Genomic DNA, 72,089 nt, shown 5'->3' with positions numbered 1-72,089 from the left:
CGCCTTAGAGACATTAGTAGTTTCTAATTATTCCTTGGACAGCAAAATATAATCTCAGGGTCAGAACTCTGTACTGAAAACTGTAATTCTTTCTGGAAAAAAAAGAAAAAAAAAACCTTTAATTCTTTTTACAAAGGAGAAAAATAAGTCATTTTCAGAGTCAACATATATAGTTCCTGCACTTTTTATTATTAATCCCTTTAATTGTGCAATCACTTTTAGTGCATCTCATCTCATAATCTGCAGAGGTTTAGGGAGGGTGAAGCATGTGCACTCACCAGGTGTATCATCCCTTGACATATTTTCAACCATGACCAGATAAGAAGGATCCTGGTGAAACAAAAAGATATTAGACTTATTCTAAATATTTGTGGTAACCAATGTTTTACAAAATTACTCCTTTGAATTCCTTCAGTTTATGTAAATTTCCATAATGGCTTACCTTGATAAAGAAATTAGGGGCACCTGGGTGGCTCAGTGGGTTAATCACCCAACTCTTGATTTTGGCTCAGATCATGATCTCATGGTTTGTCAGACTGAGCCCTGTGTCATGCTCTGTGGTGACAGAACTTGCTTGGGATTCTCTCTCCTTCTCCCTCTGCCCTCCCACCCACTGTCTCTCTCTCAAAAAAAAAAAAAAAAAAAAAAAAGACAAAGAAACTAAAACCATTTTAGCCTACAACTTTGAGCCTACATCACCTCCTATATGATCTTAGAACTCTTGGCTTTTGCCTCAAACATATCACTGACTCACTAGCCCCTTATCATAGAGAAAGTCTCTCTGTCCTGGAAAGTTATAAGAATTAGGAAGACACTCATCATTCCTTCATATTGAAAGTCACATATTTTTAAAAAAGTTTTAGTGTTTATTCATTTTTTGAGAGAGAGAGAGACAGAGAGACATGCAGAGAGCAAGTGGGGGAGAGGCAGCGAGAGAGGAAGACACAGAATCCCAAGCAGGGTCAAGGCTCTGAGCTGTCAGTGCAGATCCCCACGCAGAGCTGAAACCCGTGAACCACGAGATCATGACCTGAGCTAAAGTCAGACGCTTAACCAACTGAGTCACCCAGGCACCCAGAAAGCCACATTTTTCTTAATGAGGGAGTTGGAAGAGGGCAGTGTAGGAAGCTGGAAGGCTTATTACCTTCTCTTTATGTGAACTTTTTTGCCAGATACCAAAGCATCAAACTTTTCTGGTCTGTCTTTTTTGCACACAACTTTCTATTTGGGGAGATCTAAAGTATACACCATCTCTCCTGACTTCGAACTAGCGTCACAGTAGTAAATTCCAGGAATTAATTAGTACTTTCCGTGTGTCAGATCTTTATCAATGTCGGTTTTCCAAAGGTAATATTACTAATATCAACCTTCTGATATTTCAGCAAGATCCTACCTGTTACAAAATTATAACATAAGAGTATAAGGATTTAATTATTGATTTAAAAAAAACTTAGATCTTGCTGTTCTATTTTCTTTTTGTATCCCATTGAGGATTAACTACTCTCTAGTGAGGTATAGTGCTATGGAATCTTTGGGTCCATTTTATAATTTCTACAGAACCAGAAAACTGCCTGCCAAACCATCTACCATTTATTTATGGATCAATACAATTGTGTAGTAAATTGTTCTAGAGTTACTAGCAAACAAGGAAAGGGTGATGAGTCTAGTATTGATTGACTCATGTCACAAGCTCTCATGGAAGAAAAGAGTGCTAAAATTATACATGTGATATAAAAATAGAAGGGTCTGGAAGGAAAAAAAAATCCATAAACTTTATCTTTTTTTCCCTAAAGTATTGTCCGATAACTTTCTGAAAAACAATTAGTGTCTTGGCCACAAACACTAACTTACTAAGTCAAAATTAGGATAGAGATATATTTATATGGCTAAGTATTTTACTAACACTTTGTAAATGGCAAGTAGGGAGTTGTGCACAATATGTAAGTAAAGAAATAAGTGGGGAATATAGAACAAACTCTAATAGTTTTTTCTTTTCTTTTTTTTACATTCATGTATTTTTGAGAGGCAGAGAGACAGAGCATCAGAGGGGAGGGGCAGAGAGAGAAGGAGACAGAATCCAAAGCAGGCTCCAGGTTGAGCTGTCAGCACAGAGCCGCACACGGGGCTCGAGCTCACAAACTGTGAGATCATGACCTGAGCCGAATTTCGACGCTTAACCAACTGAGCCACAAGGTGCCCCTAGGGTTTTTTTGTTTTGTTTTGTTTTGTTTTGTTTTGTTTTGTTTTTTTAAATCTGTTTAATGATCAAAATGACAGTCTGGCATAAAAAAAGAAACCTTCATACCTGTTTGCATCAAATCATAAGGATTATGCAAAAATTGATTTCCTTAAGCAGAAGAAATATTGATATTCATTTGGTAGCTGGACATTGTGCTTCCAGTTTGAAACACTAATGATACAATCAGGCCTAAAGGAGACGCTGCAGGTGGGACTTGATAGATTTCTCGTTCATCTTGATTATCTTGCATAGCTCCAAAAAGCCTCAAGTTTTGCTTAGTTGAAAATGCCGCACACTCCTCCCTTCCTCCAAACTTCTCGATAAGTCACAATGTGATGTGTGTAGTTTTCCAGGGTTCCACGTTACTGACCCCTTCCTTCCTGAGTGGTCCCGTGCAGAGATACAATACCATGAACTTATAAAAAGATTATGCCACATCCTGTGATTAAAAACAGAAAAAAGAGAATTGGCCCTGACTAATGTTTTGTGCTCATTAGTAAGTCTTGCTTTTCCAGGAGGAGATTGTTAATTTTTTTTTTCTCATGTATAATGATTCACTTTTACCAGTACAACTCTTGATTTTCAACTGAAAGTAAAATTTCCCTATAGTTCAATCAAAGCAGGGGATCTCAAATTCCCTGGAAGACAGACTTTCTAGATTTGATCTCTGCAGCAGTAATGTGCAGAGTAAAAATATCATATTTCTAGCACACAAATGGTGATTTCACTAATTATTTAAATCCAACCTCCAGTTGGCATACACCAGTATGCTCTGGAGATTCTGCTCCAACTTATTATTTGCAAACTATGCTCTCTTATGCCAGATAAAATTTGAAATGTCTCCATCAATTTGAATTCAAATAAAGGATATCACTTTCTTTCTCTGATAAATATATTTTTATCACATTAGTATTTAAATATGGATTTAGTCTCTTAGCAAGATGGGATGTGTGATAAAATGGAAGGGAAAAAAAGCAAAGATCTGGGAAGGATCTTTAGTTCCCTGAAGGAAGCAATCTCAATCTCATAGTTGGAAGCAAAAGAAAGAAGAAGTACAAATGTACTATTAATACTCCTGAACTACTGAAATACACAAACCGAAATATTAAGAACATGTACAATATGAATACATAAATATTTTATACCGTACACTGGAAAACTAGTTTGAATCAATATTCTAATACAAATCTAATGGTCACTTTTACCCGTGTCTTACATCATCAGGCTTTTTTGTTTAATTCTTATTTGATGACATCAAAAAGATTTTATCTCACCACACACTGACTTTAACAAATTTCATGCAAACTTAGTAAAACTTGCACCTACTGCACAGAACGTTTAATGTTGCTCTCTCTTGAGTTGAAGCATCTAATTATAGATACAGGGTTTCCAATAAATACTCTAAGAAACTGGCCACAATACAGAGAACATTTTAAAATCTATGTATATTGCGTTATTGTCAGTGAATGCGTATGTGTGTTTGAGATGAGAGTGAAGACACGGTCTGTGAGAGGGCCTCCGTGTCAGCCTGTACAACTACTACTACTTGATATCATTAGAGTTGCTTCATCATTATACATTCATTGTTTCAATTGAGCTCCTCAATCCCTACATTAGCATAGACATGCTGATGGCATGGCATTTATGCTCCTACACGATTGCTTAATCCTATTTCTTGACAACCAATATACCCTCTTTCAATAATGCCCCAGCTAACATTAGGGGATGTGCTAGCGCATTCATAGATTTCCCTTGTTGCCCTGCCCGCTCCTTGGTCTCTGGTCAGCAGTCACCTGCACCATTTCTCCTCCCTTTCCCCTGTTCTGATGACTGCTCTCTTCCACGGTGTAACAATTTGAGTTCTGGACAACCCTCTTGTTCTCGGATGATCCTGACACTGAGTAGAGCAGCATTTCCTTGATATTTTGCCAGATAGGTGGGAAAAGTTGTAAAATGTCAACTTCTGGACCTGTTGGAAATCCAATCACTCTGTGAGGAGGAAGCCTCTCTGTTGGTTAAGAGAATGATATCTGAGTGCTGAGAGAGCTCCAGTCCCCATTATTATTGAGTCCCAGTGGCTACACCACACCCACTTCTGTTAGATTTTTCAGTCTTTCCATCAATTATTTAATGCAATATATATATATATGTTATACATATATATTGCAGTATATATATAATATTTATATATAACATATATATTATGTAATATATATTATATTTGTTATATATACATTATATATATACTATATAATTATATATATAAATTTAATAAAAATCTCATGGTCACTTTTACCCCTGTCTTACATCATCAGGCTTTTTTTGTTTAATTCTTATTTGATGATATCAAAAAGATTTTATCTCACTACACCCTGACTTTAACAAATTTCCCTTATTACATATATAATATTTTGGTCCAAACTGGCCTGAATTAGATTTTAATAAATTACAAATAAACTAACATGGCTCTTTTCAGCCAGATGCTAAATAAACTGTGTGTTGATAGGGAACAAGTATTCTTACTGTACCAAAGAGTGAGAAGGTTTTTGTTGTTGTTGTTGTTGTTTGTTTGGGGGCCTTACAAGAGCAATAACAAAACAAAATTAGTAAAATTGAGGCACTATAGGAAATTGCTTAAAAACTTTTAACTTTAGTTAATATAAACTGAAAAAGAAGCAATAAAAATATTCAAGTACAGACACAAAACATCTCAGGTATAGATTATCTAACATGTTTGATTAGATCATTTATTCATCTATAGAATAGGAATGGAGACATACTAAATGTGGATAATGTCCCAGACACTAAGGGTACATAATATGAGGAGATAGAATTGTTTGGAGGCAAATGAGTGAGGGTAAAAGCTGGAAAATACAACAGAAAGATATTGTATAAGTCCAAATAGAATGAATGCAGAAGTCAAGTAAAAAACACTGATGACACATTTAGGATTTAGTTTACAGAAATGCTGCATGCATGAAGTCATCAAGAGAGGGGACGTGATTTTGTTGCAGATTTTTTGTCTCTATGCCTGAATTTGCTGCAACTTCTCAAGTTCCTTTTGGCTTTCCTTCTCAACTATGTAGACTTCATGCATTATGTTTCTTTTGTTTTACTGATTTCTGTAATCGTAACTGCAGAAATCTGCACAAAGTTCTTTATTTCCTACAAACAACAACTTAGCCCTACTATGCATTAGGCTGTGTTGGGTAGTTAGGTTGTAAAATTAGGTAACCCTTGATGGTTAGGTTTTCAATAGGATAGTGATAAATGGGAAGGTAGTCATTTAAGCAAAAACAGTGGAATGTAGTCATAGAAGAATTGTAATAAAAGAATGTTTGCATGCTATGGGGAAAGGACATACGGAAGATGGTGAGTTCCAATTAGTGTGGGGGCTATAGAATGATCCCATGGTGGAAAACCAAGGTGAATGGTGTAAGTTTTGAAAAAGTGGAGGGAAGACGCTTCCAGATAGAAGCTCCATATGATTAAAGATTTATTGACGTAGGGGCGCCTGGGTGGCTCAGTGGGTTGAGCGTCTAACTTTGGCTCAGGTCACGATCTCACGGTTTGTGAGTTTGCGCCCTGCATTAGGCTGTGTGCTGACAGTTCAGGGCCTAGAGCCTGCTTCGGATTCTGTGTCTCCCTCTCCCTCTGCTCCTCCCCTGCTCACACTCTGTCTCTCTCTCAAAAATAAATACAGATTTAAAAAAAAATTTTAAATTAAAAAAAACATGTGTTGACATAAAAGGGACTGTTAGATCCAGCAAATCTCCCACAGGTCAGTGAAAATGGAGTAGGTTAAGAAAGAATGACAAGAAAGCAGGATAAAACACAAAACTAAAGTTTGTGCTTTCTCAAGTGAATATTGAAGGCCATTAGAGCAAAGTGCTTTGTCTTCATCTTCTTCATTGACCTTCTTCTTATTCCATCTATTCTTGAGTTGTTACTAGAGTTGGTAACTGTCCCAAACCTTTTATTTACTTTCTCTCAATTATTCCTCGCAACAGCACAACAGAGGATATTATTTTTCCCATTCTAAAAGCAATACATTTGTGGCTGTATAACAAGCTGAGGGCCACACAGCTAAGAAGTGGCAATGATGGGTTTAAAATCCAGGAATATTTTCCCACAACAAATTCTTGTCCACAAATGTTTTGCCCAAAAAATATCACTTCATTTAATTCACTTCTCCCTTCAGTCTTTTTCCCATCCCTTTCCCACACACACTTCAGAAAGTAACCTGCACTTCCTTATTGCTTATGTTCTGTTCAATCCAATGTTGATTAAATATTTTACTCATTCTATCATTGATAAAATAACACTTACTAATAACTCATTTCGTAGCACACCTATCACTGTTTGCCTCTAAACTCATTCTTTATAAAAAGTAAACCATTTGTGTTATAACATTGGTAAACTAATTACTCAAAAGGTATGTTTCATTGGATTTTCTATATTTCATTCCAGTGGTCTCTTTATATTTGCCTTCCCTACTAGACTATCTGCTCCTGAAAGGGGGAACCATGTTTATTTATTTTTTCTTAAATTTCAAGTTTTTGCTAGCATGGTGCCCAACATATCCTAAATATTCAACCAATACTCACTGGTCTAATAAAAGAGAAAAAGAAAGAATGGTATCTATCATTGCCTACATTTTGAAAAGAATCTGTATATATTCTTGAATTCACTTTTAAACCACCAGCCTATTAGTGCACTGACCCTGTTTAATTTAATTTTGTACCCCAGTCACCTGCTACAGTTGCTCAACAAACATCAGTTAAATTAAAATTAAATTAATGAAAGAAGAGATGAAGATGAATGTAATTTGCATTTTACAAATGTGACTTGAGTATTTTTATAGCAGAATCATTTTTTGGGCCTGAAATCAGAGATTACTTTTAGATTGGTTACCGAACCATTTATGAAGTTGGAAAAAGCAAATCATGAAAAGTCAAGAGGTTTAGCATGACAAAAATGTGAATGTGTTCTCGTAGTATCCTGTGTAAGTGCCTGTAAATCCTATCTCTGCTTGAACTGGGAGAGACTTTGTAGTCCTTCTAATAATTAGATAGAAGAGACCCATTAAAAATATATTAGTGTGAGTCATTGACATGGAGAAAAAAATACCAAAAATACAGCAAATTAAGAAACTAGAATTCATGATCAGTGTGGAAAAGAGAAATCCAGAAGATAAGGACATGAAACCATATATGTGTTAACATAAAATTCTAAGCAGCCCATCCTTAAAAGGCCTGCAAATATTTTGAAAAGATCAGATCAAACTCTTTGTTTGCAATTTAACCCAAAATAGAGAAATAAAATAAAATACTAAATCTCATCTATACTACCCACAGAACAATAACAAGAACAATAACCAATACACAAATCATAGATTAAAATTATATAGAACACTCTGTGTAGACAGGACAATAAAGAAATAAGCCAAAAGAGGAATTTGTGTAGGAGTAGAACTTCAAACACATTCTCACAGGGGAATGTTTTTTCCCCTAGAAGAGTGATGAGTGAGTGACCAAGAGTGAATTCAGTTTTTTGTTAATTAAAAGTTTAAAAGAAGCCAAAATTTATTATATTGTTGGAGCTTACTTGGTTGTCCAAATTCAATCACACTGTAGTTTCTTCATTCTATATGGAAATGTGTGTGTGTGTGTGTGTGTGTGTGCGCACGCGTGTGTGTGCGTGTGTATAAACCGAATACAGTTAATATTCTGTTTAATATGTAACAGAGAAGAGAAAATAGAACTTTCGTAAGGAAAATATAATAATGAAGGAAAGTATAGAGATTCCAATGTATATTACCACCTTTACATTTTCACAGCACAGAAAATACTATATCAAAATGACTAAATTATATTTTAAGGAAGATAATTAGAAAAAGAAGATTATTATATTTAATAATTAGTTTTCTTCACATAGACAAAAAGTTTTGGCCACAGAAAGTATCATTAACCACAAATAATAGAATGTTCTTATAATTTCTCCTGCTGAATGACTTCGTTAATTTAGCACTTTATGGATTTCATTATTGGAATCAAATATAAAGAACAGTCTCTGATACATTTATTGTGTTTTGGGGAAATGAAAGTTACTTTAAAAAAATCTCTTCAAGTAAGTTGTAGAATTTTGTAGTAATTTTAGCTGCGCTATATCTCTAGTTCTTGCTGGCCTGTCACAGACCTGAAGTTAAATAAATCCCAAATGACTGGAGCCCTGCAGGCCCATCCCACAGAAACGATGGTAAGATGTATCTATTAATCATATGAGTCCAATTCTGCTTCAGGTATTATGTGGCAGGTGTATGTCAGCAGACCAAAAGCATCCGGCTGACAAGATGCCTTTTAAAATTAAAATGTATTTTTCTTTTTCTTTGAGACTGAATGCAATGTTGTAATTTACTGAATGCAAACTTGAATTCTTATCAAATAGTCAACATTTCTTTTAGTCAAACTAATTTTTACTTTTTTCCCCAAACATGATGGGAGTAACAAGAATCAGTGTAAATTGAAAAGCCCTGGGGCTCTCTATTTTTAAAAAAAAAAAATTATGTGGGTCTCCAATATCAGCCATAGTGATGTAGCTCCAGTTTTTAAAATAATTCATCAGAACAATATACACCAGGGGAAGTCGCTGATCTTCTTTCCCATAATAATAGTTAAGAGCTCATATATGAAGACTTTTAAACTTTGAAAGAATTTTTCCATAAATTTCTCCTCTGGACCCCAAAAAGTCCTGTAGACAGGATGGGAAGATATTATGTTTATCACTTTTACAGAAGGGAACTGGGACTTACATCAGTTAAGGGATATGCCAAGTAGTATGGTCAGCCAGTGGTAGACCATGAACTGAAACCTGCATCTTGTTTTCATGTTCCTCCCCTGCTCACTCTGTCTCTCTCTCTGTCTCTGTCTCTCAAAAAATTAAATTAACATTAAAAAAAATTTTTAAGTACATGGAGGAAATTTTGAAGAACTGAGGTAAGAGGAAACCATGTAAGAATTGCTGTTCACAAAAGTTAGAAAATTTAGTAGGGAAATACAGTACATATATGTTTGTAGGGAGATAGCAGAGGTTCTGAAATGAATATTCCTGGTTGTATCCTTGTTCTACCACTTAGCAAATGTCTGACCCTGGGTTAGAATTCTTAGGCCTCAGTTTCTTAATCAATCAAATAGGGAGGAAAAAATATTACCTATATCACAGGGTGTTCTGAGGAGTCAAAGAGCTATCCCTCTCCCCCACAACACACACACTTTAGAATAGTTCCTGACATATATGATGTGCTTAAAAGATATTTATAATTATTACAGTTTTTAGTGTAATAATGCTTAGTATTTTCACATATTTTTTTATGTTCTAAAACACTTCCAGACTCACTATTTGATTTAATGTGAACGCCTAGAAAAATGGAGGTGAAGTTAGTGTTCTTCAGAGATGCGAGGAAGAGTTGATATTAGACTATCAAGTTGAAAGTTCAGTCTAGAGGCAGAATTCCTTCCTCAAAGGCCCTCAGGTTTTCTCTTAAGACTTTAACTGATTGGATGAGGCCCACCCATATGGTGGGGGGGTTAATCTGCTTTATTCAAAGTCTGATGATTAAAATGTTAATAAAATCTGAAACATACCTTCACAGGAACATCTATTTATTGATTGATTAATTGATTTTGAGAGAGCCAGAGGAGGTGTGTGAGTGGGGGAGGGGCAGAGAGAGAGGGAGAGAGGGAGAGAGAGAACCTAAGCAGGCTCCCTGCTGTCAGTGCAGAGCCCCATGGTAACATCTAGACTTGTGTTTGACCAAAACCACATACCATGGCCTAGCCAAGTTGACAAGTAAAATTAATCATCACATGGTATAACCAGAAATGAGGCTAGATTCTCTGCCTTCAGCTCTTATTCTTTTGCTCTCTTCCCTACTGCATTTCTGGAAAGCCAGATTGGTATGCAAATTTGGGCTTTCCTATCATTTCACAAAAACGCTTCTAACAAATTTTTTTTTCACCTTGACAAAATTCTAAGAAATCAGAGAAGGTCAACGTCATGTGGAAAGGATTTGGAAATTAAAACAGATGACACACACAAATAACTACTAACAAGGAGCTATTATTGATATGCAATTCTCATCTCAAACTTAAAATTTTTAGGGCTATTCATTCTATATTATAGACAAGGAAGTGGATTTTAGGAGAGGTATGATACATGCTCTCAAGCACACATGGTAAGTCCAAGATTCAAATGCAACAATCTGATTTCAGAGTCTAAGCTCTATCTATTTTATATATATTTTTGAGAGAAAGAGAGAGAGATAGAGCATGAGCAGGGGATGTTGCAGAGAGAGAGGGAGACACAGAATCAGAAACAGGTTCCAGGCTCTGAGCTGTCAGCACAGAGCCCGACATGGGGCTCAAACCCACAAACTCTGAGATCATGACCTGAGCCGAAGCCAGAAGCTCAACCGACTGAGCCACCCAGGCGTCCTTCCTTCATGTACTCTAATCTAAGCAGATGGACTTTTTAACAGGTCTACAGCGAAAATCATAAGCATAGAAGCAATAGAAAGACATTCCACAAGTTCCCTACAGCCTATCAAACAGGACACCTGTACTTTCTTCCCTCCTATAACCAAGCATATACTGTCAGGCCTGTATTTCCAGGCAACCCCTCCAGTATTGACAGTCCTTGGACTCTGAACTACAGTGATATTCCTTCCCTCCCCATATTCCGCATCACCACCATTTCCAGATATACAAATAGTTTCCCTAAACAAACACATTTGCTGATATTTTCCATCTGGAAATAATAATAAAACACTCCCTTCACAGCACATACTATTCTAGCTACTGTCCAAATTCTCTTTTTCTCTTTATAGCAAAACGATTTTAAAAGTTGTTTAGGGGTGCCTGTGTGGCCCAGTCGGCTAAGCATCTGACTCTTGGTTTCAGCTAAGGTCATAATCTCATGGTTTCGTGACTTTGAGCCCCGGATCAGGCTCTGCGCACTGACCATGTGGAGACTGCTTGGGATTCACTCTCTCCCTCTCTTTCTGCCCCTACTCTGCTCACAGAGTCTCTGTCTCTCTCAAAACAAACCAAACAAACAGAACAAAAAGTCGTTTAAATTGGCTGTCTCCACTTCTCCTTCCGTGTTCCACTGAGCCCATTCTACTATGTTTTTCCCTTCATTTCCTCCCTATCCCTACTACCCCCACTCCCCCCACCCACAGTCTTTTCTCCACACAGCATCCAGAAAGAGCCTTTTAAAATGTAACTCAGGTTGTATTACTCCTCTTCTAGAAATCCCGCACCCTTAAAGTAAAAGCCAGGATGTTAGCATGGCCCACTTGGTTGGCCCACTTGTGATCTGGCTGTTGTCTTCCTCTCTCTGGCTCACTGTCCTCCAGCCATATTCACCTCCTTACTGCTTCCCAAAGACACCAACCATATTCTGACCACGAGAATTTATATTTGCTGTTTACTCTGCCTTGAATCTTTTTCAGCCAGTTATTTTCATGGCTAACTCCTTTCTTTCTGCTCTCTGCTCAAAGTTGACCTCATCCAAAAGGCCTTTCTTTCCTTACCACTTATCCTAAATAGCAGTCTTCACCCCTCCCTCACAACTCCCTATCCCCTAAACCACTTCACTTCCTCCATAGGGCTCATAACCATGGGCCAAATCATATACTTATTATTTATTTGCTTATTGTGCCTCTCATACATTTTCCAAGCTCTATAAGGAGCTTGACACTTTTTGTTACTACTCTAATCCCAGTACCTAGAATGAGAAGTAGCAGCCAAGTATTTCTTGACTAGAAAAGTGGATGTATGATTCCCATAGCTTGTTCCATGATTCATGTCAATATGCACAAATCCTGATATTCTTGTACAAATATCTCCTCCTGCTTCAAGAACATTCTACGTGCTATGTTCTCCGCCCTATCCCCGGTCCCATTGACCTTTTTCTCCTTCATGAAGTCTCCCCGTGGTGAGGAGATTCTGCATATGTCAGCTTTTTAAGGTGACAATCAGTGAGAGTTCTTTCTCAATAGTCTCCTAACGCAGTAAAACCACTGTATTCTTTCTGTAGCCCTTGCAATCATTTTATTCACTTGTATGATTACTGGTTTTTTTTTATTTGCTTTATTTTTCTATGACGTCAAAGGCCGTGACTTGCTCTGTAAGCACCTATGATTGCATTGATTTTTCTCTATTTTTGCTTGTGTTCAATTTCCTTGATTTTTGGTCTTAATATATATTATATATTTATATGTTAATATGTATTATTAATATATATTACATATAATAATACATATATTACAATACATATAAATATATACATAATGCATATATTATAATACATAATACATATATAATACAATATATGTAATATATTGTATTACATATAATCAATACATATATTAATATATACATTATTAACATTAATGTGTATATAATATGTATTATATACATTAATGCATACATATGTGTGTGTATATATATACGTGTATATATATATATATATATATATATATGCTTGATTTGGATTGAGTTTATTCTTCTTTTATTAGTTTCTTAAGATAAAATCTTAGACCACTGATTTGAGAACTTTCTTCATTTCTAATATGGGAATTTACTGGTATGCGGTTTTATATTACCACCTCTTTAACCCAAAGTCCCACAAATTTTGGTATACAACTGATCCCTGAGTAACACAGATTTGAACTGTGTGGTCCACTTATACACTGGTTTTCTTCAATAAATACAGTACAGTAATGTATTTTCTCTTCCCTATGATTTTCTTGCTAACATTTTCTTTTCTCTAGCTCACTTTATTCTAAGAACACAGTATATAATACATATACAGAAAATATGTGTTACTTGGCTTGTTAATGTTATTGGTATGGCTTCCAGTCAACAGTAGGCTATTAGTACTAAATTTTTGGAAAGTCAAAAGTGATAAGTGGATTTTGTGCTGCACAGGGGCTCAGTACCTTTAATCCCCATGTTATTCAAGAGCTTCTTGTATCGTATTTTCATGTTATTTTAGTCAAACATATTTTCTAATATTTCTTGAGGATTAATCTTTTATCTATAGATTATTTAGAGGTACACTGATTAATCTCTAAATGTTTTGGTTTTCTAGATATCTTTGAAAACCTAATTTCTAGTTTAATTCTGTTGTTGTCAGGTGTACTTTGTATGCATTCTTTTAATAAAGTTTGTTTTATGGCCAAGGATATTGATCTTTTGAGCAGACTCGAGTAGTGGTTTATATGGCAGTCCAGTTCAAAGCAGCCGACATGTTACTAGTGACCTGTTAAGTTCACATGCAGCTCAGGGGTAAGCTTGGGACTTGGGTCAGCTCAGGTGCAGATTTAGCATATCCCATTTTCCGGTTCCTTGCTCCTTCCTCTCCAGACTCTCAAGATCACAGAGGCCTCTTTTCCTGGTGCCTTTGGATGAAAAATTGATATAACTCAAGGTTTTAGCCCCTTGCACTATTGTGTACATTCATGTAACCGATTTCTCTTTCGGAGGGAAAGAGCAAGAGAAAAATAGAAACAACAGGGATTTCCCCCAAGTACTTCAGACCATAGGATACTTTTTTTCTAGTTTTTCTTGCCAGACAGGATTAGGAGTCAGCATGGCTGTAGTGCCATCATCCCTGAGGCAACAACAGTAAGATTTTTAACACTAAGGATTCTTTTAACACTAGGGATTCTTTTCTTTTAACACTAGGGATTTCTTATCTGTGCTGGGGCAGAGATATGAGGAAAACAAGGAATTCCTTCATACCCTACCCTCAGTACCTCACAGAAGCCTTTGCCCGCCCCGCCCCCTGACTTCTGGTTAGAAAGAGATTGTTTCTCTCAGAGTTTTACTGCCTGAGCCTGCGAATGGGATTCTGGGATTCAGCTACCTTCAAGTCAAAGCTGAGATCTATATAGGAGAGAAAAACAGAATACTTATTGTGGTACTTATCATTTGTCGAGATTTGCCATCGCACCCCATTTTGCCTGCTATTCTCACTTTTCAGAGTCCTCCGGTAGCTTCACTATATATTTAGTGTAGAGTTTTTAGTTCTAATCAATGAAGGAAATAGCATATACTGGGCTAACTCTATCTCCACTGAGATGTGAACCCAGTGTAGAAATTTAATTGATGGCATTCTCTTGATTCAAATATTATTCAGATTAGACCCAATAAAATCACTTAATTCTAGGGGAAAATACTATGGATAAGATGCTTCATTCTCATAATTCAGGGAGTCAAGTCTGATAAACGTAGGATTCAACAGATACCTATCAAAATTTAACGAAGAGTAAACCCATCTTAAAGGCACTGTACAAAAATTTCAATAGAGAGTATATATTTGAATTTTCAGTGCTACTAGTTGTATGACACATAATAAAATACTCCCGCCATAAATTTCCAATGTTACCATCCTATTGCTTCCTTTGCACTCATTCTTTATCCTTTCTACTTAGGCCATTTCTGAAAGGTGCCCTCTAGCCTAATAAAACAGATTAGTCCTATATCAATAATTGGCAAATGCCACCACTTTCATACAAGAAAATAATTGTATGAATGATCATAATTATTTTAAAAATGGCAATCCAAATCATACCAAGCAAGTCTTAGGAAAATGGATACAACAGTGGAATTTAATTAAAGCAAGATCATGAGTTAGAATGAAGATAAATTAACTGGATGTTGTAATTATAATAAATGGTAGAATTATACCTAGGGAGTTTAGAAAAGAGTTTGAAGTGAGATTCAGAGGTTGTATAATGAGAAAGATCAAATGAAGGAGGGACAGAGTAAGAGACAGCAGCAATATTATTATGATAATTAATTTGCTTTTACAAAATACAAGACAATAGAGGTAAACAAATACTTTTCTTGGATATGTATGATTGATACCTGAATCCATGGGTGCAAAATTATGAATAAAAAATACAATACATCTCTAAACCCTTTGTCGTATGCTCTTGGGTATACATTTAAGAAACTACAAAACACGTTAAGGATTATAAGCATAAAGCCATAGCAAACTACATAGTATAACGGAGATCTAAAATAAATGCTTTACTCTCCCGAGGCATCTAAATAAACTCACATTGGTATATTCAAACTTCTCTGTTACATATTGTCTTCAATCTCAGGATTGAACACACACACACACACACACACACACACACACACACACATATTTCTAATATGTATGATTTTTATGAATTATTTACATATATATATCTTATTATTTTAAAATTCTTTTATATCTTTATAAAAACTTGGCACCCCTATAAGTTAGCAGCAAAAGTATTATTAAAATGAATGTTTTACAAACGAACTTTGTTATACTGAGAAACATCACCACTTAAATCTTCAATAAAATATATATCTCAGATTAAAAATGTATGACAGAAATTCACTTTTTTATCTGAATTGAACATACATTTAAGTTCAGTTTTTAAAAATGCCTATTTCAAAGTGAGATTTAAATCCCATACATAATTTAATTACAGTTTTAATTATATTCCTCTCAATATTTTTGCTCTCATTGAAGCTGTTCTTCATCATCATCATTATCATCATCATGAGCTTATTTTGTATGTATACTATTTTCCAGGGTCTTTGATAAACACATCTTTCTCATTTAAGAATGGAAACATGATGAAATAATTTCCCCATTTCACAAATCAGAAACTGGAGCTTAGAAGGAATGTACTTTTCCCCCATGTTCTGCAGCTTGTATGTGACTTCCCGGAATACAGCTAAGCCACATCAGACACAGAGCCTAAACTCCTAAATAATAAGCTCTAATCTTTTCAAGTAGGAGTCTCCTTTTTTTTTTTTTTTTTTTTTTTTGTCTTTTCTGGACTGCTTATGTGAAACATCGCTATAAATGTGGAATGGCTTTGTAAATAAGGCATATGTTCCGAGTAAATGTGAAATCATTAGTCTAAATAAAATGACACTTAGGATTTTAGAACATGTGAACCTATTAGTTTGTCTTAGTTATTTCCATTTCTTTCAATATAACATGTCTGTGCCCATTCATTATTACTGGCAAGATCTACAGAGTGCTTGAGTCACTGCTTTCAGCATACATTTAATAGGGGTTTACAGGAAATACCAAGTAACTATATAGTAACTGTTTTTCACCTTGAACAAAAGTGAATTGGAACTCTTCCTACCATAGTATTTTTAAAACATCCCTCTTAGGCTAATAAATAAGTGAAATAATTTTTAAACACTTAGCTATTAAACAGAGGTATCCTATATGTGTTGTCAAACAATAACATCAAATTGATGTCTTCATTAGTGTTAGCTACGAAAAGCTATACCTCTGTAGGCTTGATATACTTGATTACCTGTTGAAAAGAGACAGAATGGGCTTATTGTCTATGTACCGATATAGAAATATCTTTAAGATATTTTTATTAAGTGAAAAAAAAAACTAGCCATGTAAGAAGATCTACAGTTCCTAGTTGTGCATAACAAAGGTTAATGTATAAAATATGTAACATAAATTTGCTCTTATCTGCAAAAGACCACTGAAAGTATCAGTAAGAAAACAATAGAAGTGGTTGTCCATAGGGTGTAAAAGGGGTTAAGGTTTGGACATATCTCCTCAATGTGTCCTCCTAATTAAGCAGTTTCACTAAATAAACACTTTTAGCTTTAGGTCTAGCAAGACCTAAATTACAAATCTCCAGTTATTTCTTCCTTGGATTTACTTACCTAATGAATCATTAAAAGCAGTAACTCTGAGTAATTTTGTTAAATCTATATTAATCTCCTTAAACATAATATCATGCAAAGTCACATTTCCCAAAAATGAGAGGATAGAGTCATAGGTTAAGCAACAGAAAAAGTAAAAACTATTAAGCAGCGCTTGCTTAATCTTTCAAAAGTTATAATTATGACACAGAATATAGAAACAGCTCCTATGAAATAATCAAATTCGATAAATGATGCCCGGAAGTGCATGTATATGTTTAAGGCTTCAGTGTACAAAGTATTCAATATCTATAGACTGGCTATATGAGAGCCGGGACTGTGCTTCCCAAATTCCTGTCTTAGGAGAAGTGCCAGTCCACAATGAAGTTTCCACCAAAGCCAGAGAAACAAGGGTGATGATACATAGAAAGTGTTTTAAAAAAATTATATCATTATGATTTGAAAAATTGTGACTAATATTGAAATTGCTGCTTCTAATTTTCTTTGATATTTATTTTATGACATATTGGTAACAAATCACTTTTGTTTTTGCTTTTAATGTATAAACCCGGAAAAAATGCAACTTCATGTGACTCTCTGGCTCCTCATTTTTCTAAATGTACAAAATCCCCAAAGTCTAGGAATCACTATCCTACAGAAATTGTAAAACACCAAACAATGGCAACCAGGAATTATATTCATAATGTGAAAAAGTAATAACCATATTTACGTTCATGTGTAGGTTTGGTTTCAGCTAATTTCCTACTCGAAAATTATATTATTCCCCTGAAATGAAAGTAATTTGAAATCTGGCTCCCATTTTTGCATCAAGGCAAAAAGCACAGGCAGCAAGGACCGGCCTCAGAATCACAAGGTTGCAGGGCTGCACACAAAGCAAAAGAGATTTTCATTCCTGAGCGAATTGGAAGAAGTTTCACTCTAGCAACATTAGAGTAATTTCTGCATTTAAAATGAAAATGTGAATGATTGCACAAAGAATGGAATGCTTTTGTTCAAAGAAATTATTATTTGATCACAGAATCACAGAAAAGTTAAGCAATTGCTTAAGGAAGGGAAAGAGGGAGGGAGGGGGGAAGGGAGGGAGGGAGAGAGGAAGGAAGGAAGGAAGGAAGGAAGGAAGGAAGGAAGGAAGGAATCTTAAACAGACTAAAGCAGATTACTCTCGCCTCTTTTTTCCCTAAGTATTTAAATCAATCCTAAGTAGGAATTGTGATTTACTAATATAAGGGCACTTTATTTAGTTTATTGTTTATTATCGTCTTATCCTGGCTGCTACGAAGTACTTTAGTTGATCTTACTATAATAGTTGGTTCAAAGTGCATACATGGGTGGAATTTGAAGAGAGGTGTGGTCTTGTTGAGTTTCATGTCAAAGGCACCATGCCCTACCCTGCCAGCTGTCTAGCCCTCCTCTAGAGAAAGGCCACTTCATGTAGTCATCAGCTCATGTCTCAAGCTGTCCAGCTGGGATGTGAGCAGATTGACAGAAGGATACCTTGGAATTCCCCAACTGGGAAGGAGGGAAGACTCTTTAAGCTGCTGCATGTGACCCAAAAGTTTCTGGGCTTTCAGTTGATTTTATTCCCTCATTTTGTATAAGCTTTATGAATTTTATTAACATGGCTACACTGAATTCAAATGTTTGGTTCACAGTTTCACTCTGTGACAAAACCAGCTTTAATGAATGAAAAGACAGTGTGTTACAACATGACTGTGCAAAATACTGCATCATGACTTTTTCACTTATACAAACCTCTATTCCACAACCTTGACAATTACATTACTGTTAGTCACTGAAGATGTACAACACGTTCTGTGTGGGTTCCCAAGGCTGCATATTATGAGGTTAATTTACCAGTGTAATAAATTAATAAATTCTATATATATACACCCATACATATATATAAATGGTATTTTATTTATTGTTCTATTTAGTCAGTTGTTTGTCTCAAAAAAGTCCAAATAAAAGAATATAGTCAGCTTTATAGCTAATTCAGGGATTATAATGCAGACAAAATGTTTGTGTCTAGCGTTGGCATGCCAGGTAAGTACAAACAAAACAAAAACCTTTACAAAATGTTTCCTTAACTAGAGCTCTTCCTTTCCAGTTATATCTAATATCAAATTGGCATGATTTATTTGGTGAGATCAAGCATGTCAAATCAGTTATTTTAAAATTTTTGTAAGTTTTGTGACTAATTTTATAGAAAGGCTCTCTACTATATCTCATATACTGTGACCCTGAACAATGTTCAAGCATGATCTATGCCATAAAGTGTACTAATTAGTGGGCTCCTGGGTGGCTCAGTGGGTTGAGCGTCTGACTTCGGCTCAGGTCATGATCTCGCGGTTCGTGGGTTCAAGTCTCATGTCAGGCTCTCTGCTGTCAATGCAGAGCCTGATTCAGATCCTCTGTCTCCCTCACTCTATTCTTCCTCCATCCTGTCTCTCAAAAACAAATAAGCATAAAAAAAACTAAAAAAAAAATTTATACTAATTAGCAACAACATTGGCATGAAGGGATATTGGGGGAAAGTTTAATGAAATATTTGGTGTGTATTGTTATTCTTTATTCTTTTCACTCTCTTTTCTTAGCAATGCATTTTCTCCTGATTTTTGTACATTCTGGTGTATGTTTTATTTTACTTTATTTTATTTTACTTTACTTTATTTTATTTTATTTTATTTATTTTATTTTATTATTTTTTAGCTCTCTCTGGGTTTTGATGTATGCTGAAGATCCAGTGACTATTTCCCTGGGAATTTGAAAGCCACTCAAAGGTTATTATTCACAGTCCACAGGAGAATAACCCACCATTTGCAGTTATTCACACTAGTCTGGAAAGAGATCATGATTCACAAAGTGCCTTTGGGAGAGAACGCTTCCTCCAGCTCCCTTTTTTGAGTAGCCAACAATGTAGAGTCGATTGCTTTACTGTTACTTCTCATCCATTAGAATGAATTAAGTACGCTTTTCTCAAGAAGGGGCCAAGCCTCATCTGGTCATGAAGAGAGCAGTGCTTTTTTCCATTAGTCTCTGTGAAATTCTTAATAACACATGGAGTCAGTCCCCTTTGCTTCAACAAGCAAAAAGTTTCACAGAATTGATTTGATAAAAAGGTTCACTGGGTTCATGAAGTTTCTTCTTCTAAAGTGGTCTCACATGCTTATGTGCACACCTCCACTATTTTATATTTTATTGTTGTACAAATACTTTTCCTGGACAACTTCAAATCCTTTATGGTGAATTTTTGAATGGATCAACATGTCTTAGACTTCAAAACATTTTAAGAGGACCATTAGAATATTTCACTGTGTTTGAAACCTGTTTTGTAAATGAGAGAAGAAAATTCTCAAACTAAGTTGTAGACGACAGTTGGATATGGCATTATCCTCATCCAAGTAATTTTTTCACACTATGTAATTGTCTGAAATATGTGTGATCTTTTGTAGACCACGGATATCTTTTATTAATTTAATTATTCAGCTCTTTATTCCTTCAACAAATAATTGAGAGTTTATTCCATGTCAATTCCTATCTGCTGCTATGGGAGAAAAGTTTCAAAGGCCATGTGCTCTATTCTCAATGTCCTTTACACCCTTTGAGGATGAAATAAATAGGGAAACATCTACATATGGCATATTTTTCTTAGGCATCTTGTTCATTAATTTAAACAATAAACCTTGGGCCAAGCACTATACTGGTTACTGTGAGCAAATCAATAGCCAAGTTTAAATCTAAATAAGAAAAACAAATCTTTAAAAAAAGTGATTTTAAGCTATAAAATACAGTGGTTCCCTGACGAGAACATAACTAATTGTGCTCAGTTGTTCTTTTAACCATTTAAAGAAAATATAAATCAGACCAAAGTAAAGGATACAGGATCAAATGCGGCAGACTAGAATGTGAACTGACCTGAGGACAAGACACTGAGGTGCTATTTGATACTAGCTGCCAAACTTACTTTCTGGTGGTTTCACTACTTCCGCTGTTAAGAACATAATAGCAGAAGAGCACATACGGGAACTCATCCAAATTCGATTAATGTTAGATTTGTGGTTGACCAAGCTCACTAGACATTCACTATATGAATATTACTGAATTTTAGTTTGTAGTATATAAGCCTAACTAAGATGAACATTATTCTGAGCCTGTATGGAAGATGGAGCAAAATGACATTCTTCATGATGCAAGGACTCAGCTACCAGTGACGGTAGCAGGTCAAAGAACAGAATCAAACTGAGTCTGTGGTTCCTTGGTTCCTATGTTCATTTAGTGTATATTAACTTGGGAATTTATGACATATAATGTTACTAGGAGTGTATGTAAAAATGCTATATCCAAAAGAAACAAAAAAGAAACCAAACAACAAAAAGGTAATTTCACTTAAATAGGTTCAATTCAAAGTTAGTGAGGACAACTATTCTTTAACCACTGTGCTGAATAATATTTTAAATAATCGATGAAGAGACAACCCTAGTGACAGAACAGGAAATGAACACCATGGGAAAATGCTCTTTGATGATTTTTAGTCCTTTCCCATAGGAAATGGGTGCAAGACTTAAATTTGTTTGGAAACATTTGATTAAGAAAAAAATAACATACTCTGTTATTTATACATGTATGCAAAATTGCGTGATTATTTTTGCCAGGCAAGTCTTTATTACGCCTTGCTCCATGCTTGGATTTTAATGTGTGGAGAATTAACGGTAGCATCCTTATTATGGGAACTAAACTAAAGGGGGTTTAAATATTTGATCAGTTGGCCAACGGGTATCCTAACAACAATCGCTACTCACAATTGGACTTTAGCCTGGTGTCACTGGAGTTCTGGTCAGCCAGACCTAATTGGATTTTCTACATAAATCAATTATCAGAGCTTGTTAAGACTGTCAATAGCAGTTCTCCCGCTTACTCTCTTTATCCTGCTCTGGCATTTATGGCCGGTTAAGCTTGTGCTCAAGCAGAGCTGACTGACAGATTCTGATCTTACAGGAGAGATTCACTTATTCAGTCTGTAAAAAGCAGGAATGGTCTAGTACCTGCAATCAAAACAGTTTAGTTTATTTTCTTGCTTTTTTCCCAAAAGAAAATTTCTGCCATAGTATTCAGCTACTGCACAAAAAATCAAGTGCTTTTGAATGAGTTGGGTTGGGCATGAGTTTTGGAGCTTTTGAGCCCTGATACGAATCCAGCTGGTTCTCTTAGACGCTCACTGCAGTTTTTGTTTGTCATCTGTAAAATAAAAGTTCCACATGCCTACCTTTCAGGATTATATTGTATGATTAAAAATGTATATAATGCCCAACGTTCTACCTTGTATAGTTCTTGCAAAATATATTGATTTCATTTTTATCCCTCTTCAAATTCTCCAGTCCTCTCTAAATGTATATTCTCCATATTTTTAAGTGGGGGAAATGATGTAGTATCATTAGCAGAGAAATGAGGTAGTAATACAGGCCTGTGATTTAGTCAACAACTTTTCTGACAAAAATCCAGAGCTTCTCCATGTCTTGGAATGGATGTTTTGTTCCCTAATTCCTAAAAGCTTTTTTGCAATGTACTCTTTTTTGTTTTAAGTTTGTTTATTTATTTTGAGAGATGGAGAGCAAAACCAGGGGAGGGGCAGAGAGAGGAGAGAGAGAACCCAAAGTAGACTCTACACTGTCAGTGTGGAGCCAGAGGCAGGGCTTGAACTCACAAACCTTGAGATCAGGACCTGAGCCTAACCCAAGAGTCAGACGCTTAACCAACTGAGCCACCCAGGTGCCCTTGAATAATGTAGTCTTTATTAAAAATCAATTTTGATAGAAAAGGAAACAACAGGGAAACTACACACTCACACACACACACACACACACACACACACACACACACATTCTTTTCCTGCTTGGACCTTCACTATTTGTTGGATGAGTTAAAATTATTGAATATTTATGAAAAAAATTAAATATATTCATTAGTAGTTGGAATATATTGGATCTTTATAATCTAACTTTTTTTTTTTTAATTTTTTTTTTCAATGTTTATTTATTTTTGGGACAGAGAGAGACAGAGCATGAACGGGGCAGGGGCAGAGAGAGAGGGAGACACAGAATCGGAAACAGGCTCCAGGCTCTGAGCCATCAGCCCAGAGCCCGACGCGGGGCTCGAACTCCCGGACCGCGAGATCGTGACCTGGCTGAAGTCGGACGCTTAACCGACTGCACCACCCAGGCGCCCCTATAATCTAACTTTTTAATTCTCTTTTTTCGTCTAAAAAAAAAGACTACTCTAAAATTAACTTTTGAGTTAGATTCAAAAGTTTGAGTTGTTCAATAGAAGGATAATGAAAAAAAGTCAATGAAAAGTTAAGATAACACTGGAAGAAAAATGATATTGTTAAGAACATTTTAATATATAAAATACAGTCATCCTGCCACTCTAGTTTAACTTCTGGCCATGAAACTAACAAAAAGATGTAACTTAAAGTAAAAAATAGTAAGATTACTATTGTCAAACCTGAAATCATGTCAAGTACTTCACAAAAACTTGTAACACAAAGATTTTTCATTGAAAATGTATGACTTCAAAATTACTACTGACAGCAATAGGAATTATATAATCATTAGCAAGAGAATAGATGCTGTCTTATTTGTATGATTCATTATGATTCCCAGTTTTGTCAAATACAGCTATCGTAGATATCAAGGTGCTATTAAACCAAAAGTCAGAATTCATTCTGAAATGCATGTTACATTTACATCCGAAACATTTATGTGTTTCAGAGACTTGGATTCTCTTCCTTGAAAATGTATTACTACTACTAATGGGGCGCCTGGGTGGCGCAGTCGGTTAAGCGTCCGACTTCAGCCAGGTCACGATCTCGCGGTCCGTGAGTTCCAGCCCCGCGTCAGGCTCTGGGCTGATGGCTCGGAGCCTGGAGCCTGTTTCCGATTCTGTGTCTCCCTCTCTCTCTGCCCCTCCCCCGTTCATGCTCTGTCTCTCTCTGTCCCAAAAATAAATAAACGTTGAAAAAAAAATTAAAAAAAAAAAAAGAAAATGTATTACTACCTCATACTAAAATGTACTTTAATACAATACGGTATGCTTGCTTGGACCTCTAATATTTATTTGCATGTAGGACCCCAGAATATATACCTGATCCAGCTTAAAATATCAAAATACCTAAATATTTTAAGATTTAGAGAGGCAGGATGATGGCTCATATCTGAGTGACTTGAACATAATTATTGGTCTTGCTAAGCCTCTCGATTTTCATCTGTAAAATGGTGATATAATCTTACAATATGTGGTAAAAACATACATAAAACGTCTAGAATCATGACTGGTGCTTAGTAGTTGGTAAATAAATTTGTCATGTATTTCTCATATCACTAATAAATGGGAAAAGAAAATCATAGATGAGATTATTTCCATCAATTTTTGCATTAAAGATTTCTAATTCTCTAATTTTATCCCCAGCCATTTCAATTCTGATCTTCAACTAATGTTTTATTGAATGTAAGTGCTTTGGCAATTACCCTTGCCCTAGAACATTTGTATTTTCTTGGCAACCTATGCTTTCTAAAGGATGAAATTGATGTGCTAAATCTCCAGTATTTCAATATTGACTATACTAATTTTAATTTTTAAATGTTTCCCTTTTAAAGCTATTGGAGAGAAAGCTTCTGTGTTGATGCCACTCTTAAATGCTGCTTGTTTCCCCCAGATGTTTGGTGATGACTGGTTGTTCATATTTAAAAAAAAATTTTTTTTCAACGTTTTTATTTATTTTTGGGACAGAGAGAGACAGAGCATGAATGGGGGAGGGGCAGAGAGAGAGGGAGACACAGAATCGGAAACAGGCTCCAGGCTCTGAGCCATCAGCCCAGAGCCTGATGCGGGGCTCGAACTCACGGACCGCGAGATCGTGACCTGGCTGAAGTCGGACGCTTAACCGACTGCACCACCCAGGCGCCCCTCATATTTTAAAACTAACTTCACATTTTAAAGTTAATTTTGAGCAAAATTAGTAAGTATTAATCTTTAGTCCAAATGGAAATATTGTTTCCTCCTGTATTTATTTTAAATTTAGTTCTGGTTCTAGGAAGTAACCCCTGATGGCTGCATCTTCTAGATGTGATAGTTTACTGCCTCTTCTGTTGCTGTGCTGTTTCTGGAGTCACTACTTTACTGCTCTGGACCCAGGTCTGCTCTGCTCAGATAGTTGTAGGGCAGAAGGGTAGATGGCTCTGACATTTGTGCATTTCTCTTGCCTGCAGTGCTACTGCTTCGGACTGTGGAATTGTTTGTGGATTCTGATGAACAAGCACTTTCTTATGATCCGTCATCTTTGTATGCCACTGTGGATTCCTTGGCCCTGATGTGCATTACCATCAACCTGGTCCAACATGCGTTTACATATTCCAGAAATCATTCTCCGTCTTTATTTCTTGTAGCAGTGGTTTCTTATTTCCCAACTCTGATATCAAGTTCTTTTTATTTTTGTCCTTCTTCAGTGTGTAATTTTTCATGGCCTAATTGATATGGCAAGGTACAGTTTCTTTCCATAAGAGAAAAGCACAACTTAATATGATCAGGTATGTACATGGGGTCCAGAGGATGGGTGCAGAATTTTTGTTTGTCTGTTCATATGTTTTTCATGTTTTCCCTCAGTGTACCTATCAACCCCTATCAGTCTACATTGAATTATCTATCTGTGGCATCAAGAAGTTCCCTCTATCTGTGAGCAACCTTCATTCTTTCTTTAATTCAGAATAGTCTTCTCAAATTGTTTACATTTCTCCTGTCCTTCAGGTACCCCCTTTTCCTCTCAACTCTAACTCAATCTCCTTATCAATAAGGTTTAACTGATTTTTTTGTCTTTGAATAGTCAGAAGAGGAAACAGTTTCAGGTCTTTCAGGTCTGTTACTGGGGGTTTGAGGAGTGGGGGCAGGGAAGACAAAGTGTCCAACCAAATTTGTAGCAATCTACACAGATAAATCAAGCATTTGGATTATCCATGTAAACTCTGCTTTCATTGTTAACGCTGATTTTATTTTGTTAATGATGACAGAATTCGTGTTGCATTTTTCATCTTAACAAGGACCATCTTCTACTCTCCTTGCTTGGTGTAAACCAACGCCTTCTTAGGAGATGTTTAAAAAAACTTGGCCTGCCTGGGAAGAAGGAGAAAAGTTTAGCAAAATCCATAATGACATATGTCATTTCAGTGAAAACATGGGCACAAAACCATTAGCTCTATTAAGTCAGTTTTTTAAAGGATAATATTTTGGGGCACCTGGATGGCTCAGTTGGTTAAGTGACTGACTCTTGATTTCGGCTCGGGTCATGATCTCAGGGTCGTGAGATCGAGTTCTGTGTGGGGCTCCACACTGGGCATTGAGCCTGCTCAAGATTCTCTCTCTCCCTTTCCCTCTGTCCCTCCCCAGGTTGTGCACATCAATGCATGCTTCTCTCTCTTTCACACACACACACAATAATAATAATAAATAAAAGATGGTATTTCATCTTGAACTAAAAGTTGTAAAAGAGAAAGATAACATGAAAATCACATGTATCTGAAATAAAACAATGATATTAACTTAATATAATAAACCTATTGTGACAGTCATAAATACTAGAACATGTTGAAAAGAATAAAACAGTTTTATAGCATGTCATATCAAAATTAAATGTCAACCAATTATTTGAAGTATTCTTTTGGCATGTCTCATTATCAATTCTAAATTTATTCAGCCAAATTAGAGATTTTTGAGCAAAAGAAAACTGAAAACACTTTTACACTTTTTTTTTTAATAATCCTTGATGTCAACAGAAAGGGATCCACAATTTCTCATGTCTTCCAATCCTTCCCTATGTCTTAGACTATGTTTTCTTCCTCATCAATGATTCATTTAAATCGCCTACTTCAGGGGCGCCTGGGTGACTCAGTCAGTTAAGCGGCCGACTTCGGCTCAGGTCATGATTTCGCGGTCCTTGAGTTCAAGCCCCACGTCGCGCTCTGTGCTGACAGCTCAGAGCCTGGAGCCTGTTTCAGATTCTGTGTCTCCCTCTCTCTGACCCTCCCCTGTTCATGCTCTGTCTCTCTCTGTCTCAAAAATAAATACACGTTAAAAAATAAAAAATAAAAAAAAATAGCCTACTTCACTTGGATTCAAGGACATAGTTGAGAGGCCAAAGCATCAGAGAACATCTTACTGACAGATTTTCCAACTGAAAAAATTTATAGAGACTTTTCCCACTTGGGGGATGTTATTTGTTACTTACTTATAGGTAGTATAATGATTCCTAGTTAGGAATAGCTCATGGAGCACTTCTAATCCCCATATCTTCATCCGGTAAATGGGCATCCCCTCTTACATCAAGATAGGATCATCAAGTTTCTCAGTTTGTGTGGTAGTATTGGAGGATTTTCACCCCATTATGCAGTAACTGAGAGGTTAAGTTTGTGTTTGCTTATAGGAAATTTTTTCTCTATTAAAAAATTGCCGATATGTACTATTTATTTATTTATTTATTTATTTTTTACTACTGAGTCATTTTCTATCTGTTTTGTAATCCCTCAAAAGATTGCTGAGATTTACTACATTGTTGACATTTGGAGACAAATATTTGGTGTAGTCTCATTCTATGTACTACTGTTGAGATAAGGAAATCACAATTTGCTCATATTTACCGTCACACAACTATCATCCATTTGAATTTTATAAGACTGCTACTTATTTTGAAACCCTCATTATTGTTTGAAAGTATGTAAGTGGCATACTAAGCAGTTCAATATTCCATCTTTTAATTTTATAATTAGAATGCATTCAAGCTGTGCTTCTAAGTTTTCTTAATGCCCTAAACACTAAATTGGAGTGGATTCTGAAATCATACATTAAACAGAAAATCTTTGAATTAGCAACTTAAAGTTTAGCTTTATACACCAAGGAGTTTTACTCATTAGCAGGTAATTTAAATTCTTTCTTCTTCCCACCCCTTTTGCCCCAGGGAATGCTAAGCTTGTTTTTCAAACCCTCCTTCTGAAATATGAGGGGCAAAAATAGTACTAAAAGTCAGGATTTGAAGACACACAGCGATCCTTAGCAGGCTTTAATCCTCTATTTGAACTCTTTATATCAATCGTCTATGTGAGGACAACTGAGTTGTCACTGGCAAGGCAGAAAGAGAGTGTGGAAAACTGAATCTGCAAAGAGCTTACTAGTATGTATATTAGGGGGTGTTTCTCTCTTACCTGGTTTGTTCAAGCTGCCATAATAAAGTACGACAGACATGGTCATAAACAACAGAAACTTATTTTCTCACAATTCTGGGGGCTGGAAGTGTGAGATCAAGGCATGGCGGGTTTGGTTTCTTCTGAAGCCTCACTTCTTGGCTTATCTTTTCTCTGTCTTCACTTATTCTTCCCTCTATTCAGGGAATTTTCTCTTCAGGTAAGGACATCCATCAAAAGTCCTGTTGGGTTAGGACCCGCCCTAATGATCTCATTTTAACTTAATTACCCCTTTAAAGACCCTATCCTAAATATGTACTGTCACATTCTGACATCCTCGGAATTAGGATTTCAACATATGAACTATGGAGAGGGGCACGTAGTTCAGGAAATAACCCACTCAATAAACTTTCTCAATAGTGTAGAAATGATTCCAACATAACCTTACCCCAGGGCTGACTGCGACAAAGCAGTAGGGCTAAATGTCACCTGGTGCTGTGGCTCACACAGCGAATAGCAGGACTAGAGTTTTCCCTTAGAGAACTGTGGGTAATCATGACAATTCTAAACATACAAAGTTTGCCCAGTTGTGTGGATGGGCTCCTGACCTTTAGCGTCTCTTACAGCCTTGAGAATCCTTACTCTTTGCTTTCAAAATATATGATGATTCAGAAATGGTAATGTTTTCTATAAATTCAGTGTGGATGGGGGCTGACATAGATGATATAAAAAAAATGAAGATGAAATTTGCCTTGTGTGGTATTCATAGGCTTTACCATCCAGCATAAAAATGCATGACTAAGTGCTTTTTCAAATTTTTGCTAAGCCAGATATCTGAAGAATGTTCGAAGATGTTTTACTGATCTATAAATGCTATGAGTTTTGCTGATGGAATAGCATATTTTGCTCAACTTAAGTTCTTGCACACAAATATATAATATACAATCACTCTATTCTCATTTTTTTTCCCACCTAGTAGATTTTCCCATCCAATAAATAGCGGCATGGGCTTTTGTGTTCTAATTTATGTATGTTGGCTGTAGATATTAAGTTGCTGAGATGAGCATTATCCCAAATTTAAATTTAGACACTGAAAAATAAACCATGATAAAATTCTAAAAATGTTTTAAATAGAATGGCTAAGAGTTCTATACTAGGATTCTTACACTATGAACCATTCCTCAGAAAAGTCTTTGAAGTGGAGAAAGTTTTCTTTGGGATCAGCCCAGGAAATCATGCTTATGTGAGTCCCACAGCTTATACAAGACCCCTGTGGGGTCTGTCCTTTCCCACTGATGTTTTAGCCTTTTTAATTTTTTTAGTGTTTATTTTTGAGAGAGAGACAGAGACAGAGTGCAGGGGAAGGGCAGAGAGAGAGGGAGACACAGAATCTGAAGAAGGCTCCAGTCTCTGAGCTGTCAGCACAGAGCCTGATGAGGGGCTTGAACCCACAAACCTCGAGATCATGACCTGAGCCAAAGTCGGACGCTTAACCAACTTAGCCACCCAGATGCCCCTAGCCTTTGTAGTTTGTCACCTAGCCTTTATCTTAAGACAGCCCCCAAACTGTAGTGATAGTACAAACAACAATGAATATTTCCCTCTAAACTACCAAGGGGCTGGGTAAGGCAGTGGGGATCAAAATGCCAAATCATTAATCATTATTCCTCCACCTTCAAGCAAAAATATTTTCCCTCCAGCCTTGTGACATCTTGCTAGACTATCGTCTACTAGAAAAATGGATTTCAGCACGGTCTTTGGTAACTTGATTTTCATCGGAAGGCATGTTATATTCTTAGAGGATTGTGGCACCAATTCGTGTACATTTCATTATAAAGCCTAAGTCCATTACATCCTTGACACTTAAAAACCTTCTGTAGTTTGCTTTTGAAACTCACTCCCCAGCCACACACTGAAAACTGCCTCGACCTAAAGCTTCCTTCAACCAGCCGTTTATTAGTAATTCCCAAATCTTAGCAACGAACTCTGATTCTTCTCATATTGCCTATTAGAAATCTGCATTATGAATGCCATACAGACATCCAAAACTTGGCGCAACCAAACGAAAGTCATTTTGTCTCTCTCCCACCCCCCATTCTTTTCCTGTATGCTTGGGTTTGAAAGCAGTATCATTAGGGGTGGAGCAGACAGAGTTTAACAGTCCCGGTGGCAGGAGAAGACAGCCTGGGTTCCCATCCCGGGACCTGCAGCTGAGCGTGTAGCCGTCTCAGTCTCCATTTCGTCTTGTGTAAAATGGACACCATGAATGATATCACCAAATTTACTCGCCAATTCAGAGAATTAGGTGGCATAATTCAGGGAATGTGCTTAGCACACCGCCTGGCGTGTAATTTGTTGTCAAGAAAAAGAATGTTTATTTACTATCATAAGAATAAACCAAAGAGTTTAAATACAACTAAAAATAAGCAGTCATCTATGTCAAAGAGCTGGGACACACGTCAGACTTGATCCTCTCTTGGAGCCTCTTGTCCCATCGGTCACTTAGGACTTATCTAGTTCTTCCGCCATGAGGCCACCTTTATCTTTTATCTCGTCTCTATTTGCTCTGCTAATATTGTAGGTCAGTCACTCACACCTCACTTGAACTGCTGCTGCCAGAGTATCCCAGTTGGTCTTGGCATCTGGAACATATCCTGGCTCTCTACTTTCTACGGCATAATTTGGCAAAGTAATCTTTATAAAAGAAGTGCATTTAAATATATTACTCTCCCACTTAAAAATCCGTTATATTCAAGATAAATTACAAAATTCATAGTATAAGCATATTGACCCGGTACAATTTGTCTTTTCTTTGTCAATCTGTTCTGTTTCTTGCTGTGCTCCCAGAGTAATTTATATTTTCACTGCTGCAGTCTCTTCTTTCTTTCTTTCTTTCTTTCTTTCTTTCTTTCTTTCTTTCTTTCTTATTGGTTAGTTATCTTTCTGAGGCTTACACTTTCCTTTTCCTTAATTTTCATTTAGAAAGTTTATTTAACGTACAATTGGCTGATACGTGGAACTGCTTCTTTTCTACCTACACTATGTTTACCTAATCTTTTCTTTAAATTGTCTCATTCTTTTTTTAATATAATAAGTTTATTCTTCTAAAAGAAAACTTCTACAATGCTATAAATTTAAGATCATTACATTTGCAGTAAGTAGGAGGTAATCATTAGCGTTAATGCAATGAGAACAAAATAATTTTATTACATTCTAGTTAGATCTCATGACCTAGCAAAGAGGCAGTAGACTGAGATATTATATTCTTTTTCCAAGTGAAGAAAAATGTTGTATACTAGAAGTAATTTTCATAAGCCCTAAAAGCTGGGAGGTGAGGTTTGATTACAAAGCCTTTCATATGCAGAAGACAATCTATCCTATTTTTGGATTTCAACAAATAAATATTTTTAATGCTGCTGTTTATTTCCTTTTTTAATGCAACATTTTTTTCTTCATATTGCTCATAAGTTCCCTTATCTGTTTTAGTGTATTTAGTAGTAGTCTCACCATAAGTCAGTTTACATGTGGCTGTCCAATTTTATCCCTACCTGTTGTGCCAGTGTAATGATTAATAGTAATAGTAATATTTAACTGTCCAAAGTATACCAATACAAATGATAGAGTATATGGTTGCATTTTTTTTTCTAATCTGTGTGCTTCTGATAGGGGCTATGATCAGTATCATTATTACTATTTTTTCTTTTGAAGTAACTGTGCTTCTTATTTGGGCCCATGAGTTCATAATCCCTTGGTATCACTGGCTATGCATTATTACCCATCAGTCAGTGCATCTGGGAAAAGGCCAGACTGCCATACCTGTTGCCCCTGACTTTCATACTGAAGCTGAATGTGCTCAGCTGAAAAAGCCTCAAGCACCAAAGTCACCTTCAGTCATTTCTCACTCTTACTTCTCAAATCAAGGTTTCACCCATTGCTTCCAGTAGAGAAGTGGCTTTAGGAAGGACTACGCTTTTGATCTTAATCCAAATCATAATAGTTTGGAGGATAGCAATAAGCAAATTTGCCTAGAGTTACCTGAGCCCCATCCATTTCTCTCAGAATTTAAATCACACACATTCGGTGATATCCTAATTTTACTGATGAGGACACACATGGACCAGAGCATCAGTCATTGCTGTGGACTGCGGTTGGCACTGTTTGTTCAAAGGCAATGGTGAGGTGGGGTTGGGATGGCAGAGACGGCAGAGGGGGGTGGGAGGTGAATGATCATGGCCCAGTGGAGGTGGCCCATGTGACAGCAGCACTCCATAATTTACTGCCTTATGTTATCCTGCCATAGTGGTGCCTGGATGCCTCCTGCTCCAGTGTGAAGCCACCACTCAAGCCATACCAGTTCAACACTGACTTCTGTCACTTCATGGTCTTCACATCGTTTTCTCTGTTTCTCATTTTCCTTCTGTCATTCTTCCAGGCATTGATCCTTGAGGAGAGAACAAAGAGTGATACTAAGTTCTGTATCTTCGTAGGAAGTAGAATCCAGTCAGAATCAAGTCAGGGCCTGTTTTAATTTCTTTCATGTCCTAAAAGGCACCTACCATTTAAAGCTCGGATGGTGACTAGCAAGACTCTCTCAGAGGAAGGATGTTCTGCCTTTGGTGGGAACTTGCTGCTCTTGCTGCTAAAATTGTGCACGATTTGCCATATGGCACTCCTCATACCATCCCTTTCTGAATATTTCAAAGTTTCACCAAGACTTAAATAATGGGAGCTTGCGCACAAATAAGAGGGCTGTGTTTATTTTCTATCATAGAGTGACACATGACTGTTTATTTTGCAGCTCTTATTACCTCACAGTTCTATCAGTTGGAATTCTAAGCACTCTGTGGTGGCAGAGTTCTCTACTCAGGGTATCACATACTGAAATCAAAGCGTTAGCCCAGTCTTCTATCTCACCTGAGGCTTGGGGATCTCTTCTAAGCTCACTAGTTGTGGCAGAATTTATTTCCTTGCAGTTACAGGACTGAAATAACTGTGGTTACCTTGCTGGTTGTCCAAAGGGGCTGTTCTTAGCTGCTAGCGGCTGTCTGCCATTCTCTGCCATGTGACCTCCAAAACATGGCGTCTTGCTTCTCCAAGGCTATCATCACAATCTATCTCACTCCTTTTAAGGATTTTGCCAACCCAGCATACTATCCTTTTCAATCAACTCAAAGTCAACTGATTAGAGACCATAATTCCTTCTGCCATAAACCATAACATAATCATCCGATTATGATGACAGTCCTATCATATTCGCAAACCCCCCTGGCATTAAGGCTAGGAAATTACAGAGGGCATAGGCCAGGGGGCCTTATTAGAATGTTAAGAATCTGCAATAGCATAAAATAAATTCAAATATATATTACATTAATTATAAGGTCAATACCTTGGTCAATAAAGAATAAATAGCAATTTCTATACCACCCAAAAACAATTTAAGATGTATACCATTACAAGTCCTTCCAAAATCTAAACTAAAGTGCACAAAATTAAAGACTACTGAATAATTTAAGACGGTCTTTTGCCAGGATTTGGTCCTAGGGCAAATACTAGCACCTTAAAAATAGTTCATAAATGAGCAATAATTTATTTTCTTCTTTTGAATTCAGAGTAGGTGGCTTTATGAAACTCTATAATTTAATTATAAAGGATCAAGAGACTACAAATAATAAGTCCCTAATAATAACTTAATTATACCTCCACATGGTAGACTCCACTCCTTTTTGTTACATTCTCAGAAATCCCAAGTCTACCTTTCCAACCCTCTTAATAATTGTTTAAACATATGTAAATTTGCTAAATCATCAGGCAATATAGTTTAAATTGATCTTTCATATCTGAACATAAAAGAATAAATCTAAGACTGATAATTTCAGGAGAGTCCTATAAAAATCCCAGCTATTGAACCAAGCATAAAGTAAGGATACTTTAGTTAAAGAAAAGGCTACCAAATCATACAACTTCTTCTTTAATCTCTAACAGTTTATGATAATCTGATGCACAACAATTTTTATTTTATAGGTCCTGTTTCATAACACTGTATGAAAGTTGATAACTTTTAGAGATGGTCAGTTTGAACGAGGCTGAAAAAGAAAAAAGAATAAGGCATCATTTTCACATGAAAAGCAGCAAGTTGAGTACTGAGGGAGCCATTTTTCTGAAACAAGTGTTAAGTGGTTCTGAAAACTTTGTAAAAGTCACAAGGAAATGTACATTGCGGTCTTTCTCAAATATATAGGCTGCAATAGAAATTTTATCTGTTTTGAAGTTCTGTCATAATGCATTACACTGACATTAAACTGGGAATGGAATTTTGACAAAAATTAAGCTTTTAAAAATATTTCAGTTGCATAAGTCATAAAATTCAAATAGTAACAAACTATTGAGCTTAAGGAATAATTAAAATATTTGGCAAAAATGAACTGCTATGATAGTTAATAGTGGTCGTATACTACATAGAAAACTGTATACGTTTGAATGCAATTAATGTAATCTTCCACTTTATATTGTGATCCCTTGTGTCAATAATAAGTTAATCCACCTGAAAATAGAGGCATTGCTAATGGCAAATTGCAGTAGGTTATATGTGCTGAATGGGGGTCTAATCGCCATCACTCCTTCATGAGATTTATCTCTGTGCTTAAAAATGATCACAAATACCAGTGAACATTCTTTCAGGGATTGCATATTCTGTATTGATCTATGATTCAGGTTACACTTTGGGAAGTAATAGAGCACAGTGGGAAAGACAGGAGATATGGGAATCAGGGAGAGAGGGTTCAATTGTATTCCCACTTTGGCTATCTTGGTCAAATTGCTTCACCACTGAGAATTTGATTTCACTTCTACAAACTGAAATAATAAAAAGACATTGCTCATAAAATGATATGATGATTAGAGAATCAAATAAGATATATGAAGTGCTTAACTGAGTGCCTAGCATGTAATATATATTCAATAAATGGTGGTACTTTTAATTCCCTAAAAAATTAGTTACATAATCCAGTGAGTTTGGGAATACAGGTTTTCCCCTCTCTTTGAAAGTTTGCTTTACGCCACTTAGCTTTTATGAAAGACCTACATTAGCACCTGTTGTTTTTTTTTTTCTAACTAAAAGAAATCCAAAGAGGATTTTCACTTTAATGAAGTGGTAATTGCTTCTTCACCTTACATGAGTCCCACTTACAGAAGGTTTCATAAGAATGCTCTACTTTCTGATAGAGGGGGAAGCCTGTGTCCCACCCTTCAACTATTTTTTGACAACTCACAGTGCACAATGGTTAATGAAATGCTCTGGGGGGAATTTGTGGTCTCTTTATATATTTATTTAAGACTAATATTATGGTAATTATTTCATAGGGAGTGTGTGTGTATGTGTGTGTGTGTGAGAGTGAGAGAGAGAGAGAGAGAGAGAGAGAGAGATGTTTCATTTTACTTTCATTCTGAAATAAACTACACCAATGCTGTATTTCTACTTTATCTTTTCATCATCAGAAATAAGGCTCTTTCTGTTATATTAGGCCTATAATATAATTTAAGTTGACAAAGCTAAAATTGCATGTGAAAGCATTTTCTGTTGATTTGAACAGTTCCTGAAATTCTAGACAGAAATTTTTATTTCATTTTTTCCTTCATAGTGGAGGTGTGGTGTCTTTTCAGTTTGGCTAATGAGATATATTGGTTTGAAAAAAAAAATTAGAGTCCTAGAGATTTCTTTACTAACTTATCTGGAAGCAATTCAAGTTCTGTTAGTGTAAACTCGCATCTTTTTAGATCTCCCTATTTGATAATTAAATTTCCCATAGACATTTCTGTGCACATACCAAATAGTGAAGTTTTTATACTGGGAATTGTGTCGCACTTTCCTCCATTATAAATATCCTCCATTCTGTAACATGGGGTCAGTTAATTACTTAATGCTAAAAGAAAGCACTATGAGAATTTATCAAAATGATTTGTTTTGAGATTAAATACTTTTTAATACGTGTGAATTGCAAATCAAACACACTTCAGACAAATTCTAAATTTAGGAAAAATGCTGCTATATTTAAGGCATGGTTTTTTTCTTTCTTTCTTTTTTTTTTTAGTTATAAGCTGGGGACTGAGGAAGAGAGAGGGGAAAGCTATAAGGAAAGATGTGCATTTGCACTTAAATGGCAATGATTTAATCAATTGGGGAACTCTCTTTCCAGATGTTACCCTTGGAGCATATTTGTAGCAGCTGTGCACACTTTCTAATATTACAGGGGCAGGAAAATGTCCTTATTTTAACTTGCCTCTTTTCCCAGAGACAACATTGGCAGGTAGAAATGGCTCTCTGAACACAGTTGAATGCACAGCTTTTAAAAAGAAGTGTGGAGGAGGGGGGAAGCAGAGGGTAGTATTATGGGTTAGTGGCAGCTTTCCGGAAATCAAAATCAGAGAGTTAAGTATATTCACTTTCTTTTAACTATTATTGCCTTTATTCCCTTCTCAGGGTTCAAATATATGAAGGTTTATTGAAAACAACGTTTCGTTTTGTCTTGCTTTCTGTTATTGTTATTTTCCTAAAGATCCTAATGTCATGTCAGGACAAAATTCAGGATGGACTGTCACCCAAGAATAATAGCCATGCGGGACGTTTCTATTCCTCATCTTCCATAGTCCCCTCATCTTTCCTTTGCCCCCCCCCCCCCCCCCGTTCGCTCCCTCCTTTACATGCCATGTGGCACATAATCATAATTCCCTAAACAAATCTGCTCACAAAAAGATTTTATATTTTTTTCATGAATTTACACCCAAATGTTATCTCTCTAAAGTTTATTTGCATTTTAAACCTTATCTCAGTCTGTGGAAGCAAAGAATTTAACACCCTGTAAAGGGGATTTTAAGCATCACTTGGCAGGCAGAGGTATGTTTTCTGTGAGCAAATCCTTTCTCTGCTTCTCAGAAATTGTATTCTCTGTAGTCGCTCCTCCAGGTGGGAAGGCAAAATAGCTTAGAAATAAAATCACAGGGTTTAGGGGCAGGCAGACATGAATTTGGATCCTTGCTTCTGTCAGTTACCTCTTGAATGATCTGGAAAAAAGTCACTTGACCTCTCATTTTCCATTTCCAGTTAAGTAAGCTAAGAAGTCAACTCTACCTGTGGCTCTGTGAGAATTGAATAGGGTATTGACAAAAATATGTAGTTAATAAATGGTAACTATTATTATTGCATTAACCTGGTTTTCGTTGAACAGAGTAATCGATTGACCTTTCATTATTATTTTTTAAATAGAATGATGTGAATCTTACCTGCTCTCGTATGAAATGTTAAAAACTCTTAAAATATTTATCAGCTTAGATGGCTGCCTACGTCCAGTCCAGCTTCCTTGGAATTCTCCTCGATGTTTCCACTTGAGTGCCTGCCTGCCACCTCATATCTAGAATTTTCTCAGTTCTTCTTTGCGCTAGGATCAATACTTACCTATAGCTGCCTGGCCTCCTTCTGACAAGATATAATGCCTGAGAACAGGAATGCCTCAGGCTCAGCAAGAATAAAACAGATTAGAGAGCAAGGAAAGTCAACTATAAACTCACAGATTAACCTAGCATCACCAGCACAGAAATTCAAATTCACACCTTCTTACCACTCAGGGTTGAGATTCTAGCTCCATAAACTAAGACCTGACTTAACTGGTTTTCTGGACATGAAAACACTAGTGGTAATATCCAGTGATATTTTTAAGACTTTCTTTTCTCAATATAATAATATTCAGTTATCCGATAACACCTCCTTATTCATCCTATCCTATGGCCTACTGCTTTTATTCAGTAAGCAATTTACATTCATTCAGCAAGCGTTTACTGGATGCCAGTGATAAGTTTCTGGCGAGTCAAAGCACTAATGTGTTCACCCAGGATCTGGGCCTTTTTATTTTTTATTTATTTTTTTTTTTTTAATTTTTTTTTCAACGTTTATTTATTTTTGGGACAGAGAGAGACAGAGCATGAACGGGGGAGGGGCAGAGAGAGAGGGAGACACAGAATCGGAAACAGGCTCCAGGCTCTGAGCCATCAGCCCAGAGCCCGACGCGGGGCTCGAACTCACGGACCAGGAGATCGTGACCTGGCTGAAGTCGGACGCTTAACCGACTGCGCCACCCAGGCGCCCCTGGGCCTTTTTAAAATAACCTGTTGTAATGTGGTCAGAGATAAATCCTTTATTATCACTTCAGCCAAATTCTTCTCTTTGTTTTACATTTTAGTCTAACATGACCCCCATTAGGTAATAAGCAATAACAAAAGTTACTGGCTATGATGTCTGGCTAATTCTCCCTGAGTAATGGTTCCTGTATCTCCCACATTACTGTTTTAAAATTCTGATTGCCATCAAATTAATTCAGATTCTTACCATTTTATGCTAATACACATTCTTTGATTCCCTCTTTACTTTAGACCCAAAACATTGAGTGAAAGATCTATTTAAGTCACCCTCCACCTTGCCATTCATATACAAATAAGCAAATAAGGAAACAGCCTAAATATATCTTCCAATCTCACATCACACACAAATATAAATTCCTAGTGGAGTAAAGATCTGAATGTAAAAGATCTAAATGTAAAAGATTTAAAAATGATGCTGAGGGGCACCTGGGTGGCTCAGTTGTTTGAGCATCGGCTTTGGCTCAGGTCATGATCTCACAGGTCATGAGTTTGAGCCCTGATTTGGGCTCTATGCTGACACCTCAGAACCTGGAGCCTGCTTCAGATTCTGTCTCACTCTCTCTCTGCCCCTTCCCTGCTCGATCGCTCTCTCTCTCTCTCTCAAAAATAAATAAACATTATTTTTTTTTAAATGAAGCTGAAAAATACTGAAGCCTATCTTAATGATATCTGGTTAGGAAAAGATTTCTTAAACATTATATAAAAAGAAAATATCAGGAAGGAAAACTAATTAATTTGAACACTTTGTTATAAAAAGTTCTGTTTACCAAGTAGCATCATAAAGCAGTGCAAGTAGATAGATACCTTAGACTCTAAGAAAATATTTGATTTGCAAAGTGCAGACCATGCCTATGGAATTCAGAATATATTAGAAATCCCATGGGGAAAATGTGGCAAATTTCTATTTTAATCAAGAGAATGCAAATACTGTTTCACACTGTCACATGGGTAAAGTTAGAACCTCTAAAAATAGCCACTGTTAAAGTATTAGGATCCTTCTATACTGCTACTAAGAGTATTTTAAGTAATGGGGCTATTTTAAATAGGATACATGTTCTGTAACATGACTATAAAATTAGAAAATAATTTTATTTATCTGTCATGAAGAAGTCCAAACTCTGGTACCTCTTTGTAACTTGGAAATCTTCAAAGAATTCAAACTGTATTTACTTGTTTTACATTTTGGTGGATCCAAGGGGACCCACTATCATTTGTTAATCAACAGCAATGAAGAATGTACTGAAAAATCAAGATGAAAAAGGGTACAGAGATGTTTATTATCTAGAGAGAAAATCATATTTAAGAGATAGTTTGTTTATTCAATGGTATATTCAGTAAGTACTGAACAAGCATTATGTGACAGGCACTGGCCTGGAATCTTTCTTTATATGGCCTTCTATACAGAGAAGTTACCACCACTGGAGCTGGACACATAGATAAAACATTTTCATCATCCATATATCGATAAATCAAGCTACATGTTATGAAATATAATGCCAATGCTATATATAATATCAATGTGCCAGTTATCCACCTGAAAACTTGGAGCAGGGAAATGTTTTATGTTTTGTTTTTTCATAACATCTAATATGGTTCCCAAACCAAAGCAAATAGTTAAATACATGCTAATGCAATTAATTTATTGGTTTATATACTTATGCATTCCTCATATACATTTGGAACCTTGACATATTTCAGGTACAATGACAGATTCAAAATACAATAAGAATATTTGACAAATATTTGTTCCCAAAACACTTCTCCATTTTTGTGGGAAAAGACATATAAATAAGTAATTGTAAAAGAATAGATTAAATATAATGATAAAGCTACATCTAGAAATGTATTGGATCATGAAGGAAGATTGGCTATATGATGCAGTTAAGAAGCTAAGCAAATCTTTGTAGAGAATATGATGCTTGAACTGAAGACGAAATGGAACTGGTCAAAGACAAAGAAAAAAAAAGGTAGGACATTTTTAGCAGACAGAAGAGCATAAAAATGATTTGAGATTAAAAAGGATATTGACTGTAATCAAAATTAAGAATATTCAGCATAATATTCAGTGTGTTTCCATTTCAACCCACTGGTATGCATTTTTTTTTTTTTGGAGAAAAGTGTTAGATTATCAAACGCTTTTATTTTTGGCGCATGTTATAATTTATTCCAGTGCTGAGATTATGAAAGAAGAAAGAGGTGGGAAAGGAGGATAAAGATGAGAGGGTGGCGGGCAGGAAGAAGATCAGGGCAATGGGTACAAAGATCTTCAGCAACCAGTTGTGGTAATTACGTTATTATAGGAGACTCATTAATGTATCAATTTATTAATTATTCTTTCCTTATATTCTTAATATTTTCTCACCTATATTTGATTATAATTTTCAAAAATAAAAAGAAGCAGATACTAATCATTAGTTCAGACATCTGCTAGTACAAAGATATTATGCATTCATGTTTGTTTCTGTTGTAAGAAAGCCTTCATGATGGTCTGCCCTGAGTACTCCACAATGCCCAATAATTGCTCAGCTAAGAGATTGTTAATGGTGTATTATTTATATGTATTATTTATATGTATTAATGGTGCATTATTTATAATGTCTTTTGAAAGCCAGATTTACATGACAGAATTTTAATCAACAGGTAAGGCAAATGGTAATTCTGGTCGTGATGTTACAAAAGCAAAGCTATAAGAGGTTTACGAAGAAGAAGAAGAAGAAGAAGAAGAAGAAGAAGAAGAAGAAGAAGAAAAGAAGAAAAGGAAAAGAAAACTCTCTGTGTCCCAAGTTATTTTTATAAAAATTTATTTAACTAATAATGTAGGTGACTTTTGATGATGAAAAAGCACAATGCAGACTACTTAGACTCAAAACCTTTTATTTACTTATGGTTATTTTGTCTGTATTCTTTAATTACTAACAAATATGTACAGGCGACTTTTTCTGATAACCCCATGACTCCAGACCAAAAAAAAAAAAAAAGTATTTCATGTGGAGTCTAATGTTTTATCTGTTATTCACATTTTTCATTTTATCCACCTTTACCCCTCATGAGAAGGTGTTTTCTTCATGTGTTGCTGCTGGATCCTATCTGTTGTGTTTCATGCCTTGATACTATGAACACATGTAAAGTACAAATGTCTCAGTCTTTATGGGCAATATCTGCCTCCTCTAACTTCTCAACGAACGTAAAAGGATGTTTGTTGGCTCCGGTTATTGTGATTCTGGCTGATTGTGTGTTGATGGCAAGTACATTTTTATCACTTCATCTGAATAATTGAACTAATAAATTCAAAGAGAAAAGTATTGTTTATTGACATATCTAGGGAAAATACCACATATTGTGTGGATAATTTGTTCTTAATTTAGAAACTCTGCAAATGAAAACTATCATATATATGCTTATTTATGTTTATGGAAGTGGAGTTTTAAAAAAAGAAATTATTTCCTCATCTAGTATATTTCATAAATTATCCTAATATGTCTTTGTCTCCCTTTTTTAAAATTTGGGTGGAGGGGAGGAGTACAAGATGATAAGTTATAGTCAAATTGATTAATAAGGTGATTCAGTTCTCCAACAAATTTGTACTCTACTATTAACAAAACTGAAAGATAAATTATTTTGTTACTGGTTTCTTTCTGCTAGCTTGGGATTCATTTCTCAATTGCATAGGTTAATAAATTCAAATTAATATACTCTTCAGTGAATCAGAAAAAAATACTTAAAAGGATACCACATTAGAATAGAATCCTTGATTTCTATGGGTGATATCTAATTCAATGAATACATTTATTTCCCTAGATGTTTGATTTTAAAACATGTATTTTATATGATAAGAACAATTAGCATAGGGATGTTTGGCTGGCTTGCTTGGGAGAGTATGCAACTCTTGATCTCAAGGTTATAAGTTGGAGCCCCACATTGGCTATAGAGTTTACTTAAAAATAAAATCTTAATAAAAAGAATAATTAGTATATAATTTAATTTATATTTTAAAAATTCTAGCATTGGGGCGCCTGGGTGGCTCAGTCGGTTGAGCGTCCGACTTCGGCTCAGGTCATGATCTCATGGTCGGTGAGTTCCAACCCGGTGTCCGGCTCCGTGCTGACAGCTCAGAGCCTGGACCCTGTTTCAGATTCTGTGTCTCCCTCTCTCTCTGCCCCTCCCCCGTTCATGCTCTGTCTCTCTCTGTCTCAAAAATAAATAAACGTTAAAAAGAATTAAAAAAAAATTCTAGCATTAAAATTTTAATTTTTAGGGGCGCCTGGGTGGCGCAGTCGGTTAAGCGTCCGACTTCAGCCAGGTCACGATCTCGCGGTCCGTGAGTTCGAGCCCCGCGTCAGGCTCTGGGCTGATGGCTCAGAGCCTGGAGCCTGTTTCCGATTCTGTGTCTCCCTCTCTCTCTGCCCCTCCCCCGCTCATGCTCTGTCTCTCTCTGTCGCAAAAAATAAATAAACATTGAAAAAAAAAATTAAAAAAAAATTTTTAATTTTTAAAATAATAACAAAAGAAAGAACATGATATGCTATCTTTCCCAATTATATCGTATTTTTTTTGGTCTTCCAGACCCAATTTAATAAGTTTGACTAGGATACACAACCTTAATAACCACCACAAACTGATATTTTTAGCACAGTTTTATGAGTGTGTGTGTGTGTGTCTGTGTGTGTGTATGTAATATAGGGATTATTTTACTCTAGGTATCTAACATTTTTGCTAAGTTTTTAAATTTAGATTGAATCACTTATCTCATAATACCCTCATCTCATTTTATATTTTGCAATGTTGTAACTTGCTCCCTGTGAGAAGTGCATTCATGGAGTTGCAAAAATCTGTCATTTAGTCAAACATATTAAGTTGAACAATTATAATACTTTCAGCACACATTTTATATATTGTCATCTACTTTATAAATACTTTAGTTAGCAGTAGCTAGATACTGAGTGAGATCATTTATGCTTGCCCAGAGTTGTCACAAAATTTACAGTTAATTTAAAATTTACAGTTAAGACATCCAAGTCTCCTTACCTCTTTTTTGAAATGTTTATTTATTTTTTGAGAGAAAGAGGGCACAAGTGGGGGAGGGGCAGACAGAGGGAGAGAGAGAGAATCTAAAGCAGGCTCTGTGCTGTCAGCACAGAGCCCAGTGTGGGGCTCAATCTCACAAACTGTGAGATCATGACCTGAGCCAAAATCGAGACTAGGACGCTTAACCGACTGAGCCACCCAGGTCCCCCCCAAGTCTCCTTACTTCTAAATTCAGAAAGATTCTATCAGTTGAGGCCAACCACATTCCTAGGGGTCCTCTAATAATTGGTAAAAGCCACTCTTCCAATATCTGCCCTCATGCCTTCTACTGCACATAACTTGAAAATAATTCTGGGGAGAAAGCAGAATCACCTTTCAGGGAGTGTAGTGTTTGAAGAGAATGGTACTTCCCAAAAGAATAACTACATGTGGGCTAGAATGACATTTCTTCCCCTGTATGGCCACATGCTCACTCAGGAGGAAGGGGTGGAAGAGAGAATTGTGATTACCCAATGAAGCTGAGGACTACCCTTCATGTGTGTGTTCATCGGTGTGAAAGAGTGGAGACATCCCACAGGCAAATGGCCTAGAATAAGAGGGACGACCCACATGGAGAGTACTGTGAGCTTATAGAGTCAGGAAGGAGTCTGCCTTGTGCCAGTTCCCCCAAGCTGCCTGTGGACTAAGCACTTGGAGCGAGGAAGAAAAGTTGCTATGGAAAAGCAGACCACATGACCCCATCCACTCTAAGTCTCAAGAGGAACAGGCCTAACCTTAGCTGGTGGAGAGAAGAGCTCTGAACTGAATAAGAGACTGAGATTTTCATAAAGTCCTAAGTAATAGAAGTGACTTTTTAATAATGAAGAATGGCTGAGAAACTGTAGAAGTAAACTGAAATATTGTTGAGGAGTGGACACCCCCAGTGATAAGATGGAGACAGGTTGGGGTGGGGGTGGTGTTCAATGTATCATAGATGGGACAGTTTTTGAAAGGCAAACAAACTTCTCATTCCGTTTTCCTGAATTGATCTTCAATAAAATAATTACATGCACATATCATATTAATTACATTTATACTATTAGTATGATGTCCAGTAAGTGTCATGTTGCCCTTTTGTGGCTCTAGACTCTGCTTATCTCTGTCATTTCGCAGACCGTGTATTTACGCTATAATCCCAAATGCTAATTTTTAAATCCTATCATGGTTAGAGGTGTTGTTTGTTTTCATATAAATTATCTTAGTAGCAGCATTTTATAAAGTATTCATAAGAACCTTGAATAATCCTTACAAAAAAAAAAAAAGATCTCTTCTTCCTTATAGTTAAGCATTTATAGCTTCCTTAACTGTGGAATGGACACAGTGATAATAGTTTCCCTCTATCATAGAAAATCTGAGATAATTAGACGTACTCTAACATATTTCTCATCGTCATTATTAGTATTATTATCTGAGAGAACACTAATAGGCCAATAAGAATATGTCTTCTTAGTAGATGTCAAGAAAGCACTCCTTAGAGATAATTGCTGTAGGACTTGTAAAAGATATTTCCTCTCCGTTCTCCAGCCTGTCTCTGAGGCAGATTCTTCTCCTCAAATATAATCTGGTTCTTTATTTTCTACAAAATCTGGTCATTGATATGAGAATTTTGGATCTTGAGGCAGGACAGATTGTGTAGCCCAGTCTCCTTATTTCATCAGTGTGACATCTAAAGAATCAGGATGGCCTTCACGGTATTTTATAAAAGCTATAGCTCAGGACACAAGCCAGCCTTTGTCCTCCTATGCGTGCATATTCTATTGGTCTTCCTTCTGTTCTAAGCCATTTGAGCTTAAAGACCCATTTAGTACCCAGTAGATCATTCCTAGAAGACCAGGCACAAAATCCTGACTTTAAAACTTGATATTTGTGGAAGTAAATAAAGTACAACCAAATGAGAGAAGCAAAGGCTATTTATTCAGAGCTTGTCACAGCAAGGTTGTCAGCCACCATTACATGCATTTTGGCAGAGAATCAAAAGCAGGCAGAGGAGTAGACTGGACACAAGGAAAGGCTTCAGCTGAGCCCTGATTGTAGGCTGTTGGCATGAAAAAGCTGTAGGCATGATGTTTAAAAGCTGAAGCATAGGAACAAGGTGAAGATATTTGATTAGTTAGGATTTTGAGAAGTCTTTTCGCCAGGTTAGAAAGTGTAGAGAATATCCTTAAACAATGTATGCAGGAAAGTGATAATCAAGTTTGCATTGTGCCAAAATCACTCTGGTGTGGTGATGAAGCACGCAATGGGAGGCAGAAAGCCTCCAGAAAGCGGCCCAAGAGTGACCCAGGTATATAATTTGTATTTTATCCACCCCTTCTCCCTTTCTAAATCATCCAGTTAGAACTGTGAATATATTTACTAAGGTGATAGAATTTAAATAAATGATACAAGTATTACATAATTTAAACTTACTTCGTTATTAAACCAAGAAGACAATAGATACATCTTTTTTTTTTTTTTTAATTTTTTTTCAACGTTTATTTATTTTTGCGACAGAGAGAGACAGAGCATGAACGGGGGAGGGGCAGAGAGAGAGGGAGACACAGAATCGGAAACAGGCTCCAGGCTCTGAGCCATCAGCCCAGAGCCTGACGCAGGGCTCGAACTCACGGACCGCGAGATCGTAACCTGGCTGAAGTCGGACGCTTAACCGACTGCGCCACCCAGGCGCCCCAACAATAGATACATCTTAAATGGAAAAAAAGCTTCATATTTTCTGCCCTATCATACTTTTTCCATTTCCATTTTCCCCTTCCTTGTTCTTGTCTATTTTGCATCTGTTTTTTTTAATAAATATATCTCCTCCTGTGTATCTCCTCCTTGAAATCCAGAGGGGCATCACTTTTCCATAAGCCAAAGGAACAAGATCATCATTACTTGATGCCCTTAAATAAATGCATTAGTCAAAATGACAACCACATTGGCAATCAATAAAGACATAGAAAAAATGGCTGAAGCAAGTAGTGAGTTCAGAAAAGCAGTCTAGTTAAACAATTGCTCACCTAACTGAACAAGATTAATAGTGATTGATTTCAAGTATACCTTACAGAGCATATTTGTCTAACTATTCATCCATTCCTATCTCCTTCCCACCTTTCCCCTTTCTCCCAGTGTCACATTTACTGATGACTTACAGATTTAGTGAAAGAGCTAATTATGAAGTCTTACTTTCTCAATACAAATTGAAGGTTGGAAATATGTTAATATCAGTGAGTTATCTGTATTGAAGAATTTTATACTTTATAAGAATGATATTAATACTTGTTTGTGCTGAAAATACTATAATTCTATAAATTGTCTATGTGTACATGGTTGAAATTTCTAGAAGAAAATGAAAATGACCCTTCCCTACCGTCTCTTCATACCCCAATTCAATTCAGTTTTGTGCACATCTAAAAAGCCAACTTTTCTGATAATACCTTTCTTTACTTAATTAAATTTTTTTTATTCTTTATTTATTTTTGAGAGAGAGGCAGAGTATGAGCAGGGGAGGAACAGAGAGAGGGAGATAAAGAATCCAAAGGAGGCTCCAGGTTCTGAGCTGTCAGCACAAAGCCCAACACGGGGCTCCAACTCACAAACCGCGAGTTCATGACCTGAGCCGAAGTCAGACGCTTAACCAGCTGAGCCCCCCAGGCGCCACTCTAATAATACCTTTCTGATCTTGGTCATCCTCTGCCTCTTTTTCTTTCTTTCTTTTTTTTTTTTTACACTTACATTTATTTTCAGAATGAGTTATATATGAGAGGAGAGGGTCAGTGATGACAGCCAGGTTTTTAGTTTGGACAACTGAACAAATTTGAGGTTGTTTTCTTGTAGCAAAATCTGATGAAAGCTGACTAATTTGAGTGTGACAGACACCATTCTCTCAGATAAATTGCACAGGAAAAGTAAAATATTTCTTTCACAGGTATTGAGTTCAGTCACTGCTGTTTTGAGTTTGAGGCACCTATAAAATGTCTAAGAAGTGTTATGAAATCAACTTGGTTGGAGCTAAAGATGTAAGAGTATCAGAAAATCTTTGGTAGCCTTGTTTGTGGAAATTGTATACAGAAAGAAGACAAAGAAGATGAAAGACTGAGCCTGATATTTAAGGTCCCCTAATCAGAAGAAAAGCAAATGGGAAAAACAAACAACGACAACAACTTCACAGGAAAAAATAAGATAAAATAACCAAATGGGAATTGATAGATTGAAAGCAATCCAGGATAAAACGGGGCTAAGGGAAGAAAAAGGATATTTCAAGAAATGAGGGAGAAACAGCTTTTGTTTTAAGATAAAGAACCAAAAAATTACCTTCATTTACAAATTACTGTCTTAGGGCGATTCTTACCGACACTTATAGTATAGTCCTGACTATTGACCAGGATTTTACAATAAGCCTGAATGTTGTTAGTGGAATTATCCTGCTTGCCCATAAATCTGTTTTTTTTTAATTCATTAAATACAACTGTTATTACAAAAATACTCTGTGCCTTTGACATACATGACTAGACTCTCTGGGTGTGTGTCAACATGCCATAGAGACAAAACTATTTGCCCTTGAGAAAGACAGGAGTGACAAATTGGTGTGTGTGTGTGTGTGTGTGTGTGTGTGTGTGTAGTATGTGTGTATGTGTGAATTTAATACCTATGAACATGTTTTACAACATTCACAGAATGGAACTTATTTACAGTCACATATATAGTTATGGAGAATGTAGGAAGGTAAATTTTGAAATTTTGGGGAGTAAACAACCATGTAAGGAAGAAGAAAATATCTATGTATGAGGCTATCTAGGGTTAGAAAGATGGAATCAACTTCTATTTAAAAGCTATAATTTTATCCTTATTCATGAAGTTAACTCATATAGGACAAAACAGACAGGTTCCTATGGCACCCATAAACACAACATTGTGTGAAACTTTCATTTACATCAGGTTAAAACACAATTTTATATTCCATAGGAAATTAAGGGGCATCGCAGAATTATTTACCCCATGTTTGCCACACTACATTAATATTTCTGTTAATCTAATTTATAAATCAAAATACTAACCACTTGAAAAAAATATATATTGTAGTTTATGTAGGCAAAGTGGTTTCTATTTAAATGAGTCATCAGAAGAGAAAGAGTTTTGTTTACCTTGCAGTTTCCATAAATACACTTTTACTTTCCAAAACCCTGATGTAGAAAACGCCACTGTATTCAAGTTGATCTCGGCTGGCTTAGTGACATTAAGGGAACAAACCAATTTCTGCAGTGACAAGGACAAAAGAAATAAAGAGTAAAATATATTTATGTGGAAAAAAAACAAAGCAAAACAAAACAAAACCCCAAACTCGTTTTCATTGTTTTTGAGTCAATATGAAATTGCAAGAATGAACTTGCCGTGTGTTTGGAGAATATCTTTTAATGCTTCTTGCTGTACCAGATAAAATAGAAGAAATAAAAGAGAATAAGGAGAACTATGTAATAATGCTAGTAGCTTCTCCTGTGACCTTGGGCAAGTGGCTTAACCTTCTGGTGACTCAGCTTTTCCATCTGTAAAACTGAATGGTAATTACCTCATTTATTCTGCACTCAATAGGTTGCAATTTGTATAAGCCTTGTTCAGCATCAAGGACATTTCTTCAAGGCTTTCTTCTTTTCATTGCCTGATGTCTATTTTTCACAATTTTAATAACGATTAATGTGATCACTATAACAAAATGGGGAGGGGGGACGCATAATTTATCTACTTTTGCTGAGCAATAGCTCATAGTTAAGCCATATCTTATACATTTTCCTGTGGGTAAAAAATGGCAAATGAAAGGCAGGAGCCAAAGACTAGAACAAACTACATTTAAGTAGATAATTACCTACCAGTTATTTCTTAGTGATTTCTGTATTTTAATTCAGCTCCTAAAATTTGATAAACAACCTCAAATCAGAATCAAAGCCATCCATGGAGGGGACACCATCTGTCGTTCATGCCCATTTTTACTGAACTCTTTTTCAGTGTTTATTCATGAGGTCAGCTACTTACCTCACTCTTATACTTTGGAAAAATGCAAACAGATGTTCTGTTTTTCTCTTGCATATCATCAGTTCTGACTAATGATGGTACAGTTCACGTTGGTGAATTTTCCCTGGCCTGCATTATATCTTCCAAATAACTTTGAGTCTCACCAGCTTCTTGACACCACTTTTATCATTCAGTAAACACATTGATTACTTGACAAAGAAGACTTCAGCTAAATTGAACATTTTTAAGATCGATTTAGACACTGTCTCACTATTAGAAGAGCTAATACAATTTTAAGCACATTTATTTTTCTCACATCTGGGATGCTGGCCTCCAAACGCACTTTAAACCAGTGTATAAAAATCTTCAGTGATTCTTACAACCCAGAATCCACAGTTATATTACAATTAACGTCCATAATCACTAACTCTAGAATTGCATATAAGTAATAGAGGAATGCAATGTTTAGATTTAATGCATAATTAAAAACTCTGATAATTGTGGTTGTAAGTTTGTACATCCAAGTATCATAAAGAAGTGCTTAACTAGAAAATAATTTAAAAGGAGAAGGTGAGGATTAACATACAGTAAAAGTGGTGTTTCAAGTCACAGAAGCTTAGTGTTGCCCAAGTCAACTATAAACCAACCGTGAAACATTCTTATTGGACTAATAAAATACCATCGTGATACGCATTCCCAATTTTTTTTAATTCACATGTGTGTATTTTTATTATAAAATACTTATTATAATAAAATTTCACAACAAACAATGTTATTGATTTCAGTGTGCCTGCTATTGCAGCAAACATACACTGTCAAAAGCTTTCTTGAACACATGGTATAAAGAACATCTGTCCGTTGTTCTAGTTTTCCACAAGTGCAGTGTCATCAAATCTTTCACCATGTAATAGACGTCCCCTTTTCTCCAGGTTGCAATAACATTTTCCTTATTATCTTTAAAACCCTTACCAACTCTTCTGGAAGCTTTTCCAGCTTTTGCTAATAGCCCCCTTAAGTCCCATAGCATCTGCCCTCTGTTCCATCCCCAAAGCAATGTCATATGTTGAGGATATCTGGGGAAAACCCCTCTTTTAAGTACTAGATTCTTCTTTGGTTTCCTATTTCTGCATAGCAAACTATCCAGCACTAACTATCCAGCACTAACTGCTTTAAACAGCAACTTTAAAAATTAGTTATCATGCTTTCCTAGGTCAGGCATTTGGGTAGAGCTTGGCTAGTTGTCTTCTGCACCATGTGACATCACATGAGAACATTCACTTGGCACTTGGGCTCAAATGGAAGATACACAATGTCTTCACTCACATGTGCAGTAGCTTCGGAAGGATGACTGGAAGGCTGGGCTGAGCTGGAACTGACAGAGGCGCCTGTAGGATTTTGGTGGAAACAGGGTACAGCTCAGAGACCCAAAGGGAGGGTTATGAACTAACAACCTGTGGCTATTCCCTATGGACGTGGCAGCAGCGTGCCACGTGACTATGGACATGGCAGCAGCTAATTCTCTCGTGGCAAGCAGGCATGAGGAAGTAATGCAATAAAATGGAATTATTTGGAATTGTAGTCAGTTGTAAAGGAAAAACAAATAAGCAAATAAATCTTTGTCACATTTTGGAGGATTTCAAAGAAACGAGGGTGCTAAAGAAGAACAATACCTATCAACAAATAATTTCTCCGATAAGGTATTAGAGTACAACAAACATGTATTTTTAAAGCAGTTGGTTCTGCCTTAGTGTCAAGAGAAGTTAGATCTGAGTCAATCATGTACCAATTGGGGTTCCAGTAGAAAAAGATGTTATGGCTTCATTAGGATGAATCAACGGATGTTTAATAAAAGGACTGTTTACAAAGGTGTGTGTGAGGGGTGGAGAAATCGCGAGGGGTAATACAGTAATCTAGGAACAGGAAGAATAAAGATACAATTACTTTTAATCCCAGAAGTGACAAGGAGAGGAATGGCTACAAGAACTTGAGAACTGTAGATCCAGACGCCCTCAGTGGAGTTATGCACTGTGTTCAAGGGATACAGTCAGCCCAAGATGTAAACATGGAAAGAGTCATGGAAATATAAAATATAACCATATCCCTCTCTGATTTTCTACTCGGGTTCTTTATTGGCCAAATCCAACTGAAAGCCAGAGACTATGGCCTAATCAATCTGATCGTTAAAATATCAGACAAATCCCAGCTGAGGGACATTCTACCTGAATAATACTGCCCCCACCAAATGTCAAGGTTATCAAAGGAAAAAAAAAGAAAAAGAAAATGTAGGAGACTATCACAGCCAAGAAGAACCTAAAAAGACATGACAACTAAATGTGATAGGGTATTCTTGGTGGGATCATGAAACAGAAAAAGGACATTAGGTAAAAAATGGGCAAATGTGCCTCAAGTACGGGTTTGAGTTAAAAAAATGTATCAATATTAGTTTACTAATTGTAAAATATGTACCATATCAAAGATATTAAACACTATGGGAAAGTTTCTTTTCCTACATTTTGCAATTTTCTGTAAATTAAGAACTGTTCTAAAGTTAAAGTTTATTAAAAAAACAAACTTTAAACATCTTTTTAGTGTTTTTCACCTTATTGTCACCCAGCTTTGACTGAAATATATCTCCCATTTCATTTGTAAACAGGAAACCACCTTAAAGGACAGAACATGCCTCTGAATCTCAAAAACTCTAAGGAATATCAGTTGCTTCAGGTATTTGTGGTTCTTTTCCCATCACCTAGTATACAGCCTGTTATACTGATGGAACTCAAATTTAAAAGTAACTTTTTAAGTTCATAAATGTTAAAGATGTATCCACAGTTTGAAATAAGTCATTTTGCAGAGATTCATAACATTTATGATATTCAAGAATGAAAATATTTTAGCATTAAATAATTTTCTTATTGATTTAATAGTAATTATGAAATGTTGAACTACATACATGACTTCACCTAAAAGTTGAAATGTATATACATAAGGTATAACTTGTAAAAACAAAAGAAAAAGAAAAAGAAAGAAAACAACAACAACAACAAACAACGAATAAGTCACCAGTTTGTATCAGCATACGCAAATATTAATATTTGGCTGTGTTGTATAATTAATTTTCATTGGCAGCATGCCTCCTTGTGCGTTTAGATTTGCTAATGCAACAACTAAATGCACTTTGCCAGTTCTTGTGAAAGTTGACAGACATCAGCTAAATTAAACTGTGCTACAGACAAAGCTTAAATAAATACTGTACTGTGTTAAAAATAATGACTGTAATGGTTATTCCAATAACCCTGTGTAAAGTCGCTTCTCATCATCTTTTGGAATCTTAAAGTAACCGTATGAGCTATGGAAAGAATCCATTTCAGAGGGACACGGAAAAAAGGCAATGTATTTGAACATATTAACTCACAAAACAATCTGTTAACCTATGTATGGGATTGTGCAACTGGTTGTTAGAGCTCTCTTGCTGGTATTCTGACATGAAATTGTTTAACAAGCATCCTGGGAATTAGAGGCTCTTCCTCAGTAGTCGCATATGGCCTTCTCTGCTGCATACATAGCAGCGCTTCTGCGCCTCCCAGACTGACCTAGCATTAACTAAATTGGATGTCAAGAGTGTCAACATGCTTTAACTGCCAGTGACATTGTTCCGTGGGCTTCTCAGATGAAAGACAAAACAGCCTGAAAGGAACAGAACACAGGATTTAAAAAAGCAGGGTGGAATGCAGAGGATTTCTTTTATTTTTGGATTTATTATCTTCTGATACTTTAGTGCTTTACTGGAACAACTGCCATAAACTTTCCATCAAACATGGAATTAGAGGCATGCCTGCATCCATAGATGCACCTAGACTCACGGAGCAGTGCCATTAAAACCGTGTGCTGAAACCTGCAGGCCTCAGTTCCTCTTAGATCTTATTTCATAGCATGAACCTACCTCTTACTGGCACCGAACGAAATTTTGAAAGGTATTATCGTAGAGGTGATTTTTTCTTTATTTGCATTTTCCTAAATATTGGTAACATTTAAAAACATGGCCACAGATATAACTACTCAGGTTTCTAATAGAATGAAATTTAGTGCAACCGTGTTATAACCATAAAATAAATAAAACATTTACAAACTCAACTCACTTCCTGTGATAGAAATGCTATTTCTTTATAAAAACTGGTCAATGGTCTCATCTAGATTTGATTTCACTCTGTTCCTGAACTATGAATTCGTAATACCAAATGAAGAAATTCTTGTTTTAATCCACTCTTTAATACCCAGCTGAAAGTATATCCACTTCAGTCAGCTTCTCTGAATTTCTCCAGATTTTAATGGTGTTATATTTATAGTTCTGTTAATGTTTCCGGCCTAGGCCATGGAATTTGTATTGCTTATTTATTATATTGATTGTTTCCCTTCAGGGGAGCACATTATCTAATATGGAAGGAGAAACGATATATATAATAAAGTGAAAAAAATAAATTGACAAATAATTGTAGCAATCGCTGTTGGACATTTATCAGTAACCATCACCCCCCATCTTTTGTAGTCGCTGAAGTCCAAATTTTTATCCCGCACAGTTGTCCAGAATAAAAGATCACATTTCCCAGCATCTTTTACAGGCCGGTGAGATTATGTGTTAATGTCTCAACAGTGAAATACCAGAACGATTTATGTGAAGGGCTTTCAGGAAATCTTTATATTAGGACATTATTCTTCTACTCCGCTGCCTAGGTCTGTGGTGATTGCTGTTGCTCTAGCTACTGTTCTGAAGCAAGAGGCGTAATTGAGGATTTTAGAGCAGGAGAGCAGTACCTGAAGATGTATCAGCAAGTTTCTATAATGTCCAAGACACCCAACTTCAGATTTACTTTTTGTGGGGCGCCTGGGTGGTTCAGTTGGTTAGCATCTGACTTTGGCTCGGGTCACGATCTCATGGTTTGTGAGTTCGAGCCCCACATCAGGCACTGTGCTGATTGGTCAGAGCCTGGAGCCTGCTTCAGATTCTGTGTCTCCCTCTCTCTCTGTCCCTCCCCCACTCGCGCTCTGTCTCTCTTTCTGTCAGAAGTGAATAACATTAAAAAAATTAATGAGAAAACAAATTTATTTTTTGAGATAAGCTCATATTTTCTTTTAGCCACACTAATATGGTATGTTTTCTTCTAGGATCAAACCTGATCCTAACTAACAGGGAAGAAGAGAGAGGAATGATAACACCTTAGCACAATTATAAATGCAGATTATAACACTCTACTTTCAGTAATTGAAAATCAATTTTGAGAGAAAACCAATAAGGAATTAGAAGGTCTGAACAACACAATCACACTTGACCTAACTGCTTTTTTCTAGAACATGACGTTTAAGAATGGCAGGAAGCACGTTCATTTTAAGTATAAATAGTAGATTCCCAATATTAATTGCATACTGAATCATAAAACATGTCTCATTACTTTGAGAGCCACATTCAAATATTCAAATATTTCTAACTGAATAAAAAAATAAATCACAACATATTTAAGGTAGTGGGAAGGAGTTAAAGCAAGGCTTAGAGTGAAATTAGCAGACTTAAATGCTTATTTTTGAAAATAATAAAGGTCTAAATTAATGATATAAAGTAAATTTTATCCCACATAAGCAGAAAGAAGAAAATAGCAATTATATATGTAGAAATCAATGAAGAAAATATAAGAAATCAAAGATTTGATAACAGAAACAAATCCGTGAATTTTTTAGTTGATTGAAAAATTTACTAGAATCAATAAAATTCTAGCAAAAGAGATCAAGAAAAAAGAGAAATACATATCACAAATATCATATGTGAAAGAGGGGACACAACTAGAAATCATATAGATATTAAAACTTAGTGAGAAAATAATATGAATAAGATTAGATCAATAAATTGAAAATTGAGATGAAATGAACAGATTTACTTAAAGATATATATTACTGAATCTGACTCAAATAGAGAAAATCAGCCTATCCCTCTCTACACTAAAGAAATTGAATTCATAGTTATAAAACAGATACACACACACACACACACATGCACGCACGCACGCACATCTGGTCTCCATGACATGATTGCATAATCCTATCAAATTCTTAAGGAAGAAATTATATCACTCATATGTAAAATCCTTTCTGAAAGTAGACTATAAAGGGGGAAATTCTTTCCAGCTCACTTTATTAGGCCAAAATTACCCTGAAAGGAAAACTAATCAAAATCATTATGATAAAATAAAAATATAGACAAGCACCATTTATGACGACAGATATTTTGTCCTTAACAAAATATTAGCAAATTGAGTCCAGCAATTTGGGAATGCACCATGACCAATTGGCGTTCTTTCCAGGAATAACATTGGTTTAACAATCAAAAAACAATTAATTCAAGTTGCCATATAAATGAAATAAAGGAGGGAAAATAAACAACTTATTAGATTCACAGAAAACATTTAACAAAATTAAGCTATTAAGATAAAATATCTCAATAAATTAAGAAGAGCAAGGATTTTCTCAATTTATAAAATTATCTATAGAGAACCTGCAGCTAACATCAACTTACTGGTAAAAATTTGAATTCTCTCCCTATAAGATTGAGAATAAAACAAGAATATCTTTGATCATTTCCATTTAACATTAAACTAGAAGTCTTAGTGAAATATGGCAAAAGGAAAAGAAGGAGCTTTTATATAAATTGAAAAGGTAAAACTGTCTCTTTGCAGATGACAATAGTGTGTATAGAGAGAATCTGAAGAGATACATGCAAAGTCACTAAAACTCATGAATAAACTTACTGAGTCAGTATACAGAAATAAATTATATGTCTGTATATTTCCTTTAAGTAAATAACAAAATACAGCAGATCATTTATAGTAACATCAGAAAAGATTAAATATCTAAGGATATATTTGATAAAATATGTGCAAGACTGGTACAGTGAAAGTATAAAATATTGCTGACAGAGATTAAACAATATCTACGTGTACGTATGTGGTTAGGAAGACACAATATTGATACAATGTTCATTGTCTCAAAAATGATATATTGGTTCAATATAATTTCATAACAGAACGTTTTGGGTGCAAGTTGATTGTAAAATTTATATGGAAAGGCAGAGACCTAAAATAGCCAAAATATTTTTTATCATTTGATTGATTGATTGATTGATTGATTGATTGATTTTTCATCATGAGAAGTGTACTCGTGAATCCCCATCCCCTATTTCACCAATCTTCCCACCCAACTAACCTCAGGTAATCATCAGTTTGTTTCTTGTGTGTGTGTGTGTGTGTGTGTGTGTGTGTGCTTTCTCTCTCTCTCTTTTTTGTTTCTTGTTTGTTTTGTTTCTTAAATTCCACATATAAGTGAGATCATATGGTATTTGTCTTTCTCTAACTAACTTATTCTGCTTAGCATCATATTCTCTAGCTCTATCCATGTTGCAAATGGCAAGATTTCATTCTTTTTCATGGCCAAATAACATTCCATTGTGTGTGTGTGTGTGTGTGTGTGTGTGTGTGTGTGTGTGTATCACATCTTCTTTATCCACTCATCAATTGATGATGGACACTTGGGCTGTTTCTATAGCTTGACTATTGTAAAAAAATGCTGCAACAAACATAGGGGTGCATGTATCCCTTTGAGTTAGTGTTTTTTGTATTTTTGGTGTAAATACCCAATAGAGTGATTCCTGGGTCATAGGGTAGTTCTATTTTAAAATTTTAAGGAACCTCCATACTGTTTTCCACACTGCCTGCTCCAGGTTGCACTCCTACCAACAGTGCATGAAGATTTCTTTCTCTCCACATTCTCCTCAACACTTGGTGTTTCTTACGCTGTTGATTTTAGCCAATTTGATGCATGTGAGGTGGTAACTCCTTGTAGTTTTGATTTGCATTTCCCTGATGATGAGTGATGTTGAACAACTTTTCATATGTCTGTAGCTATCTGTATGTCTTTGGAGAAATGTCTGTTCATGTTTTCTGCCCATTAAAATTTTTTTAATGTTTGTTTATTTGTGTGTGTGTGTGTGTGTGTGTGTGTGTGAGAGAGAGAGAGAGAGAGAGAGAGAGAGAGAGGGGTAGAGAGGGAGAGAGAGAGCATGAGTGGGGGAAGATATCTTCTGCCCATTTTTAATGGGATTATTTGTTTTGGGGGGTATCGAGTTATATCAATTCTTTATATATTTTGGACACTAACCCTTTATTGGATATGTCATTTGCAAATATCCTTTCACATTCAGTAGGTTGCATTTAGTTTTGTTGATTGTTTCCTTCACTGTACAGAAACTTTTTAATTTTGATGTACTCCCAATAGTTTATTTTTACCTTTATATCCCTTGCCTCAGGAAACATATCTAGAAAAAATGTTGCTATGGTTACTGTCAGAGAGATTACTTCCTTTGCTCTCTTCAAGTATTTTTGTGGTTTCAGATCTCACATTTAGGTCTTTAATCCATTTTTAGTTTATTTTTCTGTATGGTGAAAGAAAGTGGTCCAGTTTCATTCTTTTGAATGTGACTGTCCAGTTTTCCCAACACCATTTGTTGAAGAGATTCTTTTCCCATTGTATAATCTTTCCTCCTTTGTCAGAGTAATTAATCATATAATGTGGGTTTATTTCTGGGTTTTCTGCTCTTCTATTGATCTATGTGTATATTTTTATTCCAGTACCATACTGTTTTACTTACTACTGCTTTGTAATATAACTTGAAATCTGAAATTGTGACAACACCATTTTGTTTTTCTTTTTCAACCAAAATAATTTTCTAAATCCTTATTTATTTTGAGAAAGAGAGCATGCACTAGTGGGGGAGGGGTAGAGAGAGAGGGAGAGAGAGAATCCCAAGTAGTCTCTGTGCTGTCAGCACAGAGCCTGATGCAGGGCTTGATCTCACCAACCATGAGATCATAACCTGAGCCAAAACCCAAGAGTCAGACACCCAAACAACTGAGCCACCCAGGTGCCCCCAGCCAAAATAATTTTTGAGGTGAACAACAAAGTTGGAGAACTTACAGTGCTTTATTTCAAGATATACTATAAAGCTACAGGAATTGAGACAATGTAATATTGGTATGACCTATAAATCAAAGGAACAAAATAAAGGCTAGAAACAGAGATATGTGTGTGTGTGTGTGTGTGTGTGTGTGTGTGTGTATAAACCTATTGGTTTGTGAGCATAATTGGTTCTGGAAACATGCTTGTAATCCAAAGCACTTGTATATCAAAACAAATTTACCCATAAGAAATAATGGATACTCAGATGATTTGTTCCACAACCCAAAAATATTCATATGAAAATGATTAAAATACTGTAATGTAACACAAAATAATAAATAAAAATACAAAATATAAATAAAAATAAACTAACCTGCATTTAACATTGAAAACCTTCGTGGCTAATGTGAGGGAGACAAGCAATAGGAGGGTTATTGTGTAGGACAACTTTCACTATCACTAATGGAATCACTGATGTCTATTGGCTCAATGGAATATCTTTCTTTTCCTGCAACTTTAACAAGGAACCTATCCAATGACACTTGCTTTTGCCTCCTTTTGAGGATTTTGCAGAAATGTGACATTGCATTGTTGTTAAACAGATTCATTGCTCCCACTGCTTTAGACTAATTCAGGTGGTGTTTTTCTACAAAATTTTGCACTGTTTCCCACATTTTACACATCTCCTTAATCTCATTTGAAGTGAGGGATCCTCACCTTTTTCTCCTCCTCCTCTGCAGATGAGATGCAAAGACTTCTTATAAAATATTGCAAATTTGGCCACTCACACACCTCGTTCATACTTCTTCATGATTTCCTTCTTAACTTCCATCATAATCATCTCCTTCCTACCACCTTTCTTTTCAACTTTTTTCTGCATGGGGGCCATTGTATATGCTTGCATGGATGTTGACTACAGTACAGCATTAATAAACCCTTGTCATATACTGTAATGTAACTGGCAATAAGGCAGCAGAGCAAAGGGTCTGAATCTGCAGGCAGCCTGACCTAGAATGAAGCAAAGCATTCCTAAGTCACTCTTGTGTGGAAAAGCAAAGGACTGTCCATAGGTGCTTTGAAGTGACAAAACCTATACTAGTGCCAGTTGTGGGCACCTTCCAACTTTCTGAAAAATCACTGATTTATGCAAAGCACTGTGGCCTGAGACCAAGCATCCAAGCATGGGAGATGAACATCCACAGTCACTCAGTGAGAGAGAGAGAAGAACCATTGGTTCAGTTGTGATCATGTGACATTGTAAGACTCGTATTGCAAGACATTGCTTGTTTATCTTGCAGAACAAGTTACTTGCAATCCAAGGTTTTACTGTGTAATTTTTTTGTTTGTTTTTACAGGAAAGATAATCCACTAGGGAAAATGAGAGTTGTTGTTTTTTTTTTTAATTTGGTGCTGGATGGTGCTGGATAATTTGATATGAATATAGAAAAAATATAAACCTCAACCTTTTATCTTAACCTTACAAAATTTTTCTTTGGAATATAACATAAACCTAAACTTAAAACCTCAATCCTTAAAGTTTCTTTCCAAAAAATGTATAAGAAAAAAAGTTTGTGACCTTGGGATTGGCTATGATTTCTTAGGTAGGACTAAGAAGTACAAATTGTAAAATAAGAAAATTGGTTATATGGATGATATAAAAATTAAGAAAATTAAGAGGTAATTCAAAGACTAGGAGAAATTCATATACATATGAATATAATTATATATATATAACATATCTATATGAATGGTTAATATGCACATAAAAATTGGTCATTGGGGAAATATTAGTTGATACCACAATGAGGTACCACTACAGACTTACATAGCTAAAATAAAATAAATTCATAAAACCATGTGGTACAATGAATTTTGAAGTATAGGTATGCTTTGCTTGTAAAATGCTAATTAGACCACCACTTTAAAAAGTTTGGCATTTTAGTATAACATGCAGATATCATATGGTCGACCAATTTAATTCTTAATTATTTATCTAAAAGAAATGAAAACATATGTTCATGAATGTTTATTGCAGCTTATTTCTCATAATAGCTTTGCGTTCAAATGAATCTAATGTCCATCAACAGTGAATTAACAAATAAATTGCACCCCATAAATACAATGATATATTACTCGTCAAAAGTCAGCACAAGCTACTGATACACCCAATAATGTGTACATATCTCCAAATGTTATTGAGGGAAAAGGAAGTCAGAGAGAAAACAAAGTGTGACTCCTTTTATGTTAAATTATAGGAGATCCCCAAAATCACCTAAACAAAAATCAGACCCCAGATTGCCTTAAGTCAGGGGATATTGAGGAACTTACTACAAAGAGTCAAGAGCATTATTTGGAGATGTAAGAAATATTCTGTCTTAATTATGGTTTAAGTTATATAGGTGTATACTTTGCCCAAAGGCACCACACTGTATTTTATATATGGATATATTTTACTGTATATAAATTATGCTCCCCAAACTGATGAAAGATTAGTAATACATTGATTTAATCATGTATTCTCTGCCTATTTGCATATTGTGCTTGTGGGACAACACCCTACTACTGGCTTCAACATTATTCACAAATCTTTGCCATATTTTAAGAGCACATTCTTTATATTTATATGACCTTTTTCAGTGTTTTTTTTTTTTTTTTTGCAGTTCAACACCCATTCTTTAATGCAGTTGTTTTTTCTTCAAGTTCATGTGGCTGTTTGAATAAATTATCAAATACAATTGACCCTTGAACGACGTTGGTTTGAACTGTGAAGTTCCACTTATAGACTGATTTTTTTTTTTTCCCCTGGAGAGAGATTTATTGTTTCCATTTGCTCCATGGCTTGGGAGAGGGGGCCAGGGTGGTTATAAAGCTACCTAGTGCCTTTCAGGAGAAGCTCAGATAGAAGCCCTGATACCAGGCGGGTGACCAAGGAACTGTTTAAGAGCAGCTGGGCTTAGGAAGCTCCTAGTAATGCTCGGAGGTGAGCCTTTCTAAGATACTCTCCTCGCCCAGCCTGGAGGCCAGCCAGCTGGTGGAGTTGAGTCAGGTGGTCGCCACATTCTTAATAAGTTTCACCTCTTCATCTAGGAAGTGGTTCTCCAGGAAGTCACAGAGATGAGGGTCTGCTCAGGCCGAACCCAGGGTATTCAGACCCCAAGGGCCTGGTTCAGATTTTTCTCTAGAACTGTGGCAGTTTCAGTTTCATTCTGGGTTTTACCCTCACCCATCCTGGGACAGTTTCCGCATGTTCTGGGTGAGGGAGTGGTTGCTGTGCTGGTTTTGCATTTTCAAAAGATGCTTGGCACCGTTGTGCTTCTCCTCTGCTGACTCATGAAAGAAGTGGCCTATGTGCTCCATCATCGAAATAGAAGCCCAGAGAAAGGTAGGTGTAAATGGCCCATAGATGCATGTTAAGCAGGTGCTTGATTGTGCCCCCAACTTGGGGGAATAAGTCTGACAGAATCTGTGAGCTTATGGTTGATTGCAAATAAGGAGTAAACTAAAAAAAAAAAAAAAAAAAAAAAAAAATTGTGTCTGGTGTGGTCTGGAGGCAGAGGGCAACTGAGAAAAATGGTTTGTAGGCTTGGAACGGAAAAGAGGTTGGAAGATGGTTGAAGGCTGGAAGCAGGGGCATCCCGGGGCCACACTGTCGAAGGAAGGGTAGGTCTGCAGGACCCTGGACTCACGGATAGGCCGACTTTTTACAGTACATTACTGCAAATGTATTTTTCTCTTAGGATTTTCTTTTCTCTAGCTTGCTTACTTTATCATAAGAACACAATGTATGATACGTATACAAAATATGTTAATCAACCATTTATGTTATTTGTAAGGCTTTAGGTCAATAGTATGTTATCAGTAGTTAAGTTTTATGGGAGTCAAAAGTTATAAGTAGCTTTTTGACTGCACAGAGGTCACTGCCCCTGACCCCTGAGCATTGTTGAAGGGTCAACTGTAATTGAATGCTTCACTGTGTGTTTGGCTTTCGGCTTTGTCCAGCAAAGCCAAGCTGAGGACAGCAGAAAGAATATCTCAAGACTCCATGCAAGTCAAGAGAGGTGAGAGTGAGGCTCAGGGAAGTCTCCCCAAGCTGCTCTCAAGCTCCCAGGTTTATTAAGCATACATTTAGGGAAACATTGCACAATATGTCAGTGGGCAAAGTGCCAGTAAGAAGATATAGAGAAACAATGCCTTCCTGGGGCACCTGGGTGGCTCAGTCAGTTAGGCGTCCGACTTCAGCTCAGGTCATGGTCTCACGGTCCGTGAGTTCGAGCCCTGCATCGGGCTCTGTGCTGACAGCTTAGAGCCTGGAGCCTGCTTCGGATTCTCTGTCTCCCTCTCTCTTCTGCCCTTCCCCTGCTCATGCTCTGTCTCTCTGCCTCAAAAATAAATAAAAACATTAAAAAAAAAAGAGAGAGAAACGATGCCTTCCCAAGACTACAAAAGAGCAGATTCAGAAAGCAGGATGGGGAACAAGATAAGATATTCCATAGATAGCATGGTGTAAGGAATTCTTGAGGACAGGCAGGACCAACCCCTAATACGCATTAATTAACTAGATACTGGCCCACTGTTCTCAACAAGGCCAGAAAGCAGTGTTCTGCTTTGCAATGTGTTCCCTATAATCTCCTAACCCAGGACAGAGCTACTTGATTTCCCACACTTCATGTTTGTAACTGTGACAAATAGCACTGAGGCTGGGAGAGAAGTGAAATAATAAAAGACAGCCCCCCATACTTAGAAATGATTGTGTTGCTTTCTTTTTGTCTATAACCTACAACTAGATTTTAGTTACACATTCCAGGTGGAATTGAGGTGAAGCCATCAGTAAGCAAGCCGAGTTTCACAACCTTTACTCACCTATTACTGAAAGACAAAACACCTGGAAGAAATGGTCACAGCCTTGAGGATCATTTTTCTTTAAGTGACTTCATGAGGAAAAGCTAAACCTTCTACCTACTTTCGACTCCTCACCCCTCTTGATTTCAAACTCCATTACTGATAAGACTGGTTAACCTATTGGACTGTTTTTATTTGGCTAAATTTTCTAGGTAATTGATTTCCTTGTGAAAAGACTATAATTAGAAGTGTAAACTATTAGAATAATATTAATCTGTGGTGTATTTTATATGCATAGGTTTGCAGTTTAGAAAATGCTTTGTTTCTTCTCTTTTCTTTTTTCCCTTAGTGTGAAGTAAAGTACCATGAATTAGTTTCCTTGTGAAAGGAGCAAAGGGACTTGGGGCATATATTTGTGTGTGTGTTTGCCTAACTTCATTGTTTCTGGAGAAGAAAGCCCTCTAGTGACTTTGTTAGTTCTATAAGTTATGTCCTAAAAATGATTGAGTAGATAATACTTCAATTATCATTTTTTACAAGATTGTAAACAGAACGTCAGATAAACTTTGTGGACATTGTATTTACGCATACATATGCATTTTATGGATCTACACTTACGTTGAAAGAAAGTTGTGGCATATAGAAGAGGTCACATTGCAAGTGTAACAAATAGGAAAAGTCACAAAATGCAGAACTAATTTGAAGAAAATAAATGATTGATGGTGCAATCACTGTGCAAATAGCTAAGGAGAAACTTGGGAAGCAAAAGGGCATCAGGACAATGGAACATATTAAATAAGAGTGGTGGGTGAGTAAGTGTCAGTATGGTAGACACTCACAGAGGAGAAACAAATGATTAGAATGCACACTTTCAATGAGGACCATAAAGTATTTCCTGTGCGTAAATTTGTAATGTGCATCCACAATATCGTAGGAAGTGTTTACTTTACATATTTCATTGTTACGTGTTTACAAAATAATGAAATCCTTAAAGGTTAGATTTTTGGGTATTGAAAATAACTCAGTTGACAGTATATACCAGTTAGTTAACAGTATTGATATTGACAGTTCTACAAGGTAGGATACTAGCACATCAAATAACCCAAATCTCCAAAAGATAGGTTCATAAGTTAAATTTGAATTATAATCTTAGATAGAAACAGGTTTTTCTTTAGTTCGACCACAAGGTAACCAAACCAGTGGTAGTTTCCTGTTGGGCATAAATCTATTTAAAAACCAGCTTCCCATCATCAAATTTCATATAACTAGAAAATCCTCCAGAGAGAATGAATCCAAAGAGAAACACAAACATACCAAAATGTCTCTTTAGTCTTTTGGCATATAATTTGCATAATAATGGCATCTGAAGTAAGTCAGCACATGTTTAGTAATAATGAAGTAAATTATTCATCAAGTACCCATATGTGGAACAGCAAAAATCAATAGGGTATCAAACTAATAGGGTCTGTATAGATGCATTTGCTTTTCTCTATATGTATAAGCCATTTTCATCATGGTTTGTTAATGGGAGGTATAAATGCCTGCATTAAAAGCTTTAAGTTATCTGCCTGTGATTTATGTTTGCTGTTCTGCAGTCTAGTTTAATGTAATACTTCTGATGCTAATTGCAGCTTCACAGCGCTATTTGGTGAACAAAAGTTCTCATTTTTGTCAACATGCAGACCAGTTCCTTTTTTGGACAGTCCAACCGGCTTATTCTGCTCGGTATGTATCTCAGAGGTCAGGGAGAGCTCAAGGGGCTGTGCAGCTGGGGCAAACATTACTCTGCTCTCAGAGATTTGTGGTTCCTGAAAAGACTATAGTTTTAAGTTTGCTGTCTTTTATATAGTTGGAGAAGGAAGCAAATACCATTTAACGTGCAAATACTACCTTCTAGGTGCATCGTACAGGTACACTTCCTTATCCCTCACCACTCTGAGAATGGTAAAGTTCTCATTTTATTGATGATGAAACCCTTCGATTAAGGAACTATATGCCATATCCGTACAACGGTAGAAAATGGTATTCCTTCATACTTACCAGTGGTATGAAGATAAATGAGAAACTACTTGTAAAATTCTTAGAAGAGCGACATTTTAAAAGAATTGATTTAAGGGATGCCCGGGTGGCTCTGTCAGTTAAGCATCCAACTCTCGATTCAGCTCAGGTCGTGATCTCACTTTGGTGAGATGAGTCCGGCACTGATAGCCCCGCGCTGATAGCAGGGGGCCTACTTGGGATTCTCTCTCTCTGCCCCTCCTTCCTTCTCTCTCTTTCTCTCTTTCCCTCCCTCTCTCAAAATAAATAAACATAAATAAATAAAATAGTTAATTTTAAAAAAGATTTAAATAACTTATGTCTTATATGGGAGACCATGTTCTTTGCCTTCTAATAGGTGTCACAGAAAATTATATAGACAGGCCCTTGGAAATACAGGATTCCTTGTATAATCAACGTTCTAAAACATTCTGTGATGGAGCTAGCTCATCTGAACACTTTGAGTTAAAGAGAAAGAGTTTTTGAGTTTGTGGAATGCCTAACCACCAAACATTACTATAGTAATCATCAGTGTTGGAAGATACCAGACACATAACACATGTGACCTATAGGGTGGGCAGCCACGGCTGTAACTTTTTCCTGGTAGAATCTTATGTCAGTGTTATGAAATCAAGGCAATAAATACCAAAAAAAAAAAAAAAAAAAAAAAAAAAAAAAAAGAATATTCCTATCCTGAAACAGTGAAATGTTCAATTTTTTCTTTATTAATTAATTGACATCTAAAGTACAGATTTGTTAACATGTGTGATTGATAGCCCGATATTAAATTATTCCTGTCTCTAGAGATCACTGAATCATTTCCATCACTTCCTGTGCCGTTCTTATGTTCTCACTTTCTATTACAACAGTTGATGGCAAAGGAAAGCAGAATATTAAATCATTTGTTTTTCATTACAGTTAAGACTTTTAAAACTCCTATGTTCAAAAGTTCAAATTGTTTTCTCTGGATGCTTAAAAATGGAAATATGTTTAATAACTAATAGTTCATTAATCTCACTCAGTAATATTAAAATCACAAACTGACATTTTTTATTATAAATTATCCGCTGTTAAAAGCTGTTGCTTGATAATATATTTCCCTCTCCCTGTGAAACTAGCTATTTAACAGCCATTAGGTTTGTTTTTGTTTGTTTTCAGTGCAATTCCAAATGGCTAACTTCAGGCATTGTAACTCCTCCGCTGAGCTCAACCTCCTGAATTCAATCTCCATTAACTTCCCCAAAATGTTAGCGTTGACACTGATTAGTATATCAACTTGAGAGTTAAATGTTTCTCCTTCCTTTCATCAAAGGGACATTTCTGGATACATGATATGTCCCTTATGAAACACTTATTACTTCTTCAAAGATCCATACTTATTTTGTAAGATTTAATTACTTTAATTTATCATTTACTCCATGACTTTTGAAAATTCTTTTAAAAAATAATCTACAAAGGTCTGCAGGTAAGGAAGTATATCCATGCCACCATTCATCTGTTCATCTCAGAAAAGTCTGTCTTTTCTAAAAACATATTTAATCTCACAACATATAGAACTTTTTGGGGGTTTAGGTGAATAGAATTGGCAATGTGTCATTAAAGTAACAGTAAATGGTGCATTAGTTGGCAAGGGATAACAACCTTGTTTTCTTGAGTTATTTTCTTTGTTTTATTTTGATTTCCCGAGAGATTTCATGTTATAAAGATGCAAAATATGTGTTCTAGGTTTTAGAGAGAAGTCACCCATGGCCTTATGATTTGTTAATAAATTAGAAAATACTTCTTTCCCATTGTTTTATTTTGGACAAAAAAAAATCCCCAAATGTATCTAACTTAGCCAGATTTCTTCAGGTGTGCTTTTAATGTAACTGTGTAATATTTACCTTCGTTTACATATAACAATGGATTCTTCAAACAAATATTGAATGGCATCTATGTCAGGCTCTGTTCTACACACTTGGGGGATAATTGTGAACACTTTCTCTCCCTTTGGAGCTTATTCCATAGGAGAAGACACATTAGTAAAGTGGAAAAATCAACACATAATAACTTACAGTGGCAAATAAAATTAAACAGGTGCTATGATAGAAATTGCAGGTGGATTGTTCCTTAGAGTGATTGAGAAAGTTCCTTCAGAGGAAACATTGAATTGAACAGTGAAAGAGGATGATACTAAGCATTATGCAGAGAAGTCTTAGAGGGAATAGCAAGTGCAACATTCTTGTTAGAACAAATTTGTCATGTTTAAGGGAAAAATATTTCAGCATATCTGAGGATTATGCGGGAGGAAGACAGTGACGGAAAAGGCAGATTCCGATCACAGAGAATCTTTAGGTCCATTGAAAGCCTAGTGGGAAGCTATTGGGTGGCAATTGCAGGGGAGCAATAGTGTGATTTAAAAATTTTAAATCACTCTGACTGCTTAGTGGAAAAGAAATTTGGGGTAGCAAGGCAAAACCAAGGAGAATGTTGCAGTTGTGCAAGTGAGAAATGATTAAGGGTGTTGAAGAATGAATGCAAGATGGGAAGACATCTTCAAACAAACCTTCAGAGAAATAATACGAAGAAGGACTACAGAGATGGAAAAGAAATTTAAGGTTAAGAAAAGAACACCTAGGGGTGCCTGGCTGGTTCAGTCAGTAGAGACTGTTGATTTCAGGGTGGTGAGTTTAAGCCCCACTTTGGGCGTGGAGCCTGGGAGGAAGGAAGGAAGGAGGATGGAAGGAAAGAGGAAAGGAAGGAAAAAAATCTTTCTTTGTTTCAAATAACGAGAAACACTAGAAGAGGTTATAGTTGTATGCCAAAGTGCATTTTCCAGTTGGTGGAACTAAATTGATGTGGGAGAGAAAAATGAAGACTTTGAAAGCATGCTGTTGAAAGTTACTGAAGTATACAAATCCTTGTCGTGAAAGGTGTGGGATATTCCTTTCATTTAAATAAGAGAGGGAAGACTGAATGTGGGTGAATGAACATAGTTCATGGCAGTTGTTGTTAATGGCACATGGAATGGATGGCGTTGGAGACAGCATGCTGATCCAATGCTGTGCATGGCAACTGAAGGGAAAGGTTGTCTCAACAAGTCACCTGCCATGCTATGTCCTTCTGCCAAGGATATGCTAGTGGTTAGTAAAATGGGTTTGAAGTTTCCATAGATAATCATTTGAAGACAGGCTGTTGCATACATACCAGATGATTTTGTCTTCAAAGGCTATTTTATAAATTCATTGCTGGCAGTCTCTGAATGATCTGAGATGTTTCACTCCATCTTCTCAGCCAGTCAGTGTCCTGTAGTTAGTATTCACCCAACTAGCTAAGAGTCCTGGTATGGTAATTCACTACTCCAAGCATGGCAAGTTAACAGAGCAACTTTAAGTATCTATTCTGAAATAAATAATAGAGAAATGTAACAGGAAGACCAAATGCATATGTCTTCATAAACATCTTCTACCAAATTCACAATGAGGGCCAAAACTTATTCAACTGAGACAGTAGTAGCAGGAGGTATGTATGAGTAGTTGGAGGGATCAGGCTTTCTTAATTATTTCCAGCCCCTGCCTTATCCATGTTACCATTTCCTAAAAGCACATTAATTTTAAGTATCAGAAATTTCAGATCCTTCAGTTTGCCAAGGTTCATGATAATTCTGATCATGACCCTCAGCATGTCAATAGCTACTGGCAGAGAAGGCACTGAGCTGTGACAGAAAGCCGCCTATGAGCTTTCAGACTGGACAGATTTTCTCTCTTTCATAATCTTACTTTAGACCCCATAAGTAAATAATTCCATTCTTTATGTTAACATTTCTAAACCTTATAATATCTTCCGTGGAAGGCACATGATCTAAGTTAGGTACAGCCTCTAGAAGTAATCCTTATTTCCAAAAATGTTTTTGATTAGGAAGGCAAACCAAAAATGGTCTCTATCCAAGATAAAGAAAATGAAGCTGAGAAATTATAAGTGAAATGGTCAGTACAGTTGACCCTTGAGTAACACAAGGTTAGGAGCACCTAACCTGCACTCTGATGCAATAAAAAATCCACGAATACCTTTTGACTTCTCAAAAATTTAACTACTAATAGCCTACTATCGATCAGAAGACTTACTGATAGCATGAACAGTTGATTAACACATATTTTATATGTTCTATGTATTATACTGTATCCTTACCATAATGTAAGCTAAAGAAAATCTTAAGAAAAATATAATGAGGAGAAAATGCATTGACAGTACTACACTGTACTTATTAAAAAAAAAAAAATCCATGTATAAGTGGACCTCCGCAGTTCAAACTCATGTTTGCAAGAATCAACTCTAATTCTCAGTGTTCCTGGGATTTTCTTGGCCTCTTCCTGTTCTTATGATGTAGTTAATAATAATTCTTGGGCTTACATTAAAAAGAATCCATATTTTAGACTATAAGATAAATAGTCTAACTTTTCCCATGTCATTTAGCTAATAGATGGCAGAGTGGGTTTCAAGCTTACATCTAGCTTAAAACTCTGCTCGTTGCTCTACAACCCAATAAATATGCATCTCAGCTCATTAATTTAACCTTTCTATCCAAAAATTCTGTAATTATAAGATAAGAGGGTTAAGATATATTAATTTCAATGTCAATTTGTCTTTTCGACCTTGACCATTCCTATATACCATATTAGCCATATAAGTTAAACAGAAATTAACTTCAGTCGCTTTTGTTTATTGAGAATTTTTTTCCTAGAAAAATATCTCTCTGATAGTTAATTTTTAGATGGATGATCTGTCAATGGATACTTGTTTTACAGTGAACTTTGAATTCAGTCTCAATTCTGTAGGACTAAATATGTGACTGCATGTTTCAGTTCAGATTTAATAGGAAATAATTTAAAAATATATTCAACACAATTTTATTGAGTATCTACTGGCAGGAAAAACTGATAGTCTGTTTTGGGGTGTTAATTATTCCTAGTTTGTTCTTAATAATCATTTTCAATTTTCCATATGTCTCTTCTCTAAGGTAAATGTTGGGGTGAGGCTTTATTTCTAACTGCGTACAAGTCACCCTTGTTTTGTTAGCTTATCTAATTTATAAGCAGGAGCATAAGCCTGTAGTCTTATGTGTCAAAATATGATTTTTGAATTTTATACCTCTTTTTAAATCATGAAAAGAACAAACAAATTCAAATTCCACCTATGGAAGTAGCTAGAACTTTTATAATAATAAAGGATTGGACTGAAGTTAGTATCATACCTCTTAAACACATAATTAAAGTGTGATATCTTATCTGACACAATTAGCTTTCTGCATTTCAGTTTATCCTAATTAACTTGGTTGAGTTTGACAGGTATCAGAATCTCTTGTCTTTGTGCCCTTGTTATATTCTGGCACATTAAATTTAGTCTTAAAACATAAAAAAATATGCCACCACATCCCTGGTAAACTCAAGCCTCTCTGGAGCACTGAAATGACAGTCATAATTTCCTTCATTAAGAGGAAGAGATTTAGAGGATAAAAGTATGGAAATTTAACCAATTTTTCACTGAGTATTTTTGCATGAAGTATCCAGTAACTTTCAAGAAAATGTTTTCCTGATGATTTCAATATGATGCTGATATAGCTTATGATTACTCAAGATAAAGGGGAGAAAAAATAGTGACAAAACCCAGTTCTATGCATTTCTTTTGCATAAAGGATGACTACAATAGCTTGAGATTGAAAAATTATCTTAAATAATTTTACCATTTCTGTATCATCATGCTAAATAATTACAATTAATTCGTTTTTCAAAATTTAAATACATTTTTATATACAATGAACAATATTTTTTGTCAGTGATATGGAGATTAACCAAAGAAACCATTACATAGAATCACCCCTAAAAGTTGATCAGGCTCTGTTATTATTTGTCTCAAAAATTTCCACATATTTTAGTGAAAACGCTCATATAGCAGTGAATCTCAAGAAGAAAAACTGAAGAAACCAATTGAAGCTCTTTATCAAGTGTGTTTTCCAATATGGTACCCTATTTGTATATTTTTTTCTTTCTTTAACTTTTTTGGTGCATATAATCACAATCCAACATTAGGGAAATATAATTATCACATCCTCACATCCTAGGGGGGGAGGGGTTTGCAAAGTGCCAGATTCCCGAATTCCTAAAATAATCTTGAGAAGGTAGCTTGCCAATTATTTTTCAATGTTTATTTATTTATTTTTGAGATAGGGAGAGAAGGAGAGGGAGAGAGAGAAGGAGAGAGGGGCAGAGAGAGATAGAGGATCCAAAGCTGGCTCTGCTCTGACAACAGCAAGCCTGATGTGGGACTCGAACTCATGAACTGTGAGATCATGACCTGAGCTGAAGTCAGACGCTTACCCACCCAGGCACCCCAATAGCTTGCTAACTTTGTTGATGCTACTCTGTGGGTACTGCACTCTTGGAATATCTGCTAAATGGATGAAAACATGAAATAGGATTGACTCCATCACTGATGAGATTAAAATGATACAACTTTCTAAAAATTAGAATTAGAGAGTAGACTTTGGTAATGTTTTCTGCTTATTAACTGATATTAGAAACATAGCTGCTGTGGATCAGGGTACTTTTTACTTGTTTTAATTTGTAGAGATTTTTGTTGACTTAACATTGAAGTTTGAAACTGATAATAATTTTGTTTGTAATTTGAGCCATACTATATGAGTAAAAGTATTCACTCCTTGATCCAAATGTTATGGTGCTTAAGAAAGGCATGTATTTATTTTAAATTTAATTATTTTTAACTTGC

Source organism: Puma concolor, chromosome A1 (genome assembly GCF_028749965.1).
Source record: "Puma concolor isolate L17-30 chromosome A1, mPumCon1.1.hap2, whole genome shotgun sequence".
In the NCBI taxonomy this organism is placed as follows: domain Eukaryota; kingdom Metazoa; phylum Chordata; class Mammalia; order Carnivora; family Felidae; genus Puma; species Puma concolor.
This window is presented reverse-complemented; position numbering follows the sequence as displayed.